Below are 72,089 nucleotides of genomic sequence, written 5' to 3'. Positions count from 1 at the left end.
CTCGGTGGGCGCCCAACAAATGAAGACCCGCCATGCAGATCTTCCCAGATGAGCAAGGACAAGGGACCTCGGCTGTGCACACCCGGGGGACTTACCAAAATTTGGCTGAGGCGTCACGGTGACTTCAAAACAAATGGAGCCCAGAGGACTGCCAAGGTACCCATTATTTTCGGCCGGTCCTGTTGGAAACACAAGGTTAACACAAGGACAAAGACAAAAACTACCAGCTACTTACAAGAGACGTCTCCCTAAGTCCTAATCCTAGTTTCTTCCACCACCAAAGCAAAGGGCCGTGGGCCAAACGACGTCTGGCTAGCAGCCAGTCGCTCGGGGCTGTCCCTGAGACAAGGGGCTCAGGCAGCTGCAGGACAGCTTCCAAGAGAGGCCTTTAGCCAGAGGCTAGTGTGCCACAGGTGAGACGCCCACCTGGGACATTGTCCCTTCGGGGTCGCTAAATTGTTACCGAACCTGAAGTGAGTTCGCTCACCCGTTGCGCAGCAAGCCAATCTCTGACACCGGGGGTGGTGGAAGAAAGTAGGAATTTTATTTTTGCACAGTGATGAGCAAGGAGAGAGGGCAGCTAACGCTGAAATTCCAAACTCTCCAAAAAGCTAAAAGGAAGGGTTTTTATTTGGGGGTTTAGGTAGGGGAGGGGGAGCATATGGCCTTGCTGGTCAGCAGCTTTCCCACCAGCCCGTATCTCTTTGTGAGGAGGAGATGGTCCAGGTGCTTGTCCTTGACGGTGTCTGTCTCCATGGAGGATAGCGGATTCTGGAGGCAGGAAGCCAGAGAGTAAGCAGGGAATGAGTGTCTTGGTTTTAACCCCATATATGCTGGGTTTAATGTGGGGAAACTGATATCAGGGTCGGCATCACTACAAAGCAAAGAGAGCAATATAGGAAAATACCAAAAGAGAAAGAGAGAGAGAGAGAAAGAGTGGGAGGGAGGGAGGGAGAGAGGAAGAGAAAGAAAGAAAGCGAGAGAAAGCAAGGAAGGAAAGGAAGAGAGGGCAGACGGAGGGGGGAAGGAAGGCAGAAAGGGGAAAAACTGCTTAGGTATCATAAAGGGAAGAATTTAAGCAGACAGATTCTGAGACACACACTGAACCAGAAGCTGAGAATCGGAAATAGACGCAGAAAAGTAAAGGCTATATGGAAATAGACCTCCGAGGACCAGGGGGTAAAATGTCATGAGTAAAGAAGTGAAGCTGCCCGGTGGGGACCCTGGCGCTGTGGACAGCTCATGTCCTGTCTAAAAGGGTGCAGCCAAAGATGGTGCAGACGGTGACAGTGCAGTTTCTCCATCTCTGCAGCTCCTTACAAACACATACAGAATAACAAAGATAGCAAAAGAAAAGAAGCCACAGACAATATTTTTAACAAAGCCAGATGACCAAGTATCCCAGAATACAGGAGGCTGGAGCGACGCTGCTGCTGGCAGCAAAGTCACCTGGGTCAAAGCTGTGTGGGGGCAGGTGGAGGGGAAACAAGGACTTCCAGAAGTCCTAGGAGCTGGGAACTGCAGAGACTGCCAACAGTTTGTCACCTTGAGAAGGTGGCCTGGAGGACTGGAGAGGAAATCCAAACACAGAAATGGGAGGGGCCTACACGCCTCAAACTTGCATGTGAGTGCACGGGGACAGCGTCAGGGCTGGGTGCCAGGTGACCTGGGCCCTCAGGGCTCCCTAAAATGCCTAGGGAAGAGACAGAGCCACCCGGAGGGGAAACTGCCGATAACAGAATGGGAAAGGACTAGGACAGGCAGTTTGTGGGAATGGGGGAGAAAGGTTTAGTTGCTTGTGGGAGGGGACCAGAGAGCTAGGTCTCCGGAAGTCAGGGGGAGCTGGCTGCACTGGAAGATTTTATGTTTTTACACTTTGCAGAAGCAACAGAAGAGAGAGCCCTAGAACCGTGCCATGACAAAGAGAGAGAGCAGCAGACACTGGTCACCTGTGGCAGGTGGCAGGACGGATTTCATTCAGACTGGTGCAGGAGGGCACAGACTCCGTGTAAAGAGAGCTCAGCCAACTGAGACAAAGGTGACCCGCGGCTTTTAATGGGAGAACAGAGAGGGAGCAAAAGGGCCATGAGGAAATGGAAGATTACCAAAGAGAGGGAAGTGGAGAATTACTGAAAATAGTTTGATTTTCACATCATGGATGGGGACAATGTCCATTTTGTGGTTTGGCTGTATTGTGTTTTCTGGAGCAAAGACTCAGCGTGGGGGCCAAGGTCACCTTTGGGCACGGCCTCGCAGAGGTGGGAGCCAGGCTAAGCTTGGGTCAAGTCTCAGCATGGTGTGGGCAAGTCCTCTGTGCCATGGGAGAATCCAGTCACCGCAGCCAGGAGAGCTAGCCCATGCCCACCTCCTGCACAGTGTAGAAAACATCTAGCACTTTGGTGGAAAACTACGTGTTGTCTGCAGCACACCCTTACCTTCTTAGATTCTGGTTCTGTGGGGGCTCTTTTACAACTCTGCACGTAGTGTGTAACTGATAGACACGTGGGTTCTGTTCTGTCTCATAGAGGTTTAATCGACTTCTCTCCACACACATGCCTTCACTTGCCATTCATTTCAACGCTCCTTTACTCCACATGAATTTGTGCTTTTCTGACTTTTCTTTTGAACTGGTTATAATGTCTTCCTGGTTCCCTTGTTGGTTAACAAATAGAATAATTTTTTAAATAATATTATTTTTGTTTTTTGTGAGGAAGATTGGTCCGTAGCTAACATCTGTTGCCAATCTTCCTCTGTTTTATGTAGGATGCTGCCACAGCGTGGATTGAAGAGCAGTGCCAGGTCCACGCCCAGGATCCAAACCTGTGAACCCCAGGCTGCCAAAGTGGAGTGTGCAAACGTAACAACTACACCACTGGGCTGGCCCCTAGAGTAAAATTTTTAACATGTGTTCATATTTATATCTATATGAGAGACATGCTTTTACCTGTTTCTGAAAATTATCTTTTATCAACAGAAACTTCCTCTGGAAATTTCACAGAAACTCATCTCACTTAAATATGAGTAAACAGGAAAAGGTTGTGGTCAAAGAATAAGACAAAACAGGTATATTATCAGAGTAATGTATGTATGAAAAATAACATGTTAGAAATATAAGGCTCCAAGCACAGGAAAACTATAACCTAATATTTCAAAATGAGCTAGAAAACTAAAAAAAAAAAATGATAGTTAAGAAAGAACAACACAAAACAGAATGAGAAAAGCTCAGGAATAAGTTAGAGATAAAATGAATAGACATCACAGAAAATTACCATTAGAGAAATAAAGGATGAAGAGGAGGGGAAAAAAAGAAAAAGAAATGGAGAAGTTACAAAGAAAAGATTTAAGAGAAAGTGAGATATAGAAGATAGATTAGAACGTCCAACATGCGTATAATAGTTCCCAAAGGGCGGAGGGAGAATGCAACACAGGAACTAAATAGCAAAAACTGTAATCTAAGAAGCTTTTCTGGGGGAAAAAAAAAAAAAAAAACCCTGAATTATATAACCTGGGAAAAGCAACCTCAAATGATTGTATTTTTTACCGTGTTTTAGTAAAAATTTTGGACTTTAAAAGAATAAGTACATTGGGTATCCAAACAAAATGAACAATTTACTTAAGAGGGAAAGAAAGTCAGTTTGGTATCAAACTTGTCATCAGAAACACTTTATATCAGAATTCGAAAGAGTAACATATTTAAGAAGCTCAAGGAAAGAATACGAGAGTCAAAGATTTTATACCCAGCCGTGAACGTCCAAGAACTCAGAGAATATTATCCCATGATCTCTTCCTGAGAAATCTGCTAGAGGACAAGCTTCAGACAATCAGAGAAAGAGTGAAGAGGACCCAGCACAAGGACTGGTGGGGAGCACCAGGTATGTTTAACAAGAGAAGGAAGAGTGAGTGATGGGGCCAAGAGTAATAAGGCGGTATATAATCGTTCAGTGTTCTGACAACTAGGTATAATACAATTTTTGAAACATAGGGAGAGAAGGGGGAGATTGTATAAAAAGTAGGATAATCTCATTGATGGCCTCATTGGTATTAATTGGAGGTAAAAATATGTTACTTTAAAATATATAAAATATTAACTTTAAAATGTATGCTGAGGAAGAAGCAGGGAAGATGAAAAAAGTTCTTAGTTAATTTCAGTATTTCTCATAGTAAGAAACCAATAGACAGTAACTAATAAAGAAAAGACTGAGAAGATTATATAAAGCTATTAATATAAAGGCAACCACTAGAATGAAAATACAAAACTTTCTAAATACCAAAAGAAATAGACATGGATACAAGCTGGACCTCTCTGAACACACAGTGTTTTATAGTTTTTATTTTGTAACCATGTAGATGTTTTATATAATTTTTAAAAAATCAAAGCAAAAAAAGATCTCTAAAAGAAAAAGCAAGCAGAAAAAAAATAAAAACCTAGGAAATTAGTGGCACAACTAGACACAGAAGAATTATTTCAAGTTACTTTTTAAAAGTAACAAAAGAAATAGAAAGATTTTACACTGCATTCAGTAGTCAAATACTTAGTAAAAAGATTAGTACAGTATTGTTATGTTAAATCTATATATATGTGTGTGTACTATATATACATAATAAAGCAAATAAATAATTATATTAATTTCATTAGAAACAAAGATTAGCATAATAGAAAAAAATGAAAATATATGAAAACTATTAAATACAATCTGTAATTTTCCATTTGAATTGGAAACAGCTGTATGAGCTCATTATTTTTTCTATTTCTAAAAGTATCTTTTTCCTACTCTGTTCACTGACAACTGGAAGCACCGACAAGCACGTAGCGTTGAGCACCCTTAGCACTCAGAGTGGCCTCTGAGTACCATTTCCCTCTGAAAGGAACCCGTGCTCCTCAGAAACGGGTGTTTGAAGGTCTGGGACAAGAAATGTCAAAGATAAATCTGGGCCGTCTCCTCATGGCTGAAAGCAGGAATCTATCAGACTACTGGGAACACGCCAGTGCACATAGGGGCCTGTTTGAAGGGGCTCTCGTTGGCCAAAGCAACATTAATTTGAGCATCAAGAAGAATATTCACTGAAATGGATTGAAAAGTCACACAAAGTATGTGAAATCTGTAAATTCAAAATGATACAAAAGAAAATCTCATTGGTTCCTTTGGAAGTTGCTAAGCACCAACTCATTACGCTGAAAACTGATACATAAAAAATAAGATTCAAGCATTTATCTTGCCTTCCCTGTGTGGACTGGATCAGGAAAACCAAAGGGTCGAGAAGGAAAGATTCTTCTTTATAGAAGAATCATAGCCAAGGAATGATAGCATTAGAAAATTGCTAATTTGCAATCTCTAATGAAATAATACATCCACACCAGTTATTTCCCAACCTTCTTTTCCATCCACACACCACCATCCCTACCCCCACCCCCCGAGACATTTTAGACTTTTTTCTCCCTAATCACACTCCTCTCCCAGGAAATTTTAATACTGCAGATATACTATAGAGAGAGAGTATAGAATCTATATTCATGTGCTATATGTATATCAATGCTTTATAATTATAAGAATAAGACTTTTTTTCTATCCTCCTCCAAGAACCAACTTTTGCCTCCTTGGAGGCGTTATCACCACCCCCATTGAGAATGCGTGATCTAGGCAATGATCATTGATGGTTTGAGGGTGACCTTTATTGTGGGGAGATCGACTGACACCATCTGAACTCGCTAACCATTCTTAAAAATGTGGCGCATCAGGGCTGGCCCCGTGGCCGAGTGGTTAAGTTTGCACACTCTGCTTCCGCAGCCCAGTGTTTCACGAGTTCCAATCCTGGGCGCTGGACATGGCATCACTCATCAGGCCACGCTGAGGTGGCGTCCCACATGCCGCAACTAGAAGGACCCACAACTAAAAATACACAACTATGTACCGGAGGGCTTTGGGGAGAAAAAGGAAAAATAAAATCTTTTAAAAAAAGAAATGTGAAGCATCAGCATCATGGGCCTCTTGATATAAAGCAATAGGAAGTTAACAGCACTACCAACAAGTGATATTTTTTAAAAATAAAAGAAAGAACGTGAATCTAACCAAGTCCCTAATTGGTTTAGAGGAAATGCAAGGAGAGACGAACAAATGTGTTGAATGCAGTCGGAGGAAACAGTCAGTTAAACCCTGAATATGCCAAGTTTACAGGGCAAATGACCCAGTTTCCCCAACACACGAGAAAGAAAGAAAGAGAGGGAGCAGGAACTCTTAGAAGACTAAAAGAAATTTGGGAGACTCGTCAACCAAATGTAATGGGTGGGTCTTATTGACCATAGTTTGGATATTAGATGATATTAAGGAATTTATTAATTTTGTAAAGTGTGATAATGGCATTGTGGTTATGATTTTGTAAAGTCTTTATTTCTCAGAAAATCATGGGTGAAATTCTATGATGTCTTGAATTTGATTTAAAATATCACCCCCACCACCCCCACCCCCAAAGAAAAAGTTTGGGGTTGAGATGGAGAAAACAAGAAAGGCAGAATGCTAATAATTGTCAAAGCTGGGTGATGACACAGCAGCTCCCCCTATGTTATTCTCGTCTCTGCTTCTCAGAACGTTTGACATTTTTCATAACAGAAAGGTTTTTTTATTTGCTTAACCAAAACATTCAAAACTAAATATAAAATAAAGAGGGCAGCTAATTGATGCCTCCTGGGAATTAGGGGCCAGCGTTTCCAAATCTTCGAGTTTTTCAAAGAAGCTTGAAATTGGGTTTTCATGTGAACTCTCCCAATTTTTAAGTGTTAGCAGCAAATTCTTCATTTTTTAAGAACGCTTCCTGGTCCCACTGTGGTTCCAGTGTAACTGGCAAATCCCACTCTGGGACCTTGGGAAAGAATGCCCTGCTCCACTGCTCTGAATAAAAGCAGTCCTTTGCACTAGGAGTAACGTGTACTCTCAGTTTCAGACCTTGTAGTTGTTTCTGAAATGCCAGTTTATTTTCCCAAGGACAGCTGAAACAATGATCTGAGAAATGCATTTCCAGGTCTCCCCGTCTCCCTGTGCCTGAAAGCGCCACCATCGCCCCAGCCTCCCCTTCCTCGATGGCCCTGTGACACCTGCCACTGGGCCACTGGCCGCAGGACCTCCTTGGCTCTCCTCCTCCCCCTCTGAAGCCCTGTCTAGGTGTTCATTCCTCACTCCTCTTCGTCCCGCCAGGCCACACAAGACAGAGCCCCCATTTCTTCTCACATTCGCACACGCCCACGGGCAGGGTCCCAGGATTTGTGTTACCATCGCCACTGTGCGGATGACTCCTAACTCCCCAGCCCAGCCCGCCCTCCTGCTGATCTTCCCCTGCTGGACGCCTCAGTGACAGCGTTCCAACCAGGAGCACCACCGTCTTTCTTTCCCTGCCGCTCCCCTCTCCTGAAGTCACTGTGAACTCAGAAATGAAAAGTTGGGACATCAAATAACTGTGTGATCTCAAACTCGGGTCTACTGTCTTTCATTTATTCATTTATCACATATTTATTGAGTCCCTACCATGTGCCAGGCACTGTCTGGGTGCGGGGGACACAGAACATGTCAAAGTCTCTGCTCTGATGAAGCTGACAATGTATAAAGTCTGTGACGTAGCAGGGCAAGGTGATAGAGAGTGACTCTGAGGAGGTGACACTGGAGCAGAGACCTGACTGATGTGAGGGAGTGAGCCATGTGGATCTCTGGGGAAGAAGCTTCCAGGCAGAGGGAGCAGCATGTGAAAAGGTCCGAGGCAGGGCTACCTTGGCAGACTCCAAGAACAGCAAGTAGACCAGAAGGGGGGAACCAAGTGAGTGAGGGGGTTTGTAAAAGAAGAGATCAGATAAATAGCAAGGAGATGGATGGGGCAGGGTCTTACCAGTCATGGGAAGGGGTCTGGGTTTAGTTCTAGTGCAATGGGAAGCCATTGGAGGGCCTTGAGCAAGGGAATGACATTATTTCTTTGATGTTTTTGTAATATCTCTCTGGTTTCAGGTGGGAGAGTAAACTGTAGGAGGACGAGAGGAGTGAGGAGACTGGAGAACTGGTGTTTCCATGAGATCTTATTCCCAGAGATTCCTTGTTCTCATCTGGACTGTTGATTGCACGCTAAAAATGCTTGCTGTTATCACTTGGAAGTTAACACCATGTGTTCTGAACCCCCTGGATGGCCAGTTTACAACTGGGTACCCGCACCAGACTTCAGTGCTCCTGGTGGTGTGCTGTTTGTGATGGCCCCTGGTCGCACCAATTTACTTGTCGCAAGCTGAGGAGGTGAGAAGCTGAGCTGTTTCTGCATCAGGGACCTTGTACGTGCTGTGTAAATGCCTGAGTCTCTCCTCCGCAGCCATTCTCACACCCGGCTCCTTCTCTTACTCCGTGCCTTCGCCTAAACAGGAGCCTCAGAGACATCTCCTTTGACACCCTCTGTGAGTAGAAACCCCTGTTGCTCTCTGTCACTGTGCTCTGCCCATCTTCATGGCATTCACCACACGTCACACTCAGCGTGTGCTTGCTTTCTAGTATGGCCTATCTTCCCCTCACTAACTGGAGAACCATGGCTGCCATCTTGCCAGCATGAAGAGAAGCAAAGAGATTCTCAGAGAGGCTGCCTAAAAGTCCTGACAAACAGAGCTGGGGCATTAAACCTGGAGCCATCGACCTGCAGACTTCTTGTGAAGTGAGGAGGTAATAAACCAATGTTTAGACCACTTTTGTTGTGTATTTTGTTACTTGCAGCCAAAAGCATCTCAGTGGACATACCTCATCTTACAGAAGAGGAAACTGAGTCTCAGACCAGCGACGATGCTGGAAGAACCATCTCTGCCCTCTGCCTTCTATTCTCTTCACCAAACACCTTCCTCTCCCCGCCCTACATCCTCCTGGCCAGGACAGCATGCTCCTGTGGGGCCTCCTCTAAGGCCTCTCTTCTAGGAAAGCTGTGATCCCACCAGGCACCGGGCCTCCCCTCCGCAGAGAACTGTTGTGAGGGCCCAGCAGCAAGGACCCTGAGAGTGAGGGCTGCTTCCAAGCCTTCCAGAGAGAGAGGACTTAAACATTCTCATTTTTAAAAGCTGCAATCATTTTTCATGTGGCGATTAGTGTTAATTATTCTATTTCCTGCTGAGTCTATGCCAAGAAGCAGCTCATTTCCAGAGAGTCCTCAGAGGTAGCCCGGTGCCCCAGGGACTCTCTGGGTCTGCAGGAGAGGCAGGGCCATTTCTGTGCTCGCTTAGAGGTCGCAGCCTGAGGGGTGCGGAGGCTGCTCTGGGCCCAGCCACAGCTAACGGTGGCTGTGACCTTGGGCAAGTCCTCTCTCTCTGAGCCTCGGATGCTTCTCCAGTAAGGCGAGGCTGCTGGACTCAGCAGATCTTCCCGTCCAGTCTCTGGGGACATCATTCTGAGGCCCTGAGCATCAAGGAACTTCCCACTGACTTCTGAGCTCATTTCTCTAGTCAACTGTGCTCTCCTCAGGAATGGAGAGTGACTTGGAGGGCCCAGGACCAGGAGGAGCTCCATGAGATGGGGGGCCTGGCAAAGCCTCCGTCTATGCCATTTTTTCTCTTGTTTTTCATCAAGTCCTCTCAAGGACCCTGGGTTATGGAGAAAGAATGGTCTTTTCAACAAAGTGTGCTAGATATGGACAACTAGATATCCATATGGAAAGAAATGAAGTTGGACCCCTGCCTCACACCATATACAAAAATTAACTCAAAATGGACCAAAGACCTAAATATGTGTCAAACTATAAAACTGTTAGAAGAAAACATAGGAGTAAATCTTTGTGATCTTGGATTGGCAGTGATTTCTTAGATATGACACCAAAGTCACAAGCAACAACAACAACAAAAATAGGCAAATTGGACTTCATCAGAATTATGAATTTTGGTGCTTCAAAAGACACTATTGAGAAAACAAAAAGACAACCTATGGAATGGGAGAAAATAGTTGCCAATTATATATTTGATAAGAGACTTATAGGGGCCGGCCCCATGGCCCAAGTCTGCACACTCTGCTGTGGTGGCCCAGGGTTTCGCCAGTTTGGATCCTGGGCGCAGACATGGCACTGCTCATCAGGCCACATTGAGGTGGCATCCCACATGACACAACTAGAAGGAGGTGCAACAAAGATATACATCTGTGTACCGGGGGATTTGGGGAGATAAAGTAGAAAAAGAAAAAGAAAAGATTGGCAACAGTTGTTAGTTCAGGTGCCAATCTTTGGGAAAAAAAAGAGAGAGACATATATAGAACATATAAAGAACTCTTACAATTCAATAATAAAAATATAAATAATCGAATTAAAAAATGGCTGAAGGACTTGAATAGACTTTTTTTCAGAGAAGATATATAAATGGTCAACAAGCACATGAAAGAATGCCCAACATCATTAGTCACCAGGGAAACACAAATCAAAATCACAATGAGGGGGAGAGTGCTCGTCAAGATGGCACTGCGAGCAGACGTTGAACTGGCCTCCTCCCACAAACACAACCAGGTTACAACAATTTTAGGAAGAATCACCCTGGATTGAAAACTGAAAACTGGATAAAAAGAACCCCCACAACGAGGGACAGTCCTGACGAAAGCAGAAGCGGCAGTAACTCCGGCCAGAGAGGAAAAAAGCCACCTTTGGGAGCAGCGGAGCTTCTCAGCAGGCCAGGCGGGAGCCACCCTAAGGATATCTAGATAGCATCTCAAGACGCCTAAGAGTCTCGTACCACTATACACCGGAAGGCGGATGGACTTCCCCCCCAGGAGGAGGTGGAAATAGGTGAAAACTCTCCAACCCCCGACCCTCAGACAGCCTAGTTCCTGCAGGAGGCTCTCTTCCAGCAGACTTCCCCATAGCATCGCCACACACCAAGGGCGGGAGTGTGCACTCACCAGCAGAGCAACGCTGGAAACAGGTGACAACAGCCCTAATCAAGCCCCCTGCGATTACACCTAAGCCCGGGGGGAATCTCCAGGGTCCCGCACCCACTGGCAGGGAAGGTCTCTGCTCACCATTAGCAGGGAGGCCCCGCCCAGAATCCAGAACAAAGAGAAGCTCCCGGCAGGCGGATTCCCCGGCATGGCACCAGACCGCAAGCTGCTGCTGGGCCCACGGTCTCCAGCGTACGGGTTGGTGCAGGGGGCACCCGGACTTCCCATGGACGTGCTTAGGGACAGGGTTGGAGCTCCAGTGCCCAGCTCTGCTGCTTGGGGGGAGGCTCCGGGGTCCTGCACCCCCCTGGCAGGGAAAGCCTCTGCTCGCCATTAGCTGGGAGTCCCCCACCCAGAATCCAGAACAAAGGGAAGCTCCCAGCGGGCGGATTCCCTGGCACTGCACCAGACCACCAGCTGCTGCTGGGCCCATGGTCTCTGGTGCACGGGTCGGTGCAGGGGTGCCAGGACTTCCCATGGACATGCTTGGGGACTGGGTGGAGCTCCAACACCTGGCTCTGCAGCCTGGGGGGACACTTTGGGGTCCTGAACCCCCCCAGCAGGGAGGGCCTCTGCTCGCCATTGGCAGGGAGGCCCCACCCAGCATTTAGAACACCAGGAAGCTCCTTAGAGCAGAATTCCCCACAAGGCAGCAGCTTACAAGCTACTGCCAGGCCCACGGACTCTGGCCGTGTCCCAGACAAGGCAAGGGGCTCCCAGAGATCCTGTGAGAGTGGAGTGGGGCAGAGTGGAGCTCTGGTGAAATGGCTACATAGCCCAGGGGGGATCTCCAGGTTCCTACAGCAGCCTCAGCGAAAGTCTCTGCACAGCACTAGTGGAGAGGTCCTGACTGGCAATCGCAAGGCAGGAAGGCCCTGGAGCAAAAGTAGCACAGCTAGGTGAGCTAACAACAGACTGCAGAAGATACCCATAGCTCTGCTGGGACCTATAGTGGACAAGTGTGATCTTGTGGGCTCTGTTAGGGACAAAGCGGCGATTATAGATGATCCTGCTCCTGACTGCTGGGAAAGCCCACACCACCGCTGCAGACCACAAGGAGGGAGCACATCTAAGTGGGCTGCAACAGTAGGCACCAGCAGCCTGAGGCCCCCTTGCGATTGCCCCCACAACCGACGAGGGACCCCACAGGACCACTGTGACTACGAGGAGGGTCCAGGTCCAGTCAGTAACAGCTGACAGGGTTCCTGGTTAGTGCAGTCTAAACAGCTGCCCCCCCAACACACACCAGTTGCAACAAGTGGAAGCAGCGACTAAACTCTATCTCTATGCGGAGGCACAAATCCACGCCATCAAGCAGTATGAAAAAATGTATTAAATCTCCAGAACAGAAGGAAAATGATAAGCACCCAGAAAACAATACCAAAGACAATGAAATCTATAACCTAAATGATGATGATTTCAAAACTGCCATTATTAAAAAACTCAACGAGTTAAAAGAGAATTCAGATAGACAACTCAATGAGTTCAGGAGCTATGTCACAAAAGAGCTTGACACTATAAAGAAGAACCAATTAGAAATACTGGAGATGAAGAACACAATGGAGGAGATTAAGAAAAATCTGGACTCTCTGAACAGTATGGTAGATAATATGGAGGACAGAATTAGCAATTTGGAGGATAGGAATATAGAAATGCTGCAGACAGAGGAGGAGAGAGAGCTAAGACTAAAAAGAAATGAAGAAACTCTCCGAGAATTATCCGACTCAATTAGGAGATGCAACATAAGGATTATAGGTATACCAGAGGGAGAAGAGAAGGAGAAGGGGGCAGAAGGCCTGTTCAAAGAAATAATAGCTGAGAACTTTCCAAACTTGGGAAGAGAGATGGAACTTCATGTGACAGAAGCCAATAGATCTCCAAACTTTATTAATGCAAGAAGACCAACCCCAATGCATATAGTAGTGAAACTAGCAAAAGTCAATGACAAAGAGAAAATACTAAGTGCAGCAAGGCAGAAGAAAATAACTTACAAAGGAAACCCCATAAAGCTATCAGCAGATTTCTCAGGAGAGACCTTACAGGCTAGAAGAGATTGGAATGAAATATTCAAAACTCTGAAGGACAAAAACCTGCAGCCAAGAATACTCTACCCAGCGAAAATATCCTTCAAATACGATGGAGAAATAAAAACTTTCCCAGATAAACAAAAGTTAAGGGAGTTCATTGCCACAAAACCTCCTCTTCAAGAAATGCTCAGGAAGAACCTCATTCCTGAAAAATCAAAAAAAGGAAAGGGGTTACAAAATCCGGAACAAAGGAGATAAGCAGACGGACAATAACACAAAGTAACAGCTCTCCATCAGGACAAAATGCAAAAGAACTGGAAAACAAGTGATAAAATGGCAATAGTAGGCCCCTACGTTTCAATAATCACTCTAAACGTGAATGGATTGAACTCTCCAATCAAAAGGCACAGAGTGGCAGGATGGATCAAAGAACAAGACCCAACAATATGCTGCCTCCAGGAAACACACCTCAGCCCCAAAGACAAACACAGACTCAAAGTGAAGGGATGGAAGACAACACTCCAAGCTAATAATGAACAAAAGAAAGCAGGTGTTGCCATACTTATATCAGACAAAGTAGACTTCAAAGCAAAACAGATAAAGAAAGACAAAGAGGGGCAGTATATAATGATAAAAGGGATGCTCCACCAAGATGACATAACACTTATAAATATATATGCACCTAACACAGGAGCACCAAAATTCGTAAAGAAACTATTAACAAAACTAAAAGGAGACATCAACAGCAATACAATAGTAGGGGACCTCAACACCCCATTAACACCAATGGACAGATCATCCAGACAGAAAATCAACAAGGAAATTATAAGTTAAATGAAAAATTAGATCAGATGGACCTAATAGATATATATAGGACACTTCATCCAAAAACAGCAGGTTACACATTCTTCTCAAGCGTGCATGGAACATTCTCAGGAATAGACCATATCTTGGGAAACAAAGCAAGCATCAATAAGTTCAAGAGGGTTGAAATAATATCAAGCATCTTTTCTGATCATAACGCTATGAAACTAGAAATCAACCACAAGAATAAAGCTGGGAAAGGGCCAAAAATGTGGAGACTAAACAACATGCTACTGAACAAACAACGGATTATTGAAGAAATTAAAGAAAAAATCAAACATTATCTGGAGACAAATGAAAATGAAAACACACCATACCAAAGTATTTGGGACACAGCAAAGGCAGTCCTAAGGGGAAATTCATTGCAACACAGGCTCACCTCAATAAGCAAGAAAAATCTTACATAAACAACCTCAAACGACGCCTAATGGAATTAGAAAAAAGAAGAACAAACAAAGCCCAAAGTCAGTAGAAGGAGGGAAATAATAAAAATTAGAGCAGAAATAAATGATATTGAAACAAAAAAGACAGTAGAAAGGATCGATGAAACAAAGAGTTGGTTCTTTGAAAAAATTAACAAAATCAACAAACCCTTAGCCAGACTCACTAAAAAAAAAGAGAGAAGTCTCAAATAAATAAAATTAGAAACGAGAGAGGAGAAATCACAACAGATACCGAAGAAGTACAAAGGATCATAAGAGAATACTATGAAAAACTATATGCCAACAAAGTGAACAACCTAGAAGAAATGGATAAATTCCTAGACTCATACCACCTACCCAAACTGAATCAGGAAGAAATAGAGAATCTGAATAGACCAATCACAAGTAAAGAAATAGAAACAGTAATCAAAAACCTCCCCAAAAATAAGAGTCCAGGGCCAGACGGCTTCTCTGGAGAATTCTACCAAACATTCAAAGAAGATTTAATACCTATCCTTCTCAAACTATTCCAGAAAATAGAGGAAGATGGAGCACTCCCTAATACATTCTATGAAGCCAACATCACGCTGATCCCAAAACCTGACAAGGACAACACAAAGAAGTAAAACTACAGGCCAATATCACTGATGAACGTAGATGCAAAAATCCTCAACAAAATTTTGGCAAGCTGAGTACAGCAATACATCAAAAAGATTATTCACCATGATCAAGTGGGATTTATACCAGGGACACAGGGATGGTTCAACATCCACAAGTCAATCAACGTGATTCACTACATTAACAAAACGAGAAACAAAAACCACATGATCATCTCAATAGATGCAGAGAAAGCATTCGACAAGATCCAGCATCTGTTTATGATAAAAACCCTCAATAAAATAGGTATAGAAGGAAAGTAGCTCAACATAATAAAGGCCATATATGACAAACCCACAGCCAACATCATACTCAACGGACAAAAACTGAAACCCATCCCTCTCAGAACAGGAACAAGACAAGGGTGCCCAATTTCACCACTCTTATTCAACATAGTACTGGAGGTTTTGGCCAGAGCAATTTGGCAGGAAAAATAAATAAAAGGAATCCAAATAGGCAATGAAGAAGTAAAACTCTCGCTGTTTGCAGACGACATGATCTTATATATAGAAAACCCCAAAGAATCCATAGAAAAACTATTAGAAACAATCAACAACTACAGCAAACTTGCAGGGTGTAAAATCAACATACATAAATCAGTAGCATTTCTATATGCTAACAATGAACTAACAGAAAAAGATCTCAAGAACTCAATCCCATTCACAATCACAACAAAAAGAATAAAATACCTTGGGATAAATTTAACCAAGGAAGTGAGAGATCTATACAACAAAAACTACAAGACCTTCTTGAAAGAAATCAACGACGATATAAAGAGATGGAAAGACATTCCATGCACATGGATCGGAAGAATAAACATAGTTAAAATGTGCATACTACCTAAAGCAATCTACAGATTCAATGATATCCCAATCAGAATTCCAATGTCATTCTTTACAGAAATTGAACAAAGAATCCTAAAATTCATATGGGGCAACAAAAGACCCTGAATTGCTAAAGCAATCCTGAGAAAGAAGAACAAAGCTGGAGGCATCACAATCCCTGACTTCAAAACATACTACAAAGCCACAGTAATCAAAACAGCACGGTACTGGTACAAAAACAGGTGCACAGATCAATGTAACAGAAGTGAAAGCCCAGAAATAAAACCACACATCTATAGACAGCTAATCTTTGACAAAGGAGCTGAGGGCCTACAATGGAGGAAAGAAAGTCTCTTCAACAAATGGTGCTGGTAAAACTGGACAGCCACATGTAAAAGAATGAAAATCAACCATTCTTTTTCACCATTTACTAAAATAAACTCAAAATGGATCAAAGACCTAAAGATTAGGCCTGAAACAATAAGTCTTCTAGAAGAGAATATAGGCAGTACACTCTTTGACATCAGCTTCAAAAGAATCTTTTCGGACACCATAACGCCTCACATGAGGGAAACAATAGAAAGAATAAACAAATGGGACTTCATCAGACTAAAGAACTTCTTCAAGGCAAGGGAAAACAGGATTGAACGAAAAAACAACACACCAATTGGGAAAAAATATTCACAAGTTATTTACCCGACAAGGGGTTAATCTCCATAATATACAAAGAACTCACACAACTCAACAATAAAAAATCAAACAACCCAATTACAAAATGGGCAGGGGACATGAACAGACATTTCTCCAAAGAAGATATACGGATGGCCAATAGACACATGAAAAGATGCTCGTCATCACTAATCATCAGGGAAATGCAAATCAAAACTACACTAAGATATCACCTTACACCTGTTAGAATGGCAAAAATATCCAAAACCAAGAGTGACAAATGTTGGAGAGGCTGTGGAGAAAAGGGAACCCTCATCCACTGTTGGTGGGAATGCAAACTGGTGCAGCCACTATATAAAACAGTATGGAGATTCCTCAAAAAGTTAAAAATAGAAATACCTTATGACCCAGCCATCCCAGTACTGGGTATCTATCCTAAGAACCTGAAATCAGCAATTCCAAAAGTTCCATGCACCCCTATGTTCATCGCAGCAATATTCATAATAGCCAAGTCATGGAACCAACCTAAGTGCCCAGCAACTGATGATTGGATAAAGAAGATGTGGTGTATATATACAATGGAATACTACTCAGCCATAAAAAAGGACAAATTTGTCCCATTCACAACAACATGGATAGACCTTGAGGGTATTATGTTGAGTGAAATAAGCCAGACAGAGAAAGACGAACTCTGTATGACTCCACTCATGGGTGGTAGTTAACATATGGACAAAGAGAACTGATCGGTGGTTGCCAGGGGAAAGGGGGGTGGGGGAAGGGCACTAGGGGTGAAGTGGTGTACCTACAACATGACTAATAATGACGTAGAACTGTAATTTCACAAGGATGTTAACTTTCATAACCTTAATAAAAAAAAAATCACAATGAGGGGGCCGGCCCCGTAGCCAAGTGGTTAAGTTTGTGCGCTCTGCTTTGGTGTCCCAGGATTTCGCCGGTTTGGATCCTGGGTGCAGACATGGCACCAGTCGTCAGGCCACGCTGAGGCAGTGTCCCACATACCACAACTAGAAGGACCCACAACTAAAACATACAACTATGTACTGGGGGGATTTGGGGAGAAAAAGCAGAAAAAAAAAAGATTGGCAACAGTTGTTAGCTCAGGTGCCAATCTTTAAAAAAAAAAAAAAAGCACAATGAGATACGACTTCATACTCGCTTGGATGGCTAGAATGAAAAAGATGGATGATGAGTGCTGGCTCATGAGGATATGGAAGCTTGGAATTCTCATATGCTGCTGGTGAAAGTGTAAAATGATCCAGCTGCTTTGGAAAACAGTCTGACAGTTCCTCGAAAAGTTAAATATAGCATCAAACATGACCCAGCCATTTCACTCCTAGGACTAAACTCAGGAGAATTGAAAATACATGTTCAGAAGCTTGAACAGAAATGTTCATGGCAATATTGCTCATAATAGCCAAGAACTGGAAACAACACAATGTCCATTAAATAGTGAATTGACAAACAAAATTGGGTACGTCCATACAATGGGACATTATTTGGCAATAAACAGAAATGAAGTTGTAATTCATGCTACAACATGGATGAATTGAAAACATTATGCTAAGTGAAAGAAGCCAGACACAAAAGACCAGATATGGTGGGTTTTCACTTAGGTGATATGTCCAGAATGGACCAATCCATGGAGATTAGTGATTACCAGGGAGGAGGGGAAGAAGGAAATAGGGAGTGATGGCTGACGGGTATGGGGTTTCTTTTGGGGATGGTGGAAAGGCCCTGGAATTAGTTAGTGGCGATGGTTGCACAACCTTGTGAATATACTAAAAATCACTGAATTGTATACTTAGAAATGGTGACTTTTAAGTTATGTGAATTATATCTCAATTTTTTCAAAAAAGGACACTGGGAGGCGCAGGGGCTCTCCCTGCCTAGCCTGTCTACACTTCTACTGTGCCAGCTCTAGTCCCAGCAGTCACCCTGAGCCAAAGCCATGGCCAGCAGACCAGCCTGCCACTCCGTTTCTTGACCCACACAGTGCCCAGCGTACTCCTTTTAAGATGTCAATCTCCTTTCCTGGCTCCCCTAGGTAATGTGCTCCAGTGGCTTCCATTGCACTAGGCATCAAATTCAATCTTCCTGTGGCCTATGGGGGCCTGTGTGGTTTGTCCCCTGCACACCTTGGCCACTTCCCCTTCATCACTGTGGTCCAGACATACTGACCTCCTCTCTGTTCCTTGAGCTCCCAGCCTTGTTCCCGCTTTGGGGCCTGGCCTTTGCTGTCATCTCCGCCAAGATTAAGGTCCCCACAGATCTCTGCATGGCCTGCCCCCTCAGTCAGCCATCAGCCCCGAGTCCACTCCTCAGAGAGGCCCTCCCCAACCAGCCCTTTGGAAGTGGACTTGTCCCCCGTCTCTTCCTCAGGGCACTTTCCCAGGCTGCAGCAGCGCCGTGGGCCTGTGCGTCTGCCTGGCCCATATCTCCCTCCCCTGCAAGGCCATAGCTCCCTGAGAACGGGGATCCAGCCCAGCGCACAGTAGGACTGCAGCAGATGTGTCGAGTGAATAACAGAGCTGGCATGCGCCTGCCACCTACCCGGGGTGCGTCCTTGGCACCCAGTTGTGCCCTGTCCTGAGCCTCTGTTCCTTGTCCATAGAAGGACAGCCCGGAGGACCACCTGCGGGAGCTTGTGGGATGATGCACGTAGAGCCCAAATAGTAGCTTCTTTTCTTACAGGTAAAATCTCATTGTACAAGGGATATTTTCTGCGGTCTGAGGGGACTATTTGAATACTGGACCCTATAGGATATTGTGGGTTTAGGTCCCTGTGATCTGAGGCAGCCCCACGAGGGGCCCAGCTGCTTGTGCACTTGGGGTTACATCACAAATCACAGCCCAAGCAGAGAGGTGTCCAAGGAGGGAACCACGTCTGATGCATCCCCATGACCCAGTGGGGCCACCACGAGCCAGGCCGAGTCCTCAGGATCCCGGCCCAATGGCCCCCAGAAAGGGAGCCCTCCAGGGGGCATGGAGGCTGGGTGCTTTCCTGCAGGACCAGGCAGACAGGGAAGCAGGGCTCCCACTTCCGGGAAAAGCGTCTACCTTCGTGGCCCCACCAGGGACAACAGTGAACCCGCTGTCTGCAGCCGAGCCCCGGAGCCCTGAGGCCAGTCTGCACCCGGCCGGTGCAGCACTAAAACAGCACTGCTGGTCAGGAAGCTGGCCCCGAGTGCCCGTCTCTGGTCTGTGGAAGAGGAAGGACCTGTGGCCACAGGAGCGCGCCAGGGGTGACGCCCCGGAGTGCGGCAGGCAGGCAGGCCTTATCAGCTGTGCCTGCTGGGGCGAGTCACCAACCTCTCTGAACCTCTGTCCTCAACTACACTGGGGGCGTGAACCTCTGCTCCACAAAACTGTCTAAAGAGCTAACACGTGGTCCATAACGGCTCCTGCGGGAAAAACTTTAGAGGGAATTATGGGAAAATTTCCTTCAACATCAGGATAGGAGAAACTTTTTTGAATAAGGTAAAAAAAGGACAAAACTACAAAGGAAAGGAGTGGATTTGATTAAGATTTCAAACTTCTGGGTACAAATGACCAACAACAAAGTGGAACAATTAGTCAAAGGCGGGGAGAAGTTATCTGCAAGACTCTCAACACGCAAAAGAGTGACTATCATTATTATAGTATTATGTAAATTATGGATGTAATATAATTTACTGTAATATAAATATAATATATACATTTAATATAAATTATAATACTATACTATAAAACTATAAAAGAATTCCTCTAATTCAAGAAGAAAAAAGCAAATAACCAAATGTAAAATGAACAAGAAATTCACAGAAGAGGAAACATAAAGAACCAAAACACAAATGAAAGAGCGTTCGACCACCTCAGTTGTTGAGAGGTGTGAATTAAAGCAAGATACTAACTCACACCCGTCAGATGAACAAAACTTAAAGTCGGACCATACGAGTATTTGGAGGGTGTGAAGCAATAGGAGCTCTTACACGCAGGGGAGGAGTGGACATTGGTACCCCCACTTTGCAACAGTTTGGCATTATCTAGGAAACTTGAAGGTGTGTATATCGTGTGAACCAACAATTCCACTCTTAAGTGTCCACCCTGGAAACCTTGGGCACCACATACCGGGATGCACAGAATAATGATGGCTGCACGGAGTAACCGATAACACCAAACAGGGAGACAACCAACTGGCCATCCACTGGAGAAGTTAGCAAATTTTTTCTGCAAAACGCCAGATAGTAAATATTTAGGCTCTGTGGGGCAGACACTCTGCCACAGCTACTCGACTCTGCCGTTGTAGAGCGAAAACAGCCCTAGAGAACATAGGAAAGAACGGGTGTGGCTGCGTTCTAATAAAACTTTATTTACAACCCATAGGGGTCGAGCTGGATTTGGCCCGTGGGTTGTAGTTTGCAGATTCCTGGTAGAATGACTGTATACATTGTGGTATACTCACACAATGGAACAATACGCAGCAACAAAAATGGCAAAAGCTTATTTTTGAGGGGCCGGCCCCATGGCTGAGTTGTTTACAGTTCCGCACGCTCTGCTTCAGCGGCCTGGGTTGGCGGGTTCGGATTCCAGGTGAGGACCCACACACTCGTCAGCCAGGCTGTGGCAGTGACCACATACAAAATAGAGGAAGATTGGCACAGATGTTATCTCAGGGTGAATCTTCCTCATCCAAAAAAAAAAAAAAAAGTATTTTTGAGCTAAAGAAGTCAGATACAAGAGGACACACACTTTTCACTTTATTTATGGAAAACTCAAAACCAGGCAAAATTAAACAAGAGTGTTTAGGGATGCATAGCTAAGTAATAGAAATGTGAAGAACATTAACGAAGTGATTACCACGAGAGTCAGGACCAGGGCCTTTAGCAGGGATGGAGAGGGGTGGAACTGAAAGGGGGACAGGAGGCTTCTGGGGGCACTGACCATTTGTTATTTCTTGACCTGGGTGGTGGTTACATGGATGTTCATTCTAGAACAATTCATTAAGCTGTGCATTTGTATTGATTGCATGTACTTTTCTGAACATGTGTTATTTTTCACCAAAAATAAAAGTTTTAAACATATAAGAACTCTGGTGTTCACTCTCACATCCCAATGCATTTTCCTCCACCGTGGGAGAGGTGTTTCAGGTGCCAATTTCCCTGGTGAGGGCACCCGCCCAGTGCCCACTTGAGGGTTTGCGGGGCTCAAAAGCCTGGGAGGGAAATGGTCCTTTAAGCCCTAAGGGAGCTGCCTGGGGACATGGCACTGTGCACGGGGGAGGAAGGAAGGCCTCAGGCTTCAAGGCCACATCGGATTTGAGGGGGAGGCCTCAGCGTTAAAGCCGAAATCTAGTGTCCTTGGGGGGGACTCACGGCAAATGCTAAACGTGTGCACACGTGTGCATTTGCGAACACGCATTTGTGTACATGTCAAACATTTGAAATAGGCCTGACAGATATCTATAAGATCACGTCATGTTAAAATTATTTTGAAAAACACATTGGCAACGAAGAACTGAAAACGTGCCCCAACCCTTGTCCCAATATTTCTACATCCGAGATTGTTTCTCATGATGTGATTAGAAATATGATGGAAGTTTTCCTGGAAAATTTTTCATCCCTATGTTGTCAACACTGGAAACTACTTACTGTTCAAAAATAGCAACTGATTAAGTAAACCAATTCCAGACACATGATGAAATACATTACGGTCATTAAAATTCTCTTTAGGGTGAGGTGGCAATAACCGGGAGGGGAGCAGGATACAAAATTGCAATTACAGGATGATTACAACTCCAACAACAAGAAAACCTGTACACAGAAAATGTGATGGAAGGAAATCCAGGAAAATGGTAAAGAGTTGTTTTCAGGGGATGGGAAGGAAATATGGATGATTTTTTTTCCTTATAACTTTCTAGAAAGAATTTTACTAAATTACCAAAGCATTTGGATTATTTAAAAAATTGTAGGGGCCGGCCTGGTGGTGCAGCGGTTAAGTGCACACGTTCCACTTCGGCGGCCTGGGGTTCGCTGGTTCGGGTCCCGGGTGCGGACATGGCACCGCTTGGCACACCATGCTGTGGTAGGCATCCCACATATAAAGTAGAGGAAGATGGGCATGGATGTTAGCTCAGGGCCAGTCTTCCTCAGCAAAAAGAGGAGGGTTGGCAGCAGTTAGCTCAGGGCTAATCTTCCTCCAAAAAAAAAAAATTGTAGATAAGTAGGTGAATACAAATACATGTAAGGAAGGCAAAAAATAATGAAGTTTGGCGTCACGGGAAAAGAAAATGAAAAGGGAAACTGAGGCAAAGAGTGGGCAAAGAGGAAAAGCTACCATCTGTTGAGTCTTTTTTTATGGTTTTCATATCTCAACATCAGGCAGCCAGTGGATACCAAAACCAGGGTTTATGTGCAATTCTGTCAACTCCAAGTCTGTGCTCTTACCGACGGTTCACCTGCCCCCCAATCACCACCATCATCATCATCACCATCATTAATTATCATCATCTTCATCATCATCAACATCATCATCACCATCATCATCATCACCACCACCATCCTTATCATCTTCAGCAGCAGCAGCAGCAGCATCACCATTGTTCATTTCCTCAATTCAAAGACACTTCTTTTTTATGTTTTAACATTTCTGAAGTCAGAGTATTTCCTACAATTGACATAGCAGCTTTTTTTTTCCCTCCCCAAAAGCGTATTAAATCCATGGTTCATCTACAGTCAATGCTGTCATAGAATCAAGGAAATATTGTAATTGCTGCTTTTTATTGAGTAATTATTACGTGCCGGGGACAACATAAGTTCATCTGCTCCCTATGGCAACTCTCTGAAGGAAACATTTCAAGTCCTACTCTCGAGATGAAGAATGAGGCTCAGAGAAATGAGCAACATGCCTAGAGCCGCCCAAGAAGTAAATGGCTGGGCCAGGACTTGACCCTCTAAGCACCGTGCACTCTGGTCTGTCTCCTTCCAAACGTTCCTCCTCTGCCGCCCCACTGTCTTAACCCGCACCCTCCCCTTGGGCAGCACCAGGTTTCCTTGCATGGCCGGGCTCCCACCTCTGCCTCATCCAGTACACACAGCTAAGAGCAGAGCAGTTCTCCGTAGACATTGACTACATCATTCTAAATTGACTCATCAAACTTCCGTCTAGGAACCACCTACCCTCCACAGGCAGCCCTTTGTTTCCAGTAAAGTTGACTCTATCCCTGCTTCCCCAGACATGTGACTTAAGCCTGGCCAATCAGAATGTCATATTCCTTTAGTCAGGTGACTGATCAGAGATGAGCACCTGATCCAGTTAGAGCCAATGAGATGCCCTTAGACTCTTTCTGCAGATTTAAGAAATATATTGTAGCCCTTTCCATGTAGAGAGGAACAAGAAAGAAGGTGGAAGGGCTGGAGTTGCTGTAGCCATCTTGTGATATGAGGCTTGGTAATGGAGCCAACAGTGAGGAAGCAGAGCCTAGGGAAGGGGAGAGAAAGAAATAGGGTCCTGGATCAAGCCATGCCAAACAGTAATCATAGCCCACTATGCTGGTTTAAGTAAGATGTTCTTGGCTGAAAACTCTTCAACAAGACCCCTGTGTCTAGTAATAATGTCCAAACTCCACCAGCTGGCACCCCAGGCCTCGCTGATCCGGCTTCAACCTGCAATTTCGGCATCCAGGCTCTGTACATCCTCCTGTAATTCAGTGAAGCTCCGTCCGCTTTATATCACTCGTCCTTCTCCAACAAACCAGCAATTTTCCTTCTCAGAAGCTTTTGTATATGCTGTACCTTCTGCCTCGAATGGCATTCTCCCCCCGACGCACACACAATAGGAATAAAACTTCCTAGCAGTCTTAAATGTGCAAAGACAGTGAGCTCCCATCACTGTGGGTATCACAGGCGGGAAGAAGGGCCTTCAGAGGTGAAGTTACGGAGAGAATTCGAGGCATCAGATACAGTTTGGTTTAGCTCAGCATTTCTCTGGCCGGAGGGTCACTGACCACCTGTGCAGAATCAACAGGGGGCGACTGTCAAAATACAGATTTACGGGACACCTGTGAGTCAGCTCAGACCGGGGAATCCCAGTCTCCGGGGATGGGCCCTGGGCATCTGCCCGTTGATCACCATCTGCAGGTGGCTCTACTGCTGGCTGACATTTGGGAACCCTTGACCTGGAAGAACAGCACGTGGCTTTTACCCCGCAACCTTAGAAAGTCTGGACATTTATCACATCTCAACCTCCCCTCCCAGCCCTTCTCCTCTCCTGCGAATCCATGACTCCCATCTTTTTTCCCTGTGGACTCTGATTCATGGAAATCATTTCTATAGTGCTGCTTTAGATGAGAAGGGAGGGTTTGTTGCAAAAATTTTATCAGATGGAACTCTATTTCCCGCAATACTGTGCTGTGCATGCACACTCTCCTCGTCCCGTAAAAACAGTCGTGCTTAGTGCCTCTCCAAGAACAGGGTGTAAATCTGCTCAATACAAACCATGCCTCCACCCTTTTCCCTGTCCTGTTCCCTCTGCCATGAGTGCCATTCACTTCTGCATTCTTTTAACACACATTCATTGAGCACCTACCATGCGCCAGCTATCTGCTGGGTGCTGGGGATACTGAGACTAAAAACAGACACAGTCCCTGTCCTCAAGGAGCTCAGTCTGTAGGAGAGACCGTTGCACAAAATAATCTGGTGAATGCAAAGCACTGAGATACGTGGTATTGATTTGTGTGTTCACTCACTCGTTTGCACAACAGAAATATTTGAGCACACACTATGTGCAGGTGACATGACACAGCAGTGGACAAACAGACAAGATGTTGCTCTGCTGGAGGCTTCATTCCAATGGGCAAGACACTTGTTCAGTGCCTACTGAACAAGTGAACAGCAATGTGTCTGATGAGAAAAAGAAAACTGGACAGTGTGAGAGAGTCACTTGGAGGTGGAGAGAGAGGTGCCTGGGGTGACCAAGGTGGGCTTCACAGAGGAGACGACCTTTGAGCTGAAACCCTGATCCAGAATGATGAGAAGGAGCCACCAGGGAAAGATGGGGGAGAAGCACACCCACAGAGGGCGCTGCCAGTGCTCCGCAGCTCCAGGAACCGGAAGGCCTGTCTGGCGATGGCCTGGACATGAGGGAAGAGGGGTAGGAAGTGAGGCCAGAGACGGGGGAAAGAGCCAAATGGAGCAGGATGTGGCAGACTACAGTGGGAAGTTTGAATTGCATCTCAAGTGCAATAGGATGCATTGGGAGGGTTTTAGGCAGAAGGCCATAGAGGGGGGTGGAGTCTCAGATTGTACTTAAGAAGCTATTACAGGGGCCTGGGGCCAGGATGCCTTGGTCTAGGTTGGTGGAGTCAATATGGAAAGAAAAGAACAGGTTCCAAATGAGAGTGAGGGCGGGGTGTAGAGCCAGCAGGACTGGTGGATGGATTGGGATTAGGATTGGGCAGTAGAGAGAGACCAAGCAGACAGAGGACAAGGAGCTCAGGCTCGGGAGTCGATGGTGAGGCCGTTCACTGAGATGAGGGGAGCAGTTGTTGGGGGCAGGGCAGCGGGAATCGAGGGGCATGTCTCGGATGTGTCTTAGGCATCCGAGCACCCATGCTGTGGGGCAGTTAGATAGACAGTTCGGAGCTCAGCGGAGAACTTGGGGATGGGATACAAATGCGGGGTGTGTGCACATGGCCCTGAGAGAGGAGTGGCTGTGGGATGGTGGTGTCAGCGAGGAAGGAGCAGTTCTTTCTCAGGGGGAGTAAGGAGAAAGGCCCTTCACACCCAGGGTGTGACTTAGGGGTTTTTGATTATGAGCAAAAGAAACCAACCCCAGCTATGGAGCAGCTCAGACTGAGATTCGGGAAGGAAGGAATCCAGGTTGGGGCAGTAGAAATTCAAGGACCATCTTGGGATGTCTCAGTTCCAGCTGTCCTCTGTCCTGTAAGACGCCGTGGCAAATAGAAAGTCCTGGGAGTAAGGTCTGAAGGACCCACACCCTGTCTGTGGGGCGTGGCTGGGGCTCAGCTGGCTCCAACCACCAGGGCCTCTTGGGACGCGGGATGGGGCAGGGGAGTTCTCAGAGAAAAGCTGGGCCCCATTATCAAAGAAGGGAGGAGGGAAGCTGGCAGACAAGAGCACCAGCAACTGCCCTACCCAGCCTGCCAGGAAACTCCGCACGTCTTTCACGACCCAGCTCAAAGTTCAGATTCTCTGGGCAGGTTTCTTTGACCTTCACAGATTAATTTATATGCTCCTCCTCCGTGTTCCCACTCTCTGAATCGTAAAAGCACTTGTGGGCTTGTCCATCCACTCCTGCCCCTCAACAGACTATGAGGCCACCAAGGTCAGAAACATACTCCTGTTCATCAGCGAAACCCCAGCAGCCCACACAGGGCCTGCCATATAACCAGAGCTCAGTAAACACTTGGCTGCATTGACTGTGAAGCCATGAGTTGAAGATAATGTGGATCACAACCCTGACACTTTTTTAATGTATCATTCTGTATTCATTTGAAAGCCCAGGGAGAGTCGAGTGACAAAGTACGGAGGTCTCTCCCAAATGCCTTCCAAGTCACACAGCCAAATCAGCTCAGCAAATTCTAAGCAATCAGTGAGGAAATCAATAAGCACTTGCAAGTGCATTAAAGGGTTTGGCAGGTTCATTATGCGTTTAGCACATCCAGTCTAATTCGCAGGCAGTTCAGACAGCAACAGGCTTTAGCATAAACAGTGTCTCTGACTGACTCTTTGGAAGGTCCTGGCTGCACAGCCTCAGAGGCGAGGGCCCATCAGGAGGCTGGGGCCTCACACCCCCTCTAGCACAGCCAGGCCAGGCCAGCCCCGGGTCAGGGGTCACCCCCGAAGGCAGAGAAGAGCATCTCACAGCCGCTTTCTGCTCGGAAGTTCTGTGGGTGACGAAAGAAGGGTGGGAGGGAGGGAGGAGAAATAGAGTATTAAATTTATTGGGGTTTTGGCCTTTCCCTCAGTATCTCAGCAGCCTCATGCCTCTGAAAAAGGGTCATCTAATAATTCAGTCCACAAACCTTTTCTAAACACATGCTCTGTGCCAGGTCAGAGGCCAAGCTCAGGGGCATGAGCTGAATCAGACCTCCACTGCCTTCAGGCAACTCACAGCCTGGCAGGGAGCTGGGAGGGAGATGCAGCCATGGGACAACATCAGCCCAAGTGGAGCTTGGATGCTCTCTGCCCGGAGAGGAGGAGGGGCCATTTGAGCAGGGTGCTGAGGAATGATGAGAAGTGCGTGAAGGTGGCATCTCACAGGAGGACAAACATCCTCAAAGGCACAGATGAAACACAATGCATTTGGGAATGACAAGTAGTCGATGTGATGTCACCAGAGCATTAAGTACGGGGGCAGGACAGCACGGGCAGTGCCTCTTGCACACAAATCACAGGGCCTCCTCCAGTCCTGGTTCATTCTCTCTCATTGCAGACACAGCCCCTGGTGCCCAGAGAGGGGAAGTGATTTGCCCAGGATCACTCAGCAAATGGCCAAGGCTGAATGGAGCCTCTGATCACTGCCCCAAGTCCTTTTCGGATTCCCCTCCACCACAAGTGCCTCCGTCACCTCTGGCCACAAATCTTCTCATGCTCCGATTTCTGAATTGGGCTGAGAAGTGGCACCAATTTGGGAAACCATGGAGCACACAGCCATCATAACTCCCTTTTATTGATTTGGAACAACTGACATCAATAAAAGAATAATTCACACTGGGACAGATGTACATGCATACTTGCACTAGTTTACGGCTCCCACGGCAGACATTGCTAATCAAGCCCTGCTTTGTTTCCCACTGATTTCCTAAGGCAGCATTCCAGCCAGCCGATTAGAAACGAGTCGTTACTTGGGTGAAAGCAGCACGCCTTTTCCTGCACAAGCATTTAACTACCAGCAGTAAGGAGTGAAATCATAAAGGGAAAAAAAGAGCAAATATCTAGCGTAAGTTCTAAGAAGCCAAAGAAGATCCAGAACAGAGATCAAGCGCTGATGGCGAAGCAGCAATAACACGCTTGGCAGCAAACAGGCTTCAGCTGGTGGCGGCTGGTTGTCGTAGGCCTTCTATTCCTCGGAAAACCCACCAAGTTTAACTTCAGCAAAAACGGGGACCGACAGGCGCGTAATGCTGGAGCGGACGGGCTCTGAGGCTGGACTGGACCCAGGGGCTTCCAGGATGTCCTCGGACGTTGTCTCGGCCTCTGCCCACCCAGCCCTGCTTTCCCCCACGCTGGCTCCCTTCCCGGGCAGAACTGCCCTTTGTGGGAACAAGCTGGCCACCCGCCTACATCCCCACCACTCCCAGCCAAGGAGGAGAATGTCCTTCCTCCGGGGGGTTTCGACTAGAGCCCTGGTTCCCGCTCTCACTGGCCCATCCTGGTGGCGGGGTGGGTGGTCCACCCACGCCCTGGGCTCTGCCGGTAGAGACAGCTCCCCCTAGGAAAGGGGATGGGACAATAGCTGAGGGGGCAGGGGGATAGATAAGGTAAAAACTGATCGCATTTAAACAACATAAAAACAGCTGTCATCCATCATGCTGACGACCACCCACTTCGGAGGGGGACGCGGGCAGGGCCTCAAGGAGGAAGCGGCTTGTCCAGGGCAAGTAAGGAGTGGGCCCGGCTGTGACTCCTCATCTTCCCGGCACGGGCCATCTCCCCTCCCACCTCCCCCCACCTAAATGAAGCAGAGAGTTCAGAGAAGACCCCTCTGTAGCCCAGGGGTGCCCTCGCGGGCGGGAGATGCCCCTGGTGGCCTCAAACTGCCTTTCAGACAAGAGCCCTGCAGGGTCCAGCGGCCACCTGATTAAAGAGCCTCCACAGCTTCTCTGCCTTCCCTGGACAGCCACGGGGAACAGACCCCGGCCCGTGCTCCGAGCTGCAGGGCTGACATCAGGCAGTCACCCAAAATGCAGCGTCAGAGTCACCCGGGCGTCTGCCGAAATGCAGAATCCTTGGCCCCACACCCAGAGAGTCTGATTCGGAGTTCTGGAATGCAGCCTAGGAGCTGACAGTTTAACATGCTCCCAGGCGAAGCTGGTGCAGGAGGGCCCTGGGTCGCACTTCGAGAAAGCCTAAAAATGGGGTTTGGAGTCCAATAGAGGCAGCACTCAGAAGGTGCTCACTAAGGGGCAGCTCAAGGCTCTGGCAGCTGGCCCTGTCTTGCTGGAGTTCCCAAGGTGCCAGCGCAGATGGATTACCATCCGTAATAGACAGGTTTGGGGGTGCTAACAGCCCAATCTAGACAACTGCCCCTAGGCCCCCAACCTCCTCCACTAACCGCCAGCACTGACTGGCCAGGAGTAGATACTGTTGCAAGGACAGCTCTTCTGTAACCAGGTGAGCTGGGCCCATCACAGTCTCCTTTGAAAAGGCTGTAGTTCAGAGTTACGGGCCTGTAAACAGCCTGACAGGGTGGGGCAAACTGGAGAGCAAGGCCCAGTGAAAGGCAACCTCTCTGTTCCAGCCAGAGGCTCCCATGCAGACTGTGAGCCCAGGATTGTCAGCCCCGATGTTTGTAAGAGAAGCCGGAAATCTGGATTTTTTAAAAATGTCAAATCTTATAATATTTAAATGTCTGATCATGATTTTTTTGGTGAGGAAGATTGGCCCTGAGCTACCATCTGTGTCACTCTTCCTCCATTTTATGTGGGATGGCGCCACAGCATGAATTAATGAGTGGTGCTAGGTCTGTGTCCGGGATCCGAACTTGTAAACCCCAGGCCGCCAAAGTGGAGCACGCAAACTTAACCACTATGCCACCAGGCCAGCCCCCTGATCGTGTTTTTAAAAATTCTAGGAGCCAGCCCCGTGGCCAAGTGGTTAAGTTCACATGCTCTGCTTCAGTGGCCCAGGGTTTTACTGGTTCAGATCCTGAGCACGGACATGGCACGGACATGACGTGCTGAGGCAGCGTCCCACATAGCCCAACTAGAAGGACCTACAGCCAGTATATACAACTATGTACCAGGGAGCTTTGGGCAGAAGAATGAAAAAAAAAAAAAAAAAAAGAAGATTGGCAACAGATGTTAGCTCAGGTACCAATCTTTAAAAAAAAAAAATCTAAATTGTCAAGGCCAACCAAAATATATCTGCAGGCTGGATTCCAGCTACGATCTGAGTTTTTAATTTTGCTGCAATGAGCCTCATTTCCCAGGCTCCTTTGCATTTAGATGTGGTCGTGTGACTAAGTTCTGGCCAGCTGCAGTGTTGTGTGGGCAAGAGACATTGTGTGGGACTACCTGGAAGTTTTCTTAAAAAGGAGGAAGTAAGTCCTTCTTTATTTTCTCCTTCCTGATGCTTGGAAGACAGAAGTGATAGCTGGAGCTTTAGCAATCCTATTAGACACTGAAGTGACTTTGAGCATAGAAGTGTGCTGAGGATTACAGAGCAGAAAAACAGGAGGAGCCAGAGTCCTCTCTGACTTTGAGAAGCTGTCGTCCTGGTCCTGAGCTTCTCACTGCTATAGCTCTTTTGTATGAGAAAGAAACCTCAGTTTATTTTTGTTCCATGCAGCTGAACTTTGTTCCCCACCCCCTCCCTAGCTTAGGTGAGGCCTGGCCATTCTGCCTACCCTGGGTTTCATAAGAGGAGCCTGGATCTTTCCAGCAAAACCCTTTAGCTGGACTAGATTGGATGGGATTTTATCCCTTGCAAACCAAACGCTCTCTGTGTCCTCTCCCTTCGCCCTCACCTCCATTCCTTACCCGTCACAGACTGCGCCAGCCATCATAGTAAACAACTGTTAGTGGATCTTTTTTTAAAAGATAAAGTCAGGACTGCCATACAAACACAGAATGAACAAATGTCGAAGATATATTTAGCTCAATAATGGTGAGGGAGCAGGAAGATATTGCTGCAGCTTTAAGGAGAATCCAAGGAACAGAGCCTTGAAGAGGAGATCACGAATGCTGCCAAGAACTTGTTAGCGGGTGACCACCTGGCCTTCCGCAGAGCAGGAGTCCGTGGAAGCTCCAGGGCAAAGTTCGTCTGCATTGCTATCGACAGGAATCATTTGCTTCCCTCGCAGTTTTCTGCACCTTACAGAGCTGTGAAACAGGTCCATCCCAGACCATGAAGGGCACAGACCCCTAGAGGATCAGATAACCCCAAAGGGTCTGCTAGACATTATGTTTACACCCAACACCTCTCCCCATTCTCTGAGCGTCCCCAGCTACTGAAGGAGGGACCGTGTCTCCTGTCTTCCCCGGACACCCTCCCCTCACCCCAACACATCTGCCCTTGACTTTCCTGCCTCAAAAAATACCTAAGGATGCTTTCCCAACTCAACTGGGCATCGAAGGAGGAGCAGAGGTTTGCCAGGCAGAGAAAGTTCTAGACCACTGGCCGTACTTACTAGAATGACCTGAGCAGCTGATAAAAATGCACACGCCCAGGCCCCACCCTGAACTTTATTGAATTTGCTGTGTCTGCCGAGCAGGCGAACGTTTCCACTGAGGCTGCGTGTGGTGTGCCGAGGTCGTGGGGAGCGGGTGGAGCTGTGGGCGTGGAGGCTGGAGATTCCCCCCTCCACCCACCCACCCACACTCCCGCCGGCCGCACTCAGCCCCCGCTTGGCACCATCACTGCTAAATCATGGCCTCCGTATGTCTATCTTGCAAATACACCCCTGGTGGTTCTACTGTGTGGATCTCACCTCCCCACCCACCCCACCTCCAGCTACCTCTCCGTTTCTCTGCTCCTCTCTGCAGCGAAGCTCTTGCTCTCTGTGCTCGGGGTTTCAATTCTCCCGCCCACCTTACACCACTTCCGTCAGGCTTTAACCCCTACTCTCAACAAAACCCTTCTGCCAAGGTCACAAGGAACTCCACGTGGCCAGGTCCCAGCCTGCATCTCCAGCCTCCTCTTGTGGACCCATGGCCTCGTCTGGCACGAAGTGTCACCCCGGCCTCCTGGAAATGCATCACCGCTCTCCTGGTCCTTCGAGCCCTCTGGTCTCTCTTCTCAGTGTCCTTTGCTCTAAGGACCTCCTTTCCCTCCCTCCAAATGTTCCTGGACTCCAGGGCTCAGTCCTGGGTTGCCTTCTTCCCCATCAACATCCCCCCAATGGAGCTCTCAGCAGGACTCATGGCTTTAGATGTCATCTGTGTCTTTCAAGTCCCAAGTTCAGGTTCAGAGCACTTTCCCGAGCTCGGCCTCACTTTCTAACCTCCCTCTCAGCATCTCCACTGGTTACCTCATAGACAAATAAACTCAAACTGTCTAAACCTAACTCAGATCTTCCCTCACAACACACGCCCCCCCACAGCCCCCTCTCGTGTGCGGCCACTCCCTCCTCCCACCGGTTCAGCCAGAACCTTGGCAGCAGCCCTGAATCCCCACTGCCTTTCACACTCCACATCCCATCTGTCAGAACATCCTATTGCTTCTACTGAAATCTACCCACGATCCCAGGACTTTGGGCCCTTGGCCCAAGCTGCTGCCATCTTCTCTGTCTTGGATCTACAGTAGCCCCGTGGCCCCAACTACCACTGCCCTTGGCCCCACACAGACCTTTCTTAGCACAGCAATCCTGGTGAGCCTCTGTAAATGTAAGTCTGATCAATGTAATTTTTCGCTTAAAAACTCCCCATGGCTCCCATTGCACACAGACGAAAGCCCTCATTCTAAGTCGGGGCCTACCTGGCCCATGAGGTCGGGTCCAGTGCCTGTCTGACCCGGCTGTACCACACTCCCCTCTCGCTCCCTCCAGCCGTTGGCCGCCTGGCCGTTGCTCCAACAAGCCAGGCATGCACCCTCCCCTCCCAGGGCCTCTGTCAGGACGCCCTTCGCTGACATCTGCTGGCTAATGCCTCACTTCCTTCAAGCCCTTGCTCACAGCTTTTTCCCCCACTGCTCTGTGTAACAGCAGAACCACGCCACCGCACCTGCCACGCACCTTCGTCTTCTAAAATCCTGTGTAATGTGGTAATTTATCGAGTTTTTTGCTTGTAGTCTGTATTTCCCCGGGTGGAATATATGCCCCATGAAGGCAGGGATCTTAATCTGCTTTGTTCCTAGATTTCTCCCAAATGCCTAAAACAACGCCCGGCACACGGTAGTTGTTCAATAAATAGTCATCGTTGAATTGTTCCGTGCCAGGCACTGAACTGCCACCCTACATGGCTGTCCCATTTGAAGTTTCAACACTCCTGTGCGTAATGGCGCAGGCAGAAGGCAAGGCACCACGAGGAGAGGGACTCGCCCGCGGACGTGGAGTAGGCGCCAGTGCAGACGCTGCCGCGAGTCCGGCTAGAGCCCAGGGTGGGGACGGTGCCCCGCCACAGGCAGGGCCTGTCCCAGATCCCGAGCCCCTGGATGCCCGGCTGATAAGGCTGGACCTTTGGGCCAGTGGTTCTCTCCCTGCAGCGAGCATCAGGATGCCCTGGGAGCTTGTTAAACACAGACTTCTGGGCACCACCCCGAGTCCCTGAGTCAGTAGGTCAGGAGTGTGGCCAAAATATGCGTTTCTAACAAGTTCCAGGGTGATGGGCTGGTCCGGGCCTCATCTGGAGAACCCCTGGGGTGGGCCGGGGGGAGCCGCCGAGGGGCATTCGTCAGGAACGACAGAGTCCTCTGGTTTGGAAAGGGCTGTGTGCAGGCTGGATGGGACGTAAGGAGCCCCGGCAGGTGAGACAAGGCTGCAGCCTGGGGGGCCCAGCAGAGGGTAGAAGGGCCGGCGAGGAGGTCGGGGCAGCTCCGTGTGCCCTCGGGCCCTCGCCCTGGCCATGCAGCTGTGGCCTCTTGCCCAGCCCACTGGCACATCTCCTGGGCGGAAGATCCAGGCCTCCTGGCTCATCACTCACTTGAAATGTTAATTATCTGCCAGAGCGAGATTTCCACAGCCAGCCCCACTAGGGGCGGGTGTGAGACAAGCCAAATAGCTCCAAAACGCACGACTTCAGCAAAAAAGCAATCACAGTCTGGCTCTGGAGAGCAGTGGTGATGACTCCAGAGGCGTTGGTCCCCCGCAGCTGGGCGGGCCAGCTGCAGGCAGTGGAGCGGGATGCCGGCAGGGGCCTTGGACAAGCCCTAGGACTCAGTTTCCTCAACTGTCAAATCAGTTACCCAAGAATTACCCGGTAGCACCAGCCCTGCCCCAGACCCTGGATGCTGGGTACTGAGATGGGCCTTCCCTTCTGTGGTGGGAGGAACCGGCCCAATGTGCCCTCCCCGGGTGCACACTGACCGCCTGCATTTTAATAGTCATGCGTTTACTCCAAAGTGAATGAGAAGAATGGATAACTGGCATATCCAGTCTGTGCTGTTATGGAGAATTATTTCTTAGAGTGCAGCTAAACTTAAGTTTTTTTAAAAAGTGAACTATCTCAAGAAAATATTAATTAGCAATGTGTATCCAGCAATCGTGTAATGCTGACTTGCTCTTCATGGATTAATTCATTAAAAGCTTATAACAATCCTGTAAGGTAGGTGCCATTGTTACACCCATTTTACAGATGGAGAAACAGAGGTACAGAGGGACTAAGTAATTGGCCTGTGGTCACACAGTAGCGGGTAGAGTGAGGATTTGAACCTCGGCCGCCCAGATCCAGATTCTATGCTCTTAACACCCTCCTCACGGCATGGGCAGGAAGTGGCAAAAATCGGATGATGGTCCTCCAGACACTGCCGGTTGGGACGCACCCAGCAAGTCATCCCTCCTGCCTCAGCCACTGTTAGACCCCAAAATGTGGAGGCTCGAAGTGAGAAGCTGTCCGGATCCTTCGACCGCTGAGCCTCCCAAGAGGCGGTGAGCATGTCTTCTCCAAACGTGAGGGCTCCGTGTGTCTGTCTGACACCCTCCGTGCCCGGGGGTGAGCAGGGAGGGTGGCTGGGAGCCTGTCACTTCGGAGGGCGGGTGGAGTGGGGCCGGGAGGGGAAGCCCCGGGGGACGCCCCGCCCAGGCTGTCTCCATCACTGGGAGACGGATGCAACAGGGCTCGCCCAGATCCACGGCTCCCAGCCCTCTTACCCGCCACGCCCTCTTTTATCATAAACATTCGAAAGTGAATCAGGAAACTGTGTCACTGCCTATCCGATCTGTGCCAAAATGAAGAATTAGCTCTTGGAGTGAAGGCACATTTTACAATTTTTAAGTGTTCCTTTTACCATCCTGAAATTTTAGATATATGACATACCTCCACGCATGATTTAAATATATACAAATATGAAATCTCCCACCCACAGTATAACAGGAAATAATTCATGGCACAATAGTACATATTTCAACACGTAAGTGCTCAGGCCTGAGTACATGAGAAGACATGGTGAAGTGACCTGACAGTCAGCCACTGGCTCCTATTTACAGTGTGTAAATGTGGATTAAAGAGGGACAAGATGCCTTCCAGAAAGCATAAGCAGTGCAGAGAAGTGAAGAGGCCGAGGCAGAGTGGGCCTTACATTAAACACCAGTGTTAGGGTGAGTGTAAACGGACCCGACTTATTTATGTGGGATAAGAGGAAGGGAGACAACTTTAACAGAAGTTTGATGAACATGCCAAGCAAAGGGAGAGAGTGAGGAAGTATGAGGTCTCCCAAACAAGCTGGGCCTTCTTTATAAGGGGGGCGTCCAGGTAATTCCCTGTGTTGTGACAGGTGACAGGGTTGTGACGAAGGGTCCCAGAAAACATCTCCTATCTTGAAATTTCAGGGCGTACCAAGGCACGCAGGCATCTCAGAGACCTGGAAATTTGTGTCCTTGCAGAGGAGACAGACACAGGGCATGGGATGGAAAAGAAAAATAATAACAACACAAGAGCTGTAGAAAAGTTGTGTGGCCGATGGAAAGCTCTGTCAGAGGAAAAGTGAAAAATGACGAGCAAGCGCAAAATAGAATTTTTAATGTGTAAGTTCTAGATTGTAGGTGTCTTCTCCTTAGGCTGCGAGAATATTTAAAATTATTTTGAATGGCAATCATTTTGATTATTTTTGAAATTTCTAGTAATGAAATGAGTGAGATTTCTGCGTTCCATGTATCTCCGCTAATTTAACACAGTTTGGTTCTTCTGTTACAAGGACTATGCAGTCGCAGGGAGTGACTGCGTTTGCTGTGACTGCACGCCTGGCTGGAGCCCTCTTCAACTGCGGGTGAGGTTGGAGATGCTATGATAGGCTTTGCGTTAGATGCACGTACAAGAGAAATTGGTCAGTAATCTCTAGACAGAATTTTTCTCCCACTGAAGCCTCTATCTCCGTGGGAAGCTTCTCCTGAATTAGTAGGATTTCACATAGTGCCTTGTGAAAGCTTTTCCTTATTAAAATATCTTATTAAAAGTCTTACTGATTTGTATTTGTGCTGTCTAGCCTGGGGGGCCCTCTGAGAGCCCGCAGGGACGCAGAAAGTCTTCTGCGCCTTTCTGTGAGGACCTTGGTGCCCATGGCAGGACCCAAGCATCCTTGCCCCTCCCCCAAATGAATGTGCTGCCCCCATTTCCCAAATGCCCCCCAGGGGGTGATATGGTCCAGGTAGGAATCCCGATCAACACAGTAAAGAAAACTCAGGTCGGGCCGTCCTGACCTGCTGCTTCACTGTGTCCCTTTTATGTGCCAGGTTCTCAGGGCATCCTCACAGCAGGTCATAAAGCCATGCTATTATCCTGGTTTTACACATAAAGAAGTGAAAGTCCAGAGAGGTAAGTGCCTCGCCAAAGGTCATCCGGCTTGTAAGCCCTTGCCTCTGAACTCCAGTCAGTGTCCTCGTCTGCCGGCGCTCAATACATATTCATGGAGTGAGTGAGTCAGAAGTGAACAGACGGGGGTGGTGGGTGGGGGGGCTGTCTGGGAGCTGTCTGGGAGGGCTTTCTAGCACCCCATCCAGTATGTTTCTGGAATGTGTAAAATCAAAAGGAAATTCCGGAGTCTGACGAACAAAATTCCTACTTCATGTAAGGGTTATGGGAGCTAAACAAGATTCACATTTGGAAAGTATTTGGCACGTGATATTCCTTTCCCTCCTGTGTCTTTCACCCCACCGTCACCGTCCAAGGTCAAGAGAAAAATTCACCTTAATAAAAACAGTCCTTCACTCGGCTGTGCTCATGATCCCACTTGGTTTTCATGTGTTTGCAGAGTTGGTTCTGAGCGCCCACTAGAGATCCAGAGACACCAGCTCCGGGAGGAAGGCAGGTCCCCGTTCTGAGCGCCACTCAGAGTCTCACATTTCCTCCCCCCGCTCAAGGATGCTGCTTAATTAGCACGGGAAGCAAGGCTTTGGCTGAGCCCTGCCCGGCAGTCTGGCTTCTGTTAAAGATCACACTTCAACCAGCTCTGCCAGACTTATTTCCCTTCCAAACTTGCGCTTGGCTCTTAAAAGAGCTTTTCCTCTTCCCCTTCGAAAATAACCTTGAAGATACTTCTTGAATGCCTGTCCCTAAAGGGTTCACTCAGCAGATTCTTCCTTGGGGTGGCGGGTGGAAGCTGGGGTCCTATTTTAAGGAGAACGCAACTGGTGAGAACAGAGTGCTGGAGCTGGAGAGACCAGGACCAGGCTCACAGCTGTCCTTGTTTGGAGCTGAGTGTGGATCTCAGGCCCTCCACCCCCCACCCCGACCTCACCCCCGGCATCTGTGAGTGGGGAGAGACAGGAAGTTAGAAGTGGCTAAAATAAGGACAAAACAGGGTTTCCAGCAGCTACTTGGCGATCCCTGGGAGGACATTTGAGTGTGAGGGATGTGGGTGGGCACGAGCCAGGGACCGCCAGTCCTTCCTCTCACAACAAACCACTGTCACTAGTTCCTGCCTAACTCGAAGCCAGAGCTCTTCCCGAAGCATGCCCCGGATCCCGGGCCAAGTGGCGAGTGTGCTTTTGCTGCTGTTCACGCCACAGAAGAAGTCAGGGCAAGAGAAGGCAGTCCCCGGCTGAGCTGCAGCGAAGGGGCAGGGCCACTCAGGGAGCTCAAGCCCCTCACCAGCGAGCTCAAACTTTGGTCCCAGTGCCCCGGGCAGGTCCAGCATGTGATAGGTGCTTAGAAAGTACTTGTTAGTGGAGGAAAGGAGGGAGAGAAGGCAGAAGTACGGGCTTTCTCTGGCTGGTCATCCTTTCCCCTTATATTTGTAGAGGGCTATGAAATGCATGAATGTCACACATATTATCTCACTGCCTTCCAGAAGCCACCAGAATTGAAATTTTAACTACAGTAGAGCCTTTGTGTTGTAGATTAAGCCCGTTTAAAATATTCTTTGCAGGGAGTGCAATGGATAAACCCTTATGAAATGCTAATGTTTTCAGCCCTTTGAGGAATTAACTCATAGAAACCATTTACTTAAGGAGAGAAACTCCTAATGAATTAATGGATCCAGGCCATGATCATCAATGTCTGCTCTCATTAAAAAGCAGAGACAGTCTTGCAAAAGAAAGAAAATAAAAGATGAATCCTCCTACTGACTCAGCCTCCACTGGGTCCAGCCAGCAATGCACGGGGAGTGTGGGGACAGAGGAACAAGTCAAACAACGCCCGAGGCTGCGGTCAGCAAAGGTGGACTGTGGGGGCGGGGGCACATTTCCACAACGACAAAAAAGTTGGTTTTAGAAATTGAAAGCTGGAGGGGGAAACTTAAAAGGGATCTAGCAGAACACATCAACAGTTGTTACAGTATGATCTGTGCCATTTTTGGATCCCATTAGAGCATGCATTTTCAAGGAGGGATCACCCCTAACGGAGCAAAAATTGCTCCTTGGGGGGTGGAAAAATCTTAGCTATTATAATGTTTTGTGGCCCTCCAAAGGGCCGCAGTACATAAAGAAGCATACAGTATATCTACGGCATTAAAATTCATAGAGCGGGGGTGGGGGGGGGAGGGTTACGATTGGGGAAAAAACGTCTTACATAACTCCATAGGGGCCCATAGTGATAAAAGATTAGAAACCGCTGCGTTAGGACACAGAAATTGTGAAATATGTATATATGAGGCAACAGGGGAAATGTACTGGTATTTGAAGGAATACTGTTAATTTTTTAGGTCTGATAATGGTATTGAGGTTACGTTCTTAAAGAGTCCTTGCCTTTCAGAGAAAACTCCTGACATATTTGCAGGTAAAATAGAGAGTAGGGAGAGACCAGGACAGACAGAGGCACGGAGAGATTCCTGGATGTTTCTCAGAGCCGTAGACTTCCTTCTCCTTGTGTTTCAAGAGGGAGCTTTTCTTAGACTGTGGTTGCAAACTAGAGACCCACAGGTCAGACTCAGCCCACAGATTTGTTTTATTTGACTCTCCCACTGTTTTAAAACTATTTGAGTCAACATTTTAAAATGAGAGATTTTACTTAAACTCCCCATTTCCAAGTTCTCTTGGGAGAAATCAGACCCTCTGGGACCTGGACCTGAGCCCTGTGTCCTCAATGGTGCCTCTGCTCTTCTGGTCTCCGAGGCCACCCTGGGTCCTACTGGAAATGCCCTGCTCACGCTCTGTTCTGTTTCCGGGCTTTTCCTTCCCTGTCAGCCCTCAGAGTACTGAAATTACATCATTAACAATGGCTGCCAATCCTTGCGTACCAACTGTAAGCCAGGTAGAGTGTAGCCACATTATCTCGTTGAACCCTCCAATCAAACCAGGAGGTAAGACCTGCAATCATCTCTATTTTACAGATGCCAACACTGAGGATCAGAGAGGTGAAGTGACTCACTCAAGGGCACACAGCTATTGGGAATTTAAACCTGCTCTTTCTGATTCCGAAGCCTGTGTTTCATCTGTCATACCGGCTGCGGCCTCCTTCACGTGACCACGGTACACAGGGTCACTGCCCCAGACCCATGGACAGTGCTGATCTGAGGCGGGCAGGCGGACCCTGCTCCAGCTCCCCGAGGGACCTGGCCTCAGTCCGGTTGGTTCCCTGGCAGGGGTGTCCCTACCGTATTTGACACCCAGAGCAGATCATTATTTTAGCACCCTTTCCTCTATACAGGTGAGTATTAAATTATAATAATCTGGAATAAAATAATCTTCTAAAGTGAAATTGATATATTTCATGCACACACTAAAATTTGAACTATCAAACTAAAATATTACATCTCACAGATATTTTGTTTTGTTTTGTTCGTTTTTAAGATTAACACCCGAGCTAACAACTGTTGGCAATCTTCTTTTTTTTTCTGCTTTTTCTCCCCAAATCCCCCCAGTACATAGTTGTATATTTTAGTTGTGGGTCCTTCCAGTTGTGGCATGTGGGACGCCGCCTCAGCATGGCCTGATGAGCAGTGCCATGTCTGTGCCCAGGATCCAAACTGGCTAAACCCTGGACCACCGAAGCAGAGCGCTCAAGGATAACCACTTGGCCATGGGGCCAGCCCCTACATCTCACAGTTTGTATTTTGTTCCACTGTTTTAAATTTCAAAAACAAATAAAAACTCCCAGTAGCCACGTAGAATGACAAAACCGAAGAAACCCAAGTTCAGTTTTTTGTCTCTGCAATTTCTGTGCTTTCACTTATTTCAAATCTGTTGTTCAAACACAGAAACACAGAGCATCATAAACCCCTCCCAAAGGGAACTTGAACGATCCCAAACCCTTATGAATTTATTCTCGAAACAAGAGCTTGTAGCTGAGTCTGAGTGTGTCACAGTCGACTGTAGAATGGGGAATTCTCAGAATTAATTTCAGGTAGAATCGTATTTTTCCAAGAAACAGTAATAAAAATATGCTAATTTGAAGCTGACATATATTATTAAAACTCTCAGCAATAACACAGCAGTTATTTAGAACTTGCACCAACAGACAATTTTCCCGGGAGGGATGTTTTATTGCCAACGTTGTTCAGAATTGCAGGCACATGAGGATAATAAAAAAGCGAACTGACTTTTAGTTCATTTTGTTATCCTTGTTAAATTCTCAGACAATGCATCCCTTATTGCCTCCCTGGCCCCCCCCCCCCCCCGGGGTGCTCAGTCCCTGAGCGTCTTTCCCTGAGCCCAGCAGGGCCCCCGCGTGACTGCCTCCTACGGGAAGCCCAAAATCTGGTACCAGGAGACTTTAAGCCTCAGCTGCCTCTCCTGCTAAACAAGGTCAAGCAAACAAAACAGGGGTGTTGGGAGAAGCAAATGAGATGACACCCCAAGAGGAAGTTCTTCGTAAACCATGAGACAGCGTACGAAACCCTGTCAGCATCCTGGATGGACGAGCGCTTCCGAAGAATCCAGCACAGTCCGAAAGTGCACGGCCACCGTCTATTGAGCTCTCTCGGTGTATCTGTGAACTGTTTCTCCAACGCCCACAACCGGTTCTCATACCAACTCTCGGGACACCAACTGGGCTTCCTGAATTCAAGTAGGTTCTGACACTGACTGCCCGGAGCTGGCGCCGGCCCCCATGAGGGCTCAGTCCCACAGATTGCCCTCACTTCAGATGCCAGTCGAAAGTCCCAGGCTGCCATCTATACTAATGACCCGCAGCTGTAAATTCAGGGGCTTCCCACAACGTCCTCCTCAGGTCTGATAGTTTGCTAGAATGACTCACGGAATTCAGTAAAGTGCTTTAGTTACTATTGCCAGTTTATTATAAAGGCTACAGCTCAGGACGAGCCAGTCGGAGGAGACACATAGGGCAAGGTACAGGGGACCGGCACAGGGCTTCCACGCCCTCTCAGGGGCCCCCACCCTCCCAGCGCCTTGATGTGCTCACCACCCTGACGTGGGACTGAGAGTTCCAACCCTCTAATCCTGCCTTGATTGGATGACCAGCCCCATCCTGAACCTATCGAGGGGCCCAATGCCCCCAGTCATCTCATTAGCATACAAAAGACCCTCTTATCACTTGCAGACTGTCCAAGTGTTTTAGGAGCTCTGTGCCAGGAACTGAGACAAAGACTGAATATATCTTTGTCATAATCTGTCACTTTGCATATGCTATCTCAATTAATGACCTCCTCTTCATAATCCTGTGAGGTAGAGATGCTGTCATCTCCATTGAAATGATTAGGAAACGGAGGCTCAGAGAGGTTGGCAGACTTGCCCAAGGCATCGCGGCTGAACCAGGATTCTAACCCACGTTCTGGACATTCCAGAGTCTGCCAGATCCAAAGAACAGGTGGCTTCTGCCTGCGCCATGTAGGGTGAAAAGGAAACAGATCCCCTCTGAGCATGACCCTGAAGCCAGGGGCCTGGGGGTCCAGCCGGCAGGGAGCCGGGGCTGTTGCTAGAGGTTACTAGGAAGCTGACTTGAGGGCCAGGAGGGAAGATGGGTGTGCACGCTTGCTTGCTCTTGCTTGTTTAAAGGACTTTTCAGCAACTGAGTGAAAGAGGGATCAAAGGGATCTTGTGCTTCGGGCCAGCCAGCCAGGCAGCTTCCAGGTCCAGGAAGGAGATGGCCTGGCAGTCCAGTTGGCAAACTAGCAGGGAGACAGTCCAAGTGCCCAGGCCTGGAAGAGACAATGCAAAGGAGGACAGCTCTGCTTCCTAATTTAGCTTTTGGAGACTAAAGCTGAGAGAGGCAAAATGACTTGCCTAAGGTCATGCAGCCCCCAAGTGCCAGAGTCAGGCACTGAACCCCAGTCCATGTGACTATGTGGTCTGTGACGTGTCCACAATGTGTGGCCACCCCAGGAGTGGCGTGAGGCACCAGAGTCTGGATTTCTTCTGCGGAAGCGTGGACTCTGTCATCTCCTATGGTAAGACGTTCCCACAGGAGTAACGATTCTGCAGCATCTGCCCACGACTTTTTCTATTCTGGGTGCAGGGTGTGCAATTTGCATAAATCTGAATACATTTCTCATTTTTAACAGGAACCAGAAATACATGAGAAATGAGATTTAAAAGCTCATGTTAACTAGTGAAATTGTGTGTCACTTTTCTTTGGATTCTACCTCATGTTCTGCCTTCTGCCTAAGAAGCCCACCCTCATTGTCACCATCTAACGAACTCCTCTTCATCCTTCAAGGCCCAGCTGAAAAGTCGTGTCCCCTGGGGAGCTTTCTGGAGGCCTCCATGGCACAGTTGGTGGCTTTTCCTCTCATACCTCCCTGGACGTGTATATCCCTTCTTCACACCCCATCACGGTGTATTCTAACTGCAATAGGAAAAACTCGGTGCAGTCTGCGTCCTGAGTAGAAAACCCCAGTTCATCTCTACTACGTCCTTCTTCCCCGTGTGTCTCCTTGACTCTCACACTGCTGCCACACTCGTAGAGAACACTCACACTTCCGACACTTCTGGTCACCAAATGTGTGGAGGTTTTCCCCCACACCAAGCAATTCTCTGTAACACCAGCTGGGTGTCCTACAATTTGACTCAGTTCTGACACTGTCTACCCAGAGACGGTGTCAGACCCACAGGTGAAGGGCTCAGTCCCACAAGACTGCCCCTCTTCAGATGCCGGTTATCCTAGGTTGTCACCTGTGCTTCTGACCGCTGGCTCTAGCCCAGAGGTCCCCACGACCCCCTCCCTGAGTTGGACTGATTTGCTAGAGTGGTTCACGGAGCTCAGGGAAACGCTTACATTTACCAGTTTGTTACAGGACACAGATGAGCACCCAGATGCAGAGGTACATAGGGTAGGGGCTGGGAGGGTCCTGAGCCGGGATCCTCTGTCCCCGTGGCGTTGGGGTGTGTCACCCTCCTGCGTGGATGTGTCTGCCAGCCTGGAGGCCCTCTGAGCCCGTCCTGGCGGGACGTTTATGGAGCTTCCTCACGTAGGCGTGATGGATCCCTGGCTCCATATGCAGCCCCCTCCCTTCTCAAGAGAATGGGGGGCAGGGCAGAACATGCCAAGCTTCTGATCATGGCTTGGTCTTTCCAGTGACCAGCCCTCATCCAGGAGCCATCGAGAAGCCCACCCAGAGTCACTTCCTTGGAACAAAAGACACTCCTATCACCCAGGAAATTCCAAGGGTTCAGCAGTCCTGTGTCAGGAACAGGGGACAGGGACCAATATAATAGATTTCTTATTGTAGATCACAATATCGCACTAATATGCTCCTGAAATGAGCTACCTGGGGTTGTCCTCCCTCAAGTCCCTATGCCTCAGGGGGTTTGCTTATGCTGAAAGGCTCTAGAAAGTTCTCAGTGCTGCAGGCAGCTTGTCACTGTCTGCAGACTGAGGGGCCCCACACACCGAAAGCTGTGGGACTGAGTTCAGACTTGTTCGCACAGCTTCCTTCCGACTTTGGGGAGTGTTCTCAGGGCCTGGCCAGCAGGGGACTGCTCTCCCCAGTGCGGTGAGGACACCATTCTGTCTCAGGGCCAGGGCAGTGGTTGGCCAAGCTGCAAAGGGTCCTCCACAGAGTCCAAAATTATCCCCAATAAGCCCCCAAATATAAGTAAGATTGCAGCCCCCTGGAGAGCCTTGGGCCTCCAGCCTGTGGTGCAAGGCCTGCTTTTGTAGGGTTTTTTTTTTTTTTTTTTTTTTTGAGGAAGACTGGCCCTGAGCTAATATCCGTGCCCATCTTCCTCTACTTTATATGTGGGACGCCTACCACAGCATGGCTTGCCAAGTGGTGCCATGTCCGCACCCGGGATCTGAACCAGCGAACCCCAGGTCACCAAAGGAGAACGTGTGCACTTAACCACTGTGCCACTGGGCTGGCCCCTTACTCTTGGAGATTTAAATAAGAGTAGCTCACACTCCCATTCTAGGTCCCTGCATTTCTCCAGCCAGCCTTTGCTGCCATCTCCTCTTCCTCTGAGTTCTCACCCTCCCCCAGGACCCCCCCACCACCTCGCATGCTAGACGCCGGCCTGACCTCCTCTCACCCAAACTACCACGCACACAGGTTCTGTGCATGACAGCCTTTCGCTGAAAGTTTAGGGCAATGGAGAGTGCGCACACAGCAGATGGCACAGGACACAGCTTCGACTCAAATATTATCCTAAAAGCCCACCAGGAGGAATCGGTCACTGGCCGCATTCACCCTTTTGTGCTAGATTATTGACACCTTTTCCTGCCTCTTTTCCTTCTATGACAGCCTGTGCAGCGCCTCTCCACTCCCCGTCTTCCCACTCTAAGTCTCCTCTCCGTTAGGAGACTCCAGCTCTCTGGCCCCTGCTCTGCTCGGAGCTCCTAGACACACACATCCGTCTAGGGGCTCAGCTCACTCAGCGAAGGGCCTCCCTTCCTAGTTGCCATCCTTGAGCAGCACTGCGAACCTGCAGGGTATTAATATGCCATTTCCTTTCATGTGACCGAATTCTAGGTCCAGGATCCCTCACTAGGAACAAAGGGAGTCCCAGGGGTGACGTGTTGTGGTTTTCCTTTCTATAGTGTCTCGTGCACGCGGCTATAAGCAACTCAAGGACAGAGATGGTCTGATTCATCTCTGGTCAGAAGAGGGGAAGGATGCTGGAAAGAGGGAAAGCGTGAATGGGTGGATGATGATGCAGCACACAGACCAAGAGAAAGGCAGGAGGGAGCAGGGGGACACTTTGAAGTTGGGGATGGTGATGGATTTACTGGATCCTGGAGGGATCCAGTCGTGTGGAAAATCATGAATCTGTCTCTCTGGTATGGACCAGACATCTGGAAGGTCATTGTGGGGGACTGGAATTGGCAACTCCAAGATAGGTCTCTTTGGCGTGAGGATTATTTCGGGCTGGTTACTTTTAAAAACTGCAGACAGGAAAGAAACTCTGAAAAGTAGAAGTTACCCTTTGTAAGAGACATTTACGTTTGTAAGGGAAATCTCCATCTGTAAAGGTGTCTACCTCTCTGTACCAGGAGGAGGGGATGACCTTATCTCTAGAAACTCTTGTCAATATGAAAGGAAAGGACTTAAATCTGCATAATAACCTTACTCTTGTTTACTGTGCTTTTCTGGTGATCTCCCATGACTGCCTCTCCCCACCCCCAACATCCCCCTCTGTAACTGAAGATGGTGTTTAAGATGAGATCCTCCACAATTTTGGCAAGTTGCTCAGTCTTCCTGAGCCTCTCCCATATATACATGTTATAAAGCTTTGTTCAATTTTCTCCTGCTATTCTGTCTCATGTGAATTTAATTCGTAGTCCAGCCAGAAGGACCCAGAGAGGATAGAGGAAATGTCTTCCTCCCCAACAGTTTGGCAACTTGGACAGGATAAAATTTCACTGGCTGGACACTGCTCACTCCTGGACTCCTGCAGCCGAGAGATTCTGGACCCATGACGAGAACCGGCAGGCGGTAAGAGTTCTTACCACGTCAGTCTCCCAGATCTCTGCCCGCAGGGTCCAATGAAAGCAAGAGTGGTAAGTTTTTTTGCTTTTCTAAATTTAGATTAGCAGGAGAAAGTTTTGATGAGGTTAGCTTCTTGGAGTCAGTGACTCTAGGATTTGGTTGAGTACTCATTGGTTGTAGATCCTTTTCCTCCCAGAGATAGTATTTTTCCTTGTCTCTGTCTTTTTTTGTCATTTGTCATAAGACACAGGCATCTCTATCAGCCTGTTGTCTGGGCCTTTTGTCTTGTCCTATGTCTTGAGAGCTTGGCTTTGTGACCTTTCTGGTCCCCACCAACGGAGGATGCATGTACCGGCACGCATCTTGGCGGCCAGTCGTGTAGCCTGGGCTTCTGCGACACACTCTCTTTGGCTGTGTCAGCTCTCAGGGAAGTTCGTCATAAGGGGGTCCCAATTGCTTTCATAAGGAGCCTTTGTTGGCTCAACCTTCGTTGCTTGCTGTGCAATGAAGGCCTTTACTTCTAGACTATTTTTTGGGAGTGAACTTTTTGGATCTCTTTTGGGGACGCCTCTTGCATCCATGATTAAGCTTATTTGTATGAGTCACTGTTAAGATCCTACTCATCATTGTGGCCAGATGATGGATCATTTAAACCGGGAAAACTTCTAAATTGGGGGAAAAAGTTTGTGAGAGCTCTCATCATGATTTTTATCGGTACCTATGAAAAGGCCAAATTAAAAAGGAAGTATAGAAAAAAAAAAAATGACTAGCCTCAAGACCCTGACTCAGGTGGCAATTGAATTGAGAAAATATAAAAGTGTAAGTGTTGATAACATTACAAAGGTTGGAATGCTTGAGCTGGTTTTTTACAAAGAGGTTATATCTACTTTGCCTAAGTATGTTCTAAAATGTCTGGCTAGGAATACTTCCCCTGTCCAATTTCATAAGATCAAGACCTATTGATAAAGTCCTAATGAGAGCTATGATTAGAGGTGTAAGAGATGATGGAATTCAGATGAAATTTGTAGGAAATTGATATATTTACAGGCTTTCTGTAAAGTGATTGCATCTCTCTGTCTGATTGTGTTATAAACTGTATCGTGGAGACAGACATTGTCTCGTGGGGAATGTTTCCCGTGTCTGATTGTATGATGTTGAGAGGTGTGATACATCGTTCTGAAAGTTTTAGAACAGACGAACCTTTGATTCACCTCTTAAAACTTTCCCTGACATAAAGAAGCAATTGGAAGGGAGTAGCTGGAGGGGTGAGTCAGCCTCTTTTTTTGTCCTTCAGGCTCTAATCCGGTTCTTTGGGGAACCGGAAGCAACCATCTTTGACTCGCCAATCTCTGCAAGGCTGGAGGTGTGGTTCCAGAGTGCAGTTCAAAGTTCACCTGTCTTCTGCCAACCCCAGGGCCCCCCTGTGCCTCCAAATGCTCCTAGATATTAACTGAGACAAAAGATTGAGACATGAGAAACAGATAGGGCAAACATGCCCCAGAAACTCCATCTTGAAGAAAACTTAACTGATTTCTCTGCCTTTATGATGTAAATCTTCTGCTCCCCTCTTCTCTAGGACCTGAGAGCCATTCTTTGAAATGCAAATGTTTCTCAGAAACTAGTGCGTTTTGTATTGCACCTGATTCATAACAAAAATTTAACATCTCTGCATGTGTCTACCTGTGTGTATATGTGTGTCTATATATACATTATATATGTGATATTTTACCCCTGGACGGGACGGCCAAAATCAAGAGCTCTGTTTAATTGACTTAAAGTAAGCACTTACGTGTCTTTCAAGTTAACACGATATAAAATAATCTTTGAATGAAAGCTTGTTGAAGTTGGCTGGTTTGATTAAAATGGACATGTCGGCAGTTATCAGCACTGGACATGAGGCAGACGTGCAGGCTTTATTCTCCATTTGTTGGTCAAATGAGCTGACGTTATCTCTATTACAAAACTGCTTAACAAAAAGACCTTAAAATGACGGCTAATTTTGCCAAATGTCTCATGAAAGTTTTGTGGGTAATCTAAACATAATTGTTGGGAACAAATGATTTAGTTAGAAATGAAATAAGAGTTTATAGATAAAATTTTAGCAATAATTTTAGTTTATGGCATGTGTATCTAAAACAACATCCAAAATCTCTTTGGTAACTTGAAACTTTGAAGTCTTCCTAGGTTAATTTAAATGATAAAATTCATTGAGTATCTAGATCATTTCCAAATAAGATATTAGACATTAATTACTAAATGTAAGTTTATCTACTTTTGGCTTCTTATTACAGAAAAACTAAAAGCTGTTTGGATCTATTGGTAAACATGTCTTGTGTTTTATTAAAAGATTGTACTGTGAAGTAACATGCTTTTAGAAATTATAAAAGTTACTTATAAATTTACCAAGCCACAAAATGCTGAAAAGTTTATAATTGCTTACTCAGTTTTTACTTAAAAATTAAGGTTTCTAAGGGTTAAAAAATTCTAATATGTGATTAAAGCTACTAGAAATTAATAAGGAGAAATTTATATTCGAGGAAAGTAAAATGTAAGTTTTCAGTAAAGAAGGTATAAAGAATTTGTTGTTGTAAGCTACTGCATTTTGGGAAGTTGTCTGTTACCCAGCACACACTGACTCATACGGCCATCTAGTCTAAACTCTACCCGATGCATAAAGCTGTACCTCACCATTTCTGCTGTTGACGAAAATAATCCATAACCAATCTATAAATGAAAATTTGGGTGAGTTTATTCTGAGTTGAAATCTGAGGATTATAACCCGAGGCCTTTCTTCCCAAAGGAAGAAAGGGCACCAAAGAAGTGGGGTGCACAGAGTGGTTATATACCCCCAGAGAGGATGTTTCACATAGGATTGAAATGTCCCTTTTACAATAGTCGTGAGACTGCTCTGTTTGCACAGCGATTGATGGAAACAGCAGGTAGGTCTTCCGTCTCAGTGAACACAGCAGGGTGGCAGTCTGTTGTCTCCAGCTGAGTGGTCACAGGTGAGTGCAGCAATCAGTTCCTAGCCTAAGGAAAGATGCTCATCCCTAAGGAAATGCCAATGTGGGGGGAAGTTGCACCTTTAACTCAAGGGCCTTTGTTCTGGCCATAGGAAATGTCTAAGCAGATATACAATGAGTGCTCAATAGCCACAGTCAGGCCCTTTTGGAAAAAACAAAGTCAGGCCGAATTAGGTTTATACCAAATGTCTTCCTCATATACTCCAATATATCCTATTGCTTGCCATTTTTATTTGTCACTGCCAAGTTGAAATCAAGCCTCAGCTCGCACACCTCCAGTGATGGGGAGCCCACATCCCATTTCTGGAGAGTTAGATCCAAACTCATCCCCCATCTGAGTTCATGCATTGGTCCCAGCTCCCTCCCTTCCTCCTTCCTGGCCTCATGGAGCAAGATAAGCCCAACACAGCCTGGCAGAGACGGAAGCAGCGTGGTTTTGCAGCCCTCCCTTGTCTCCTCAGAGCTCCAGCTGTTCCCATACCACATGGCCCCCTGCATCTTTTCTCCTCCACCTGCTCTCCGACTCCTGTCCTCCACAAATGCTGTCTGAACTGGCCGTCACAGCCAGTCAGTGTGGCCAGGCGCCAGACCCTGGTCTCTGTTGGTCTTGACAATATGCCTCCATGGGAAACACCTGATTAGAAGCGGACTCGGGAGCTGGACAGGCCTGGGGGCAAACCCCAGCCCTGCCACCACCTGCTGTGTCACCTTGGACACACCACTTCATTCTTGGAACCTCAGTCTACTCATCTGTAAAATGAGGACACTTGTTACCTCCACCTTGAGAGCTGGTGTGATGATTACAAGCACAACACCTCACACACTTGGCACAGAGCCTGGCTGACGGAAGCACTCGGTCTCCGCTGAGCGACGCCAAGAGCAATTGTTTACTCTTGACACCTGCTGAACTCACTGTCTCTCATGTCTTGAATAATATTTTCCTTTAAAAAGGTATTTTAAAAATTATATTAAAACACTTGATAAATAAATGAAGTATATGAGGAAGCCATTTGGTTTAAAACCAATTCAGCCTGACCTTGTTTTTCCAGAAAGCTCTGACGTGGCCTGTTGAGCATGCATTGTACATCTGCTTTAAACCTTCACAATGTCCCAAAGACAAGAATGATGCCCTTGAAAATGATGTAGCTTTCCCCAGATCATCATTTCCTTAAGGATAAGCATCTCTTCCTGGAAACTAAGGGTTAATTACCAACCTGCTGAGCTCACATTGTGACCACTGACCCGGTGACCACCCACCTGCTGTGCCAGCTCAGCCTCTCATAACAGGAGTAAAAGAGATGTTTCTGTCAATGTGACTTAAGCTCTTTGTTCCAAGACGGCATATAACAACTCCGTACACTCCACTTCTTTGGTGCCCTTCCTTCCTTGGGAAAGGAAGGCCCCCGGGCTATAGTCCTCAAACCTGACTCATAACAAACTAACCCCAATTTTGATTTATAGATTGATTATGGATTATTTGTGTTGACACACTCATACCATACCAGAAAGAACAAAGCGATCAAACCTGATCACGCAGAGACAATACGGTTAAATACTGGCTAACTCCCTTTTACAGAGATGCTTAATTTCTGGCGAGATACATGCTACCCCTCACCTTCCTTGCCCTGTCCTGAGGGAGGAAGCAGAGCATAGAGGAATGAAAGAGCCTTTGGGGTCATGCAGACAAGTCTTTGATCTCGGTTTTGTCACTTGCTAGTGTGTGACCCTGGGTCAGCGACTTTACCTCTTGGAGGCTGACTGTGTCTTTGGTGTGTAAAGCAATTTCTTTTATACAGCTTTATTGAGATATAATTCACATATGCATTTCACCCTTAAGGTGTATAATTCATGGCTTTTCGTGTATTCACAGAGTTTGGCATCCACAACCACAGTCAGTTTTAGAACATTTTTATTACCCCAAAAAGGAGCCCCGCACTCCTCAGCCATGGAGCCCAGGCCCCCCAGCGCTAGGCAACCACTCATCTACTTTCTGTCTCTAGAGATTTGCTCATTCTGGACATTTAATAGAAATGAATCATATAATATGTGGTGTTTTGTGACTGGCTTGTTTCCTTGCATAATGCTTCCAAGGTTCATCCATGTCGTGTTAAGGGATTTTTTAAAAAATCGCGAACCTGGACTTTTTTACGTGCCACCCCCACTCCCAGGGAGAGCGTTGCTTTCCCTTCTCAGCTCCTCCCCACCTGCCGCTCCCCCACCTTCTCCAAGCTTCATCCAGGCTGGTGCACGGGCTGTGGTGCTACAGGCTCTGTAGGAAGGGCGAAAGAGAGGGAGCACCGGCCAGGTGGAGCAGAGGCACGTCCACCTCTGTGGCAAGGAGAGATAGTGACTGCTGAGCTGGAGGCAGCTGCCCCCTGGGGGAGGGAGAGGCCCTGGAGCACTGTGGGCTGGAAGGGGATGGAGGGAAAATGGGGGTGAACAAATGCCCTGGGGTTACGAATTGGATCCTCTTGAATGTTTCCTAGTGTTGCTTGTAAAATTTAGAGCTCCTTTGCTTATCACTTCTGGGATTGGGCTGCACTTCCCGGAAGCAGCTGCTTGCAGAGATTGGGCTGGTCTGGAATCCTGAGGGTTCCATGGCGACCTTGGCAAGGCACCTGCATGGCTGGGAGCAATCCGGGCTGGGAACATTAACCCTGTCAGCGCCCGTGACTCGGAAAGACCAGGGGCCCTACATCCTTTTCATTCGATTCTCAGGCACACCCACGAGGCAGGCACATCTTACTGATGGGGAAACTGAGGCTCCTTAAGTGGGGACACAAGGACTTCCATCCTTGGAAGGGATGCTCCCTGCCTGCCTGCCTCGTATGCTCTGCCCACAAATGGGCCTGAGCAGGCCACAGCCACCCTGGTCCCCAGAAGATGCTCCACTCACGGGGGCTCCCAGGCTCCAACTCTTGGCTCTGGACCTCTGGGTCAGAGGGTTCCAAGCCATGCTGAGATCATTCTACATTTTAATGGGTTTTTTTGTCTTCTAAAATAACCCAGAACTATAAAACTCTTAGAGGAAAACACAGGGTAAACCTTCATGACACTGGATTTGACAATGATTTCTTGGGTATGACACCAAAAGCACAGGCAACAAAATTAAAAATACATAAATTGGACTACATCAAAATTTAAACTTCTGTCCATCAAAGGAGACAAGAGTGACAAGGTAACCTATGGAATAGAAGAAAATATTTGCAAATCATATATCTGATAAGGGCTTAATATCCAGAATATACAGAGAACTTCTACAACTCAACAACAAGAAAATAAACAAGTCAATTAAAAAATAGGCAAAGGACTTGAACAGACATTTCTCCAAAAGAAGATACACAAGTGGCCAACAAGCACATGAAAAGATGGTCAACATCACAAATCGTTATGGAAATGCAAATTAAAAAGACAACGAAATACCATTTCACAGCCATTAGGATGATTACCATTAAAAAATAAAATAAAATAAGTGTTAGCAAGGATGTGGAGAAATTGGAACCCTTGTGCACTGTTGATGGGAGCGTAAAATGGTACAGTTGCTGTAGAAAACAGAACAGTGGTTCCTTAAAGAATTAAACATAGAATTATCATATGATCCAGCCATTCCACTGCTGGGTATATACTCACAAGAATTTGAAGCAGGGTGTCGAGGAGATATCTGTACACCACGATCACAGCAGCGTTCTTCACAATAGCCAAGAGGTAACCCAAATGTCCATTGATGGGTGACCAGGTAAACAAAATGTGATATATACATTATATTATTCAGCCTTAAAAAGGAAGGAAATTCTGACACCTGCTACAACATGGATGGACCTTGAGGACATTGTGCTAAGTGAGATAAGCCAGTCACAGAAGGACACATACTGCATGATTCCACTTAGATGAGGTGTTTAGAGCAGTCAAATTCATGGAGAGAGAAAGGAGAGCGGTGGTTGCCAGGCGCGGGGGGAGGGGAGATTGAGTTATTATTTAATGAGAACAGAGTTTCAGTTTTTCAAGATGAAAAGAGTTATAGAGATGGATGGTGGAGCTGGCTGCACCACAGTGAGAATGTACTCAATGCCACTGAACTGTGCACTTAAAAAGGGTTAAGATAGTAAATTTTATGTCATGTGTATTTTACCACAGTTAAAAATCTAAATAAATAAATAAGTAGCCCAGAGTCTTCTATGTTTTCTTAGAGGCCACGGTCCTACAAACTCCAAGAAGACTCCCTTGCATCCCAAAGAGGGGGCGGCAGCCCCAGGTGGAGCTTTAAGTTGTCTTTTAGGCAGGTGTGGGGTCTGCACAGGACCTGGAACAGACGCAAAGAGCACCCTCATCCCCCACGTGCCCGTCAGCACACAGAGCACTCACACTCATTCACCAGGTTCTGTCTTTCCAGACTGCTTCCCAGGTAATGACTTTACAGGTGGAGAAGAGGATCAGAGAGGTTGAGTCACTTGCCCAAGGTCACACAGCGGGTAAGCCATAGAGCAAGTGCTCAGACCCACACACCTGTATGCAAAGCCTGCACTCTTTCCTGAAACTCTCAGCACCCGGGCCCGAAGCCCGAGCGAAGCTGTCAGCTGCTTCACAAAAGCTCTCAGCATCGGTTGTCCCCTCAGGCCTTCAGCCTCCTCTCACAGAAGATGACAGGTCCAGCTCCAAGACTTCTGTGAGTGCCGCTCCCTCAGTCCTTCACAGGAGTTGCTGAGAACTGTCTGCCCCGCGGGTGTGGCCGTGACCCCATGGATGAGGCCTCTCGGAGCTCACAGACAACGAGGAGGCTCCCGGAGCAAAAGTGCCGGAGAACAGGCCAAGGGTACCTGGAGGCCTACCTGAAAGGGTGGAGGGCCAGGCCTCCCGCAAGGGTGTCGGTGATGCCCTAGCTGAGAACCCGAGAGTGAAAAGGAGCCAGCCAATAAAAGAGCAGCAGGGGACATTCCCGGCAGAAATAGAGCAAAAGTGGTGGGAACAAACCTGGCTTCTCAGGAGAACAGACAGGAGGCCTGCATGGGTGCAGCGGGTGGGCAGGGAGGAGGCAGGGAGACGGGGGCAGGACGCGGGTGCCGAGGGCCTGAGGCCAGGGAGCGGGGTTGGCGTTTTGTTCCAACTGAGGAGGAGCGTCTTTGGAGGAAGCGACAAGAATAAAGAAGCGTCCCGGCCTCGAGTGCTCTGTAAACTGTAGAGTGCAGCGCACCTGTGAGGTATGACACGCTTGCCCTCCCAGGGTCCCCTTCAGTGTCGAGCGGAGAGTTAATCTCCAGTGGCCCCCTCTCTCCTCGCAGGCCTGTCTGCATACCCCAGGCAAACGGACACACCTTGGGGCTAAGGAAGCAACAACTCATTCTTGTTTCCCGTCCTCTTTACCTGATCCGGCCCTGGCTGGCTCTGCCCCTGGATCCAACCTTTCCCAGGACCTCGCCACCTGAGCCATCGGCAGGCGGGCAGGGTGACATGTGCCACTTGGGCAGTGGGGCCAGGGTGGGACCGCTCTGGGCAGGCACAGAGGGAGACAAGGTCTGGAAGGGAAAGAGCACTGGGAAGGCTCTAGAAAAAGGGGAAACTAATGCTGGGTGGAACCCGGAGATTAGCTGGCGAAACTAAGAAGCCCAGAGAGAGAAAGGGAACTTTCTAGGTCCTACGGCAAGTGGGAAACAGATGGGACTGGATCCCACGGCTCCAGCCGCCCCAGCCCAGGCTCTCTCGCCACACCCCTTAATTCGAGCGGTCCCGGTGCGTCATCATCATCGTCATCGTCACAGCAGCAACGGGAGTTCGCCATCCTTCAGCTTCACTCAGCGCTGGCACGGCCCTAAGGCACTGCTGCTCAGGACAGCCCTGTGAGGTGGGACCCATTAGATTCCCAATTCCAGAGGCAAAGAGGTTTAGCTGCTGGACGGGATTCAAACTCGCATCTGCTGCCTCCAGAACCCCCCTCTTCACGCCTGTATGACCAAACGGGGGCTCCGAGCAGGGGAGTCGCTCACCGAGTCACTCAGCCCACGCACACCCGTGCTGTAGTCACCGCCCGACGCCATCCTCCAGAGAATGTGTCATGCGCTTCTTTATGTGGACGGCGCCAGGCACGGGGAAGGCTTGGCACAGAAAACGCCAGTTGAATTGAGACTAATTGTGGTAACAAGCCTTGCTTAAATGTTGCAGATTCACTTGGTACACGCAGGAGGAACAGAAGGAAATTGCGGAGCGAAGCAGCTCTAACACCCCAGCGGGTGGCGGTTGTAGTAGAAAGAATAGGGGCTTCTGTGAAGTCCGATTGCTCATAGGAAATCTGTGCGATCATCAGCAAGTCATTTAGTCACACTCAGCCTCAGTTTCCTTATCTAGAAAAGTTAGGACAAAATTCCCAGCCTCCCAGGGCATGGATTAACTCAGCTGATGGACATACAGTGGGAGTTGGCAGATTTTTTTCTGCAGAGGGCCCAATAATAAACGTTTTCAGTTTTGTGGAGCGTACGGTCCCTGTCACCTCTTCTCAACTGCTGTTGCATGTACAGTGCTGCGGGCGACTTTTGTGGGCCTTAGGAACTTTTGCCTTTGTGGGTCCCTCCCACCAGAATAGAATTTTGTGGGCCCTGGAAATTTCTCTTTTTCTATATGAAGAAAATTTTTCATTTTTTATCTTATGATTTTAAAAGAAATAGGCACTGTGTCCATGTGTCTGAGGGACGGGCAGCACGCGGCCCACAACAGGCGGCCCACAGCAGGCGCTCGGTAAATGGGACTCCCCTCCCCGTCCCCTTCTCTCTGCGGGGTGGGCCTGTGTCTCAGCCGGCTTGGGCTGCCATAACAAAATACCAGAGACAAGGTGGCTGACACCACAGAAATTTATTTTCTCACGGCTCTGGAGGCTGGAGAGTCCAAGATCCAGGGGCAGTGGGTTCAGGTTCTGGTGAGGCCGCCCCTCCGGGCTGCAGACAGGCACCATCCCACAGTGTGCTCACATGATCTCTTTTTTGTGCGAGAGAAAGAAAGGGTGTGGAGGAGGGAGAGAGAGAAGCAGCTCTCTGGGTCTCTTCTTACAGGAGAACTAAACTTATCAGATCTGGGCCCCACCCTTATGACCTCATTTAACCTTAATTACTTCCTTAGAAGCCTCTTCTCCAAATACAGGCCCACTGGGCGTTAGGGCTTTAACATACGATTTGCGGGGGATACAAACATTTGGTCCGTGATAGCCTGGAATTGGACAAGGGAGGCAGGACGACTTCCATGTGGCAGGTTACAGGATGGCACCTGTGAGCTCAGGCTTTGCAGTGAGGCCACCCAGGCGTCAAATCCTGGTGGACCCTCCTTGGCGTTTATCAGAGAAGTCTTCTCACTTTTCCTTCCCTCAGGTTCTTCTTCTGTAAAATGGGGATAATTGTAATTTCTGCGTCACCGGGCTGTTGTGGGATGTGTGGCAAACATTCAGCAGAGGGTCTGGCACGTGGTGGATGTTAGTAACAGTGATGACGGTGTGATGGTGACGAGGGTGCCAGTGGTAGTGTTGATGGCGATGGGATGGTGATAATGGTGGTGATGATGTTGGTGATAGTGGTTGATGGTGATAGTGAGAATGGTGGAATGAGTATGATGATGGTGACGGTGAGTATGATCTTATAAAAAAGCACAGAGAGTGACTGAATTTTCCGGTGGCTGGGGTCCTTCAGCTGAGCATAAGTTCTTTCCATCACCAGTGCAAGAAAGATCCGCTGAAATGAGCGGATCCTGGCATCTCTGGGCAGGGACACTGACACGCTGAATCTCTTTTTCTGGGGTCCTTGCACACAACGCTTCTGTTCAAACTCTGCCTTCAGATGGACTAATACTTGTGGCCCCATTTATCTCCGATACCCCACCACTGATTCTCTGAGACCAACTGGATGTCTTGGAGCTAACATCAGACTCCATAGCTTTAAGAGCTCCGTCCTCCACGCGGCTGCCTCCACTTCAGATGCCAGCCACGAGTGTCGGGAGCCACCCACACTTCTGACTAACTGACTATAAATTTGCAGGTTCCCGTGACTCCCTTAGGGTTGATAATTCTGCAGAATGACTCACAGAACTCACTGGAACTGCTACCCTTACGATCACAGTTTTATTATAAAAGATAGAGATCAGCACCAGCCAACTGAAGAGACACAGAGGATGCAGCCTGAAGAGAGGATGCGCAGCTTGCATGCCCTCTGTTTGTGATCCAGACAGATCCCGTCCTGCACACCAATGTGTTCACCAGCAGGACACTCCGTCATGCCACAGTGTCGAGGTTTTTATTGGAGTCTCACTACGTAGACATGATCGATTAAATCACTGGCCACATAACTGAACTCGATCTCGAGCCCTCTCCCCTCCCTGGGGTCAGATTGGCCCAAAGTTCCAATCCTCTAACCACACGATTGGTCTTTCTGGTAACCATCCCCTGTCCCAAAACTATCTAGGGGCTCATCGTGAGTCACATTAGTGCATCCCAAAGACTCTCCTGTGAGCTCTGCGGCAGGACAAAAACCAGATGTAGTTTTCCTTGTACCACCTCTCCCTTGGGAAGCCCCCCCACCCAAAGCCTTGCTTGAATTCCCAGGCTCTGAACTTATTGTTTTCCACCTGGGAGACGTTTTGTCCCTGGAAATGACTTCTGCAGGAGCTGAGCTCATCATTCAGCCATACGTAGACTCACTCTGCTTACCTTTCGGTACCCACTGACCCTCCCTATATCTCCTTCTGACCTGGATCCTGAGTTTCAGGCCTGAACCCAACTTCCTAGGTTAAGGCTGGGGCCCCTCACTTGCTTATATCACCTCTCAGATCTGCCCAGATTCCCTGTTTCCCCAGTCACTGCCCCAGACCTCTTGCTGTGCTTTCTTGTCCTGTCCCTGCTTCTGATCCTGAGCTTGCCTAGCCTACGATTCTGGCTTGAAATGAGTCCTAAAAAGACGTAAGTTCAACTGCCAATGGCACATCCCCACTCTGCCATTTCCTAGGTGGATGACCTTGAGCAAGTGACTTCAAGGCCAGAAGGTTACATTTCCTCACCTGGAAGGAGAAAAATAACCCTCTGTTAGTCAGGGTCAGCTAGGCTTTGCTGTGGTAACAAATGCATCCTTAACATAACAGAGGTTCTATCTGGCTTACACCCTCATGCACAGCACTGCTCTGTCCTATAACTGTGTCATCTAGACACATGGTCTCCGGGGTCATCAGGGCAGAGGGAACAGGAGGGGTGGAGGAGGAATACTGGCTCTCAGTTGCCTGGGCCCAGAAGTGACCCCAAAGCTACCGGCCCACGGTCATCACACGGCTCTCTCTCCACACCTGCAAGGATGGCTGGGGGATGTCTAGGGGCTGCATGGCCGGTGCCCACACTCTCCTCCACAGCTTCTTGGACTCGCAGGGAGGTTGGAAAAATCGAGCAAGCTCATGTATTTGGAAACTCCAGCCACAGAGCAGGTACTCACTGATCAGAATTTCCTGATTCCACAAAGGGCCTCTGTTTCTCTCAGTGAGCACTTTGATCTTGATAAGGGGGGGGGGGTGCATCTGTGTGTGCTGTTTCACAGTGAGGCCTCCCTGCTTACCGGCTGCCGGGGTTGGACAGTCCTAGTGGTCTGGCCGCTGGGGCTGTTCATCCGGGTCGAGAGAAGCCCAGCAGAGATGACCCCGTTATTTCTCTCGGGTCCCCCTGGGGTCAGACAGCCTGTCTTCCCAGTAGGCAGATCAAAGCCCCGGGCAGAGCTTATCTCAAACGTCACAGACCTCGACCTTTGCAGCCAAAGGTCAAAAACAATCTGATTTAGCGTTGTGGCTTTCTGTTTTCTGGCAAAGTTTACTCGTGTGGCTGTAACGGAGTTGGTTAGTGGAATGGAACACAAGACGTGGAGTCAAGATAATGACCACGGCAACTCTGACAGCAGCACACAGGTGTAGAACACCTACTGTGCGCCAGCTTCTGGCCAAGTGTTTGATGAGAATAGTCATTGAACTCCCTGCTGTGACGGGGGTCCTATTGTTATCTCTGTTTCACAAGCGGAAACGTGGAAGCACTGGCTATTGGGAGACCCGTCCCTGTGTCACGGTTGGTGCATGGCAGGGCCCAGGTTCACACCACGGCCTAGGCGACGGGCCGCCGGCTCCATGGCTGGGGTTGACAGCAGCTTTGCCGTTCACCGGTGGCAGGCATGTGTCCCAGACACAAAGGGCCCTAACTCTTCGGGTGTGTGAGGATAAAATCAATTCACCTTTCAGCAAGCATTGAGTGAGTGTCTGCTGTGTCTGAGGCGCTGGCCAGGTTCTGGGGTACCGGAGATGAATCAGACGTGGCGTCCTTAAGGAGCTCTTGGCCCAGGGTATCATTAATTCCCAAAGCAGTAAGAAAGAGGCCATGGGAGAAAGAGGGGAGAAGCCTGGAAGTTGGAGACAGGGCAGGGAAAGGTCAGGAAAGAGCTGAGTCCTGCTGGGTGAAGAGGGGAGAATCAGGAACGCAAAAAAGAGGGCATTCCAGGTAGAAAAGGGCCTGTACAAAGGCGGAGGCACGAAAGGACATAGTGGGGAGCTGCAGGGCGAAAATCCAGGAGGTGTGGCTGGAGAGGTGGCCAGGGCCACATCGTTCATTCATTCATTTGTTCATTCATCCAAGGAAAATCCAGTCAGCATCAAAAGACTCCAGGTGCTGCACGAGGCACTGTGGATACAACGGATGCAAAGCTCAGCGTGGAGAGGGAGACAGGCAAGAAGCCAGCAGACAAGGAACAAGAGAATTTCAGAGCGATCCAAGCCAGGAGAAGGGCCTTGAAAGCCAGGTCCAGGGACCTCAGGGGGTGGGGAGCCCAGAAGAGCTGTGGGTAGAGGAGAGACGACGCTAGAAGATCACCCCAGGTGGAGACAAGGCTCCCTGAGGAGGGCACAGGGCAGCACGCAGTAGGTACTCAGGAAGCGCTAGGGGTCTGGGGTCTCAGTGGGCTGCGATTCCTAGAGCCCCCACCTGCACCCAGAGTAGGAGAGAGCCCCAGCCTTCCGGCGGCTGCCACCTGTCAGGACTCCACCGCTTCCCTGGCCTCATCTGTCCCCGCATGAGCAGTGGTCAGAGGTCTGACCGGGAGGCTCGTGACCTGCACCTTGAGCACGACTTCTGCTCCTGCCCCTGACTTGCTGCGTGCCCCAGGCAGGCTGCTCCCTTACTCTGAGCCTCTGTTTCCTTCTAAGCCAAATGGGGACAATAATCCCACCTCCTCACCTCACAGGGCTCTGATGGGGAGCAAGGAAGGTTATCCATTGGCCCCTCAACCCACAGGTTCTCACTGACCGCTTCCTGGGGCGCTCCACGGCAGGTGGGGGCACAGTGCAGCCGGCAGACCCGGAGAAAGAAGCCGCTCGTGTTTTCTGAGGTGCGCCGATTCCCGGCCTCTGCTCTGACAGCATCAGAGGGAGTTGCTCCACTGAATCTTCCTAACAACCCGATGAGGCGATGAGGTGGGCTCTCTCGTCACCCCCTTTGACAGACTAGGAAACCGAGGCAGAAGGAAGCTGCCACACCGGCCCGTGGGACAGGCCCATGAGCAGCAGCGGGGACAGGAACTGAGTCCAGAGCCCTTCCTTTTGTCTTTTTTTGAGGATTGGCCCTGAGCCTCCTCGGCGGGAGCTTGCATTTTTCTCCAAGGGCTCTGAGAAGCCATTTGGGGTCAGGGGGTGTAAGCCAATTTATGTTTTAGAAAGAATTCCCCAGACTCGAGAGACCATGACCAGACACAGGAAGGCCATTCACAGGATGCTGCAGTGACCCTGGTAAGAGGGGATGTGGCCTAGAAGGGGCGGTGGTCCTGGGGGTGGGCAGAAGAAGGCGGTTTGGGAGGATCTGGCAAAGAACCGAGCTGGGAAGTGGCACGTGGAAAAGTCACCACCGCAGAGTCTCGACACGCTCGTTCTCCAGGAAACAGAAGGAGCCAGAGCCACCATGAAACACACAGTGGGGAAGGCTCGGAGGACTCGATCAGGCCTGGAGGCCCTGGCTCCACCCCGACCAGCGTGTGACCTCTAGCAAATCACCTTCCTGACCCTCGGTTTCCTTGTCTCAAAACAGAGGCATAAACACCCACCTCGCAGAAGCGTTGGGATAACGGAGGTGGGTAGCTCCCGTCATGGGGTTCAACATCCCGGCATAGACTCAGCTACAAGTCACTGAGCACGGGCTATGTGCCAGGCTGTGCATTGTGCATTGCAAACAGGATCTCGTTAATCCTCCCGACATCCCAGTGAGGTAGGCAGAGTTAGTCCCTTCACTTCTCTGTAGGGAAATAGAGCTCAGAGAAGTGAAGTGCTTTGCCCAAAGTCACACAGTAACCAAATGTAGAGCTAGAATTTAAGCACAGATAGGTCTTATTCCGAAGCCTGTGCATTTCTTTACCACACTAGCTGGCATTAGTTAGGATGTAGTCAGCTGCAAGTAACAGAAAGCGCAGGCAGAGGTGCTTGTCCAGCAGGGGTTTATTCCTCTCACATATCAAGAAGCCTGGTCATAAATGATTCCAGGGTAGACGCAGTAGCTCAGCTGTGTCATCAAGGACCCACACACTTCTCAATTTCCCACTCTACCCCTGTCATTCTGTCAGCAGTATCTTCCCTCATGCTTGCAATATGGCTGCCACAGCTCCAAGCATCATGAATGGATCCCAAGAAAGAAGGAAAGGAGATGGCATAAAAAGAGTACTCTCTCTTATCATGCAGAAAAAACTCCCCAGAAACCTCCAAGAGACTATCCTTTATGTCTCATTGGCCAGAAATAGGTCACATAACCGACCCTAGACCAGTCAGCAGCAAGAGAGTGGGGATGATATGATGTGGCAGTTTTCAAGCTTCTCAACAAAAGGTTAGGTCCCCTTGAATTCGAGCCAACCTTAGGAACTTGTTGACCAACAGAATGAGGCGTAAGTGACACCATGTGACTTCCCAGGGCCAGGTCACAAAAGGAGACTGAGCCTCTACCTGGGTCACTGGAGCACATGTGCTGGAGCCCAGAGCCGCCGTGTTGTCAGGAGGCCCAACCAGCCCACACAGATCCACGAGGAGAGGCCCTACGTGAAGAGAAAGACGCCTGGCCAGCCCCAAGTGCTCCAGCCCCGCGATGTCCCAGCTCCAGCCACATCGGACTGCAACCCCAGAACAACGCAGCCAAGGCCCTCCACAGCTCCTGATCCCAGCGACAACCCGCGACAGAAGGATGGAGCTGCTGTTTCAAGCCACGAAGGTTTAGGGTAATTTGTTACACAGACAGCAGGAGGTGACGAGATCCCACGGTCAGCTTCAACCAACCGTGCTTCAGCCCCTGGGGTTAGACATGCTGCCAGCGGCATCGCCCTGGCGTTCCATCAGCAAGGACGAGGGGCAGTGATGGTGGGACAGGTAATCCCCGTGTCTACGACACTGCTGGAAGTTTCTGAGATGGGGGATTTGACAACCAAACTCCGAGTAACCACAGTAACACTAGGAGCCCTCTCGTAAGCTGCACAGCCGCTTCTCCGAGACTTACAGCGGCACCAGAAGCTTAGCGCCTCTCGCCGCAGGCTGCTGCGTCGCTGCCATGCTCTGCCCGTGTGGCAGCTCATTTGGTCATGCAGCCCGTCCCGAGACCTGTCCACACCCAGCTGTCTCTGGGCCCTGAGACACAGAGATGGAAATGTAACCTTCCCCTGCCCTCTGGGGGCCCTGGGAGTCCAGCACGTCCATAAATAACTAACTGCCAGATCAGACAGAAAGTACATGGTGTTCGTGGGAGAGTGCAACTCAGATTCGGAGGGAATTCAGAGCCAAGCTGTCTCTTCTGAATTTGGGGAGGTGGGAGCTGGCAGAGGAAGGGATTTGTGGCAGCGGCAGCGTTGCACAACATGGCAGACCCCTGCCCACCTCTCCTCCTGGTCCCCCCCTCGCTCACTGTGCTCCCACCACGTGGCCTTCTTTCTGTTCCTGGAACTCCTCAAGCTTGTTCCTGCCCCAGGGTCTTTGCTCTCGCTGTTCCTTTTGTCTGGAATGCTCACCACCCCCCATTATCATTTAGGCTTCAAATCAGATGACACCTCTTCAGACATGGATCAGTTCTTAGCCACTGAGCGTCAGACCAGCCTTCACACCAGGGAGGTCAAAGGAGGTTCAGAAATCCAGTTTCTCTCTCTCCTGCCCCTTGGGAAGCATGTTATCTAGCCTCAGCCTCTCCAATGGGACCATCAGAAATGATTCACAGTGGTGAGAATGATCAGGTCCAGTGTCAACAGGGCAGCAGAGGCGGTCCCAGGCAGGGCGGCAGCTTCCTGGGCCGGCTGTGCTGTGGCTGGTCTGGCTGAGGCCTTATTTAGGTCCTGCCCGCTTCCTGTGCCTCATTCTCTGTTCCTGTAGATCCAGCTGGCCGTCCAGGGCCCACTTGGTTCCTGTTCAGCGTTCATCAGCCAGAGCTGGTTTCTCTGGTCCATGCCCACTCCTCACTCCCTCCCAAAGCAGCCAGCCCCACCCCGCTCCACAGTGGCCTCTCCAATCGCCTCGAGGTGCCTTCTTCAGGGCCTTTCACACCACTGACGTCACCTGGTTTCTCTCCCGACGCAAACACAAGCTGCACGAGAGCAAAGACCTGGTCTGTTTGGTTCACAGTTGCATCCTCAGGGCCTTGAACGGCGCCCGACACAAAATCAGGGTCAGCATGTCAGTACAGAATTGTTGGATGGATGTGTGAATAAACGCGGAGGGAAGGACGTGCTGGCGGGAGGAACAGCATGAGCAAAGGCTAGGAGGTAGGAGAGGTTTGGGGAACAACAAATCCACCCTGAAGGAATATAGGAGTAAGGGAGAGGAGCGAGCGGGCTCTTGAGTCGCCCTCCCAGTGGGGCGAGTGGCCTCCTGCCTGCCCTCGAGTTTTCAGTCCAGGCCCACGGCCAGGGCTCCTGCACGAGGCAGCAGATCTACTTGTGGCCCGAACGGCTGAACAACAACTCCATGTGTGTGCCCAGCACTGCGCCGGGGGGTCAACAAGCTCCCCTCGTTTCGTCCTCACCATCGTCCTGCGAGGTGGGTATGGACATGCCCGCTGTGCAGATGAGAAAGTGGAGGCCCCGGGAGATGAACGAACGGCTTGCCTCCATCACATGTCCTCCAAGGAAGGGTGGGCTGACTCTGGAGCCCACACTGATCCCTCTGCAGGGCTTATCAGAAATGAGGGGCGTCCTAGAAACGCAGCTCCCAGAGTCGCAAAGAAAGCCCCCAAGCAGCCGCGGTTTCAACATCCACAAAAACAGGGAACTCAGCCCAAGACGTTGGCAAAAGAATCCCCCCGGCAGGTTTGGGGAGGAGAGGAAGGAGGCAGCTCAAGGAAGAGATCCCGGCAAAGGCTGACAGGCCTCAGAGCGGCTCTAAGGGGACAGGCAGGTTCCATTTGAGCTTTGGGAAAATCCCCAGGGGCCAGAGGGAAGGATGCAGTGGAGGCCTGGAGGCATGGAGCCAGAGAGCAGCAAGGACCCTGCAGTGCGGACACAGGGACGGAGCGCCGCTGGGGGCGACAGGGGCACTTGGTGGTCAAAGTTGGGGCAGACGGGGACTGGATGCAGGGATTTCTCCTGGCTGACCCTGGCCCCCTAAGACAGCATTTTGCATATGTACCCGGGGGGGGGGGGGGGACACGCCATCGTGCGGCTGGTGCCCTCCTTCTGGCAGACAAGATCAGCCAGTACGATCACAGGGAGGCCCGTGGTTCACTAGTCTGCCCTGGCCGCCATGTCAATCATCAGCGGGCGATTAAGGGCCTCTGGAAGCTGTGCCCTCTGGCAGAACACCCTGTGCCCAGTGGTTTCTCACCGGTCCGCCCAAACACCCCAGTCACCCCCTCGGGAAGCTCGGGTCTGCTGGGCTCCCGGCTGAGGACCTGGACCAGCTCTCCCCCACACGCATCGGAGCAGGGCAGATCACTGGGGCCCACTGTCACCGAGTTAGAGGGGCTTCCTTCTTGCCCCTCCGGGGCCTAGGGCAGTCAGAAGTGTCTGGTTCTGGCCCCCCTCAGTTCCGGCTTCAAACCCTGGCTCCCCCACTACTTTGAGCCATGGTTGCTCCCTCTGTCAATCAGAGAAGGGCTGGCGTGGGGACTATGTGAGCTGATATCAGACAAGGTGAGAGCTCAATAGATGGTAACCCTCCCATATCATCCGTCTGCTCCTGCCACCTGCAAGAGGGGAAACATGTTCTTCCACAGAGGCAAACGCCCCCTGTGCAGGTCCTTCCAACCTGAGGCTACGGAGGGAGGTTTTGCGGGCAGAATGGTAACCGCGTGTCCATCCACAGGATGCGTGTGGGAATGGGACTTGCGCCAGGCCATCTTTATTCTTCTTGTATAATTCAGCAAACTATTACTGAATGCCCATTCTATGTGTTAAGAGCTGAGGACACAAACATGAAAGCATACGATCCCTGCCTTCAAGGTCAACAAAGAGGCACCATGTGACCAAATAACGCCAGTCCACCCGCTGACTGCTGTCACGACGTGTGGGCCGTGGTCAGGCAGAGCACTGGAGAAGGAGCAGCTAATTCTGCCCAGGGGAGTTAGGCCAGGCCCCCAGAACAGGGCAGGGACTGAGAGTCGGGAGACCAGCAGGCTGTCCAAGCTTCTGACCTCCCGCAGCCTCCCTCCGGCCCCCCGTGTTGTCCCCCCGGGGACTCCTGCGCCGGCTCCCAGCCTCGTTCAACGTCCTGGCTCTGCCCACACTCCTGGGCGACCGCCAAGGCTGGGCCCCGCCACGTTCTCCAAGGTGTCCACTGGCCACGCCCGCCTAGGTCTTCCAGGAAGGTGGTCCCAGGACAAGGGAACCTCCTGGTTCTGCGCCCATGAAGTTAAAAAAATGTACTTTTCTGGCTTTCTCTCTGTCTGCTTCTGGAGACTAACTCACATACCCCACCCCCTGCAGATCTCACAAACACACAAAAAGTTGACTTACGCTCCCCCTAAGAGAGGGTCAGCATCCTGTACGGTTACCTCATTACGCAGCGTTCAGAGAAGAGAAAACTGAGGCTCAAAACTCTCAGATGAAAAGAGGCCAAGACAGGGTTACCGACAAGGTCAGGACTGCAGTGGGCATAACAGAGCTGCCGCCCCTCCCACCGCAGGCCAGTCAGGGTCCCGGGCCGCTGTGAACCGACCTTCAGGGAAAGGATTCAAGTAACCAGCATTTACTCAGCCAGCAGTCATGGAGTTCTTACTGTGTGCAAGCACAGCTCTACACACTGGGCATTTGGCGATGAGCAAGCCAGACACACAAGGAGCTTGGATTCCAGTGAAAAGAGATGAGCAATAAACACACAAGTACGAGTAAATGGGAACACTTCAGAGAGTGATGCATGCTGTGAAGACAACAAAGCAGGGTAATGGGGTAGAGAGTGATGGGAGCGGAAAGGAGCTTGGCATTAGATAGAGTGGCCAGGAAGGGCCTAAATGATGAGAAGCATCCGGCCATATAAAAAGCTATGGGAAGAGTATTTTAGGCCAAGAAAGCAGCAAGTGCAAGGGCCCTGAGGTAGGAATGGGTTTAGCATGCTCATGAAACAGCAAGATCAGTGTGGCTGGAGCAACGCAAGGAAGAGGCCAAGTGGGACTGGAGAACTGCTTTTGAACACCGTGGGGAGAGGAGAGAAGTGGTACTCAGTCATCCACCAGGCTGATGCTTCTGTTATTGCCACAGGGGTCGCTGTTGAACACTGGTTTTGCACAGTCCTGTGGACATTTGTCTACTGTCGCAACTCTCTCTGGCTGGTCAGACCCTCCTTGTTGATGCCACAGTTGTGGCCCATGCTTGGCACCAAATTTCAGCTCTCTTGGCACACATCCTGTCTACTCAGCTCTTCTTTCTGAAGCACCACCCCAAGCCAGGGTGGCTGGGTCCAGAGCAGCTTTCAGCCACATGAACTCAGCTCTTCCCATGAACCCAGCCCCCCCTTGCTCCTGATGGAGTCTCCTTTGGGGAACCACCAGCAGATGCAGGTCAGGGGCTTCCCAATGAGAATTCCTAGTTTTAAATATCAGAGAGCAGGGCGTAGGGGTTCCAATACCTTCCTTTCCAGAAGACCTTGGTATATTTTGTTTCAGAAAAGAAATTTGTTTAAGCCCAATGTTGCTAAATCTTCCTATTTTTTTCAGTAGTAGCCAGTATTTATCATTTTTATGCGAAATTTCCAGGTCTCAAAAATACCACAAGGGCCAAAACCTGTCAACTATTAAAAAAAAGGGATATTAATAAATCACATCATGCTTATATACGAGTGTGTGTGTGTGTGTCCTTTTCCAACTTCTGAAACCAGTTTTTTCCCCTATTATCAATGAGAAAGCAGACGATGACTCTGCTGGCAGCCAGACAGTGATGTTCCCATCTGGACATAAACGACGCTCAATGCTCACAGAATACAAACGGAGTGCCAGTGGCAGGGCGTTCAGACTGGACCGCGCTGCCTCTGTGTTTCAAACAAGACAGAGACAAAGCCACTGAGAGGCCACAAAAATTACTAACCACCTCCTCCTTTGACTTACGTGAACAATTGCCGCTTTTTTTACTGCCTCCAAAATAAAAAGCATTAAGATACCCAATGACCAGAGAGCCCTTTCTCCTTGGCAATACCCAATCTAGAGCCCACTTCCTTAACCCTACCTTAGAATCATTCAGGTCAAGCCCAGAGTCTCTAAGAAACTCTCCCAACCCAACCCCACTCTTGGATTCCTCTGGGGTGCATTTCTCCCTTGCTGCAAAGCTGAATAAACCTGCCTCTGACCACAGCTGTGCCCCTGGTGGTCTTCGGTTGGTGGCCTTTGCCAACAGCATGTCCTGAGCACCCTCCCGTACCAGTCACTAGAGACGCCAGCACACTTTGTAGTGGCTGTGCGGTAGTGCGTTGTTTGGATGGTAACGTCTATGTTACTCCCACTTTTTCAATACTCCCCATCATATATTCCTTATCACGGCATCTCATCACACGCTGTAACTATTTTGTTTATTGTATTTATTTGTATTGTTTATTTGCTGCGTTGTAACTCTCTGCTTGTTTTCTGTCTTTCCCCCTGGACCATAGCCTCTGTGAGGGCAGGGACCCGGATAAGAGCTCAGTGAACAGCGAACAGAATCAGATGGGGACTAGAAGACAGCTCATCACCAAAGGAAACTGAAGGGGAAGAATAGTGCAAGCTGCCGTCTGGAGCACTTCCTGGTCACTGGAAGAGTCAACGATGCCCGCTCTGGATGCAGTTGCAGCCCAGGCAAGGAGGGAATGAACGCTGCGGGCCGTGGCCAGCTGCCTGCGAGCCGGGACCTCTCGGGGTCTATGAGTAGCCTTCACACAGGGGAGCCCAGTGGTGCTTGAGGTCCTGGGACCAGAGTCAGTGGTATACTCGTAAAGACAGCAATGTGGATGGGCCAGGGCCAGTAGCCATCCCTGGGACAGAGCTTTTCCTCCACAGTCCTGTCAGCGACTCTAAAGTAGATGGAGTAAGAATCCTGTCTTTGGCTCAGGGAGGGAAGAGAGCTGAGAAACGCCAGGGGTCTCTACCTTCCATGCTAACCCCATCCAACTGTGCCATTAGACATCCTGGAAACCCAGAGAAACTTCCTGACTCTGCTAGGAAAGAGCTCAGGAGGAATGTCAGCCCCAGCTTAGCAGGCGCCAACCCGGTGTGCAGCGGAGTCTGAGGGCTCTCCGAGGAGAGGCGTCCTCTGTGCTGAGCCTGGGAGGGAAGAGCCCGCCGTGAGCTGCGAGGGGGCGGGAGCAGCAGGAGCACCTGCTCCTACTCTGGGCGAGACGTGAGACGGAACTTGACTTGGAAGAGAGATTTGTGAGCACAGACTAGGCATCAGGAGACCAGTTGTGGGGCCCTGAGCTGACCACTGCTCCCTCTCGCCTGCCATTCTAAAGAACAAGGCATGGGAACATGTGGTTGCCAGGGGCTCTTTCTGCTGCGTGCTCTGCGTGCTCTGGGACAGGTCACATGTCCTTGCTGACCCTCAGTTTTCCAGCCTATAGGGAAGAGACAGGGATATAGGAGGGAACAGACTCCGAGGGGTGTTGGGTGGACTCTGGGCCAGATCTCACGCTGGGCACTGGAGATGCAGGGATCAAAGACACTTTCTGCGTCCTCAGGAAGCCCGTCATGCCCGAGAGAGGATGAGTCAGAGCTCATCACACTGAGTGACAGCCCAACCTCAGAGAATGAGGAGGAGTTTCTCAGGGGAGACAGGGAAGAGGCCGTCCCGGGGGAGGAAGCTGCACAAGCATGGCACAGAGGCCTGGTTCGCTCCGTGAGGACCTGGAAGGCAGCCTCATGCATGGGTGTTGGAGATTTGCAGCAAAAGTTACCTTGTCCAGTGCCTGCGGGGCCCGGGGCGGTGATGCACAGGAGTGAGGTGGGCAGGCGTCTGAGACCAAAGGAGCTGTGTGGACCTCCGCGAAGGAGGGAACTCACGCCCTGTCCACAGAGGCACACCACTCAGGTCCCGTGGAAGGCTGCCTTGTAAGAATTAGCCCAGTGTCTGACTTTTTAGAAGGAGACAAAAATCTAGATTTTTAGGTGAAATATTCTAATTTGTAAATACTGACTCCAATGTGCTAGACATATAAAACAGACTGAACACAACTCTTAGTTCCCCAGTTTGCAACCTCTGGGCAAGGTGGTCTCTGAGTCCCTTCCTCCTTTCCTAAAAAGGCATGTAGCATAGTGCTTGAGAGCATGGGCTGTGGAGCCAGAAAGATCTGAGTTCAAATCTTGACACTGGCTTTTACCAGGTAATTCACATAGTTTGCAAATGTCACCACTTGGAGTTGTGCAATGCACGACCTGAACAGCTGTATATAGTTGTCTTGAATGTCACTATGAGCAAGGCCCTCCTCCTCTCCAAGCCCACATTTCTTCCCTTGTAAATCAGGGACAGTGATCTGTGTACCTCTGGGGGAAATGGACTTACACAGGTACATATGCTCAGCTCAATGTAGGACACAAAGCAAATATTCCACATACAGTGTTCTCACCCCCGTGTCTTTCTGAGGACTCCAGCTGGCGTTGCGGGCCCTCTGGGGAGAGACTTTCCTGTGCCGGGAGAATTGGAGCTGAGGGTCGGAAGGGAAGACCCAGCTCTTCAGAGTTGGGCTGGAGTGGAATCAGATAGAGGAGTACACACTTTTCCTGCAAGACATGAGCTGGGATTAGAACCTGCGAAGAGAGATTTCAAAAAACCTGGACACCAGGTTCAGATTTTGAAGGAACTTTTAAAGAATTTATTAAAAGAATCAGTTTGGGAAGATCCAAGATGGCGCCGTGAGTAGTCCTCTTTGTCTCTCCCCCTTCGAGTCTACAATTATTTGGACACTTATCGCTTGACAAAGGATATCCAGACAGCATCTCAGGACGTCTGAGAGACCCACGCGACTATACATCGGAAGGCGGATGGACTTTCCTCCGGGAGGATGTGGAAATAGGTGAAAACTCTCCGACCCCGACGAGCAGCCTAGTACCCGCAAGCGGCTTTCTTCCAATGGACGCCCCCAGAGGATCTACACACATCTAGGGCAGGAGCGAGCACACAACAGAGGAGCGACGGTGGAAACAGGTGACCAGAACCCTCCTAAACCCCCCGCAATTACTCCTAAACGCAGAGGGAAACTTTGGAGTTGCACACCTGAGCCCGCGGGGAGAGTCTCTCCCCGCCATTGGCGGGGAGTCCCCGCCGGGTGTTCGCAGTGCCCGGAGGGTCCCAGAGAGAGTCGCTGAGGGTACGGAGGTCTCCCAGCTGCCGGTGCCCGCCCCGTGGGACTAGGGATTGCCGGAGATCTCGGAGAGGACCGGGGCTGGGGGAAGTTTCAAAGGCCGGCTCTGCGACCCGGACAGGAAGCGCCGGAGTTCCGCCCGGGCAGCAGACAAAACTCTCTGTCTGCCATTAGCAGAGGGGCCACCCCGAGCAATCACAGCTCCGGGAGAGGCCCGGAGAGAATCCCAGAGGGCGGGGCGACCCCCAGCTGCCGTTGCCTGCCCCGTGGGTCTAGGGATAGCCGGAGATCTCGGAGAGGACTGGGGCTGGGGGGAGTTCCAGAGACCCAGCTTCGTAGCCTAGGGGGAAACCCTACAGGCTCACAGCAGCCTTAGGGAAAGCCTGCGCACAGCACCAGTAGAAGGCACCCAGCCACCAGCCACAAGGCTGGAAGACCCCAGGGCAAAAGCAGCATAGCTAGGTGAACTAACCACAGACTGTAGAAGATGCCAATAGCTCTCCTACGACCCATAGAGGACAAGTGAGATTTTGTGGGTGCCGACAGCAACGGAGCGACAAATATAAGTGATCCCACCCCTGGCCGCTGGAAAAGCCCATAACACCGTTGCAGACCCCAAGGAGAGAGCACATCTAGGTGGGCTGCAACAGTAGGCACCAGCAGCCTGAAGCCCCCCTGTGACGGCCCCCACAGCAGAGGAGGGAATCCAAAGGGCCACTGTGGCTACGAGGAGGGGCCCAGGCCCAGTTAGCAACTGCAGACAGGGTTCCTGGTTGGTGCAGTATAAACAGCTGCTCCCCCACCGCAGCAGCTGAAACAAGTGAAAGGAGCAACTAAACTCTATCTCCATGCGG

At 49.1% G+C, this 72,089-nt stretch overlaps 1 long non-coding RNA gene across 1 annotated transcript in view; it reads right to left on the bottom strand.

Moving 5' to 3' along the window:
- LOC138917242 (uncharacterized) overlaps positions 1-273 on the bottom strand; it is a 9,776-nt gene extending 9,503 nt beyond the window's left edge. The window contains exon 1 of the long non-coding RNA XR_011424977.1: positions 96-273. This is a non-coding gene — a long non-coding RNA (uncharacterized lncRNA). The remainder of the gene's footprint in view (positions 1-95) is intronic.
- Positions 274-72,089: the final 71,816 nt, after the last annotated feature.

The sequence above is a fragment of the Equus caballus genome, chromosome 14 (genome assembly GCF_041296265.1).
Source record: "Equus caballus isolate H_3958 breed thoroughbred chromosome 14, TB-T2T, whole genome shotgun sequence".
Lineage (NCBI taxonomy): Eukaryota > Metazoa > Chordata > Mammalia > Perissodactyla > Equidae > Equus > Equus caballus.
Note: the sequence above shows the minus strand (reverse complement) of the source record. Positions and strands in the feature narration are given on the sequence as shown.